Genomic DNA, 72,089 nt, shown 5'->3' with positions numbered 1-72,089 from the left:
GATTAGCTGGATATAACACTGTAGACAAATATTGACTTGCTATGCATATATGTTTGTGAGAGACCATATATTATACTTTAAATGTGCTGTATCATAATTAATTTTTGAATATTTCTATTGGATGGTAAAGATTAACCTCGAATTGTGTCAAATTATGCTCCTAGTTCCTAGCTAGCTTTAGCTACCTCATGGTAGCTAATGCTAGCTAAATGCAAGTGTGTGGGAAGCCATCCTTCATTAATTTAAAATAGTGTGTTAAAATACTTGTATGCAACAATTTCATTTGAGTCCTAAGTCCATGTTTGTGATGTCCAGACATTAATCTGTAACCATGATGCAGGCATGCCACCTTCCTTCAATTAGCACACTTTGCATATATTATTTAAACCTTTGGTCAAAATAGGGCTTGGGAAAATGTAGTCCCAGACATGACCATCTTTTTTCTACACAGGTGTATCTATTTGTCTGATTGGCTCTACTGCATAGAATCCTATGCAATCAGAGAATAGATACACCTGTGTAGAAACAAGATGGTCGTGTCTGGGACTACATTTTCCCTAGCCCTATTGCTATATTTCCACTGAGTGCATTTGGAAGGGTGATCTTAAAGTCCAAGTCTGTTTTCAAGGTCACTGTGATCTCACAAAATGTGTTTTTGGCCTGATGAACACTATCTCAAGAAAGGTTGAATGGAATTTGTTCATATTTGGCCAAAATGTCCAGTTGGACTTAATTAGATGTATTGGATTAGGTTTTAGTATTCAAAGGTCAAGGTCACCGTGACATCACAAAAGGCACTTTTGAATGCTAACGCTAGCTAGCTAATGCTAATGCTAGCTAATGCTAACACTAGCTAGGTAACTCTAATTCTAACAATAATGCTAGCTTTAGTGAGCTAGCATTAGCATTAGAGTTAGCATTAGGTAGCATTAGCGTTAGTTAGCAGTTAGTTAGGGATAGGGTTAGTTAGGTTAACTGCAACTTGCATTGTTGGGCAGTGGCATTTAGCCGCTATGCGGTTTTTCTAGTTCTAATGTGTGTTCTGTCTGTGTTGTAGATGCCACGATCCAGCAAACAGTCCCAGGCACAGAAAAGAAGGTGGGCTAACCTGAGGTCTTCAGACCACCAGGGGCCCACTGCCGAGGTTAGACTTCCTTGTGAAAAAAAAGCTGACTTTGACCATGACTCTAAGACCAACACGTTTTCAAAACAACTTTGTGAAACAGATTTGTCAACAGATTTGTCATCAAACTTGCCATCAAACTTGCCAACAAACTTGTCAACAAACTTGCCAAACTCTACCAAACTGTCAAACCTTCCAACAAACTTGTCAAACTTGTCAAACTTGTCAAACTCTCCAAACTTACCAATCTCTGCCAAACTACCAAACTCTCATGATTCTCCAACTAACTCACTGTCAAGTACCGTGGAAAAAGAACATCCTGTTGTTACTGATGATTCATTGTCTTTAACTCAATCTGTTGATTTTCCAGAGAGGTCTGTGTTATTGGGATCTTTTCACCAAGGTCATCCACAGTTTCAAGATGTACGTAACAAGCAGTGTGGTGCAATCAGTCTGACTGCAATTTTGAAGTGCAAGATGAACAGTGTGCTGACTTGGGAGACTCAAGATTTGGATGATGTTCTTGTGAAAGGGACTGATCTGTATAAGTCAATGAGAGCTGAAGGTAAGATAAGCGACCATGTTCAAGAAAGGGGTTACATTGCTGTCTCTGAATTACCAAGGCAACACATATTATGGAATTCTGTTTTCTCAATTAACTTTGCTGATTCTTTCGCTGGATTTGTTCTAGTTGATGATTATGATGATGCGGTACGTGATGTTGCCATGCCATTTGATGTAGCATTACAACGGACACTGCTGAGTAATGACGCATGCCTCTTAACCATTTGTGCTAATACATGTGCTATTGTGAAAGCAGGATCATGGTTTGCGGTCATTGATTCACATGCTAATAGAAATGTTAATCAGAAACTACAGAAGGCAAGTTGTGTTGCTTATTTTAGCTCTGCTACATCTCTTTATAGCTACGTTTTGGACTTGGCACAGTCATTTGGGGTAAGAACACCACAGTTTGAGATAACTGGAGTTGAAGTGACCATAACTGATGCCAGTGCTGAGGTGCGTACAACATCTGGTCCATCTTCCAGTTACATGGTAAGCACACCGACTACAACGATCAGCAACCCACTTTACAGCAATGTTGTCAAAGGTAAGCCTAAAGTGTACGGACAGCAGGCAGTTGGAAATACTTTCAGCGAGTCCACTACAATTGTAACAACTTCTGAAAACGGCAGAAAATCACATTGTACTCAGGCGGAAATGGAGAAAAACACTGAATCTAAAGCAAGCAGTAAAGTACTCTACAGTGACGTTTTAAAACGTAAGGCCAAGGTGTGTGATGCTGACTTTGGTATTGGTGCTGCGAAACACAATTCAGATTTTTCTGAAGTATATACGATTGGCAGGGATGTAAACACAAAACACGGTACACCAAGGAAAACACAAAGCCGACACTATATTGAACCTAAAGCGTCTAATGATTTTCCTAGAAACCACAAGCCCCTTAATCGTTCTGAGCTTAAACCAGAGAAGCTTCACCAGAGTCGTTCATTCCATTATAACAAACAAGTGAGAGACGACAGTGATAAGGCAACAGAGTTTTCAAAAAGAAAGAGAGACAAACAATTCATAACAGAACCTATAGAAATAACCCATAACGGAAGTAAGGGATCAGATTCGGACAGTGTCATTATTAATGATATAAGAATTCATGAGCGACCTTTTAAACCATTAACAGGTCAGGATCAGGTTGCTTTGTGCACATGTTTAGAACTGCCTAATGCAAACATTGATGTTATTGCACCTGCAAATGTTTATAGCATCGGGTCTCCCTGTAAGATGAAGAGCATAAAGCCAGATGGAAACTGTTTCTACCGTAGTTTGTCCTTTAGCATATGCCAAAACGAAGAGAAGCATCTTAAAATTAGACGGGCTATCGTGCGACACCTTCGAGACAACAGTTCCAAATTTGAAACATATTTGAGAGATGAGTACACATCTGTGCAGGACTACATGACCAAATCAAGAATATATTACAGTGGCTCATGGGCAACCGAAATAGACATTTTTGCTGCAGCTGACTTATTAAAAACAACCATCATGACTTTTAATGATAGATGGAATGCACATATGCCTACTACAGATTTGCTCACAGAGAATTGTATTTATTTAAACCACACTGGCAATCATTATGAAGTTGTTACATGTGTTAAACGGGGAGATGCAGGAAATGCTTGTGCAGGAACATGTCATGATAAGGGTGATAACTTGAGGTCATTACGGAAAAGGAAGCTTAATGATGAACCAGACAATGTAAAAGCCAAGAGAGAACGCCAACGGTACCAGAATAAGAACGATTACAGAGAAAAGAAACTTAAAGATCTTAAAGATAAATATCACAAAGACACAGATTTTCAAGAATGTAAGCGTGAATGTATTCGAAGTAAATACAAGACTGATCCAAAGTTCCAGAGGGACATGCGCGAACGTGTTAGAATTAAATACAAGACTGATCCAAAGTTCCAGAGGGACATGCGCGAACGTGTTAGAATTAAATACAAGACTGATCCAAAGTTCCAGAGGGACATGCGCGAACGTGTTAGAATTAAATACAAGACTGATCCAAAGTTCCAGAGGGACATGCGCGAACGTGTTAGAATTAAATACAAGACTGATCCAAAGTTCCAGAGGGACATGCGCGAACGTGTTAGAATTAAATACAAGACTGATCCAAAGTTCCAGAGGGACATGCGCGAACGTGTTAGAATTAAATACAAGACTGATCCAAAGTTCAAGAGGGACATGCATGACTACAGCATGAAGAAGTACCGTGAAAATAATAATGTTCGTCTAAATAAAATCCAAAGAAGTCGTGAGAATTATTTTAAGTCGCAAAAGAGACAGGAAGACATAGATTGTACTATTGCTAATTTTCGTCAAGAAGTCAGCCGTGGTCCAGAATATGTGTGCTCTGTCTGTCACCGTTTACTCTTCAGGAAACAGGTGGTTGAGTGTAAAAGACATTGCTATGAAATCAGAGGAGAGCGAATTGCTGCAGTTGCTAACAGATGTATAACATTGCAACATTTACATGTGTGTGATGATTTACATGTGTGTGAGACAAACATACTCCAGGAGCTTGCTCGATCGCCTCGTTGAGAGGGGTCAGGGAAGAATTTTTACAGCTCACTTATCTGGCCCTCGGGTGATTACTGTTTTTTTGCTTCCCTCTGGAATATGTAGGGGTGGGATGTCTGCCCACCTCCCTTGTTCTCTGTAAAGCGCATTGTGTTGCCTCTGGGTATGAAATGCGCTATATAAATAAAGCTTTGATTGATTGATTGATTGATGCTGAATGCAAACATGAATGCTATTTCTCTACTAGTCCATCAAACAAATTATGGATTTGTTATACATGCCATCGAAAAATACTTTGTGGAAAACTACCAGAAGAGAGTGTTACCAATAACATGCATTTGGAAGAAATCCCCGCCAAACTTAAATGTCTTAACTCTTTGGAACAACATCTTATTGCACGTCATATTCCCTTTATGAAATTGTTGTGTTTGCCTCGAGGACGTCAGAATGCTTGCCACGGACCATGTGTGTCTGTTCCAATTAATACTACAGATGTAACAAATATTCTTCCAAGAAATGAATGTGATGATAAAATGATAAGAGTAAAACTTAAACGGAAATTGACTTTTAAAGGTCACTACGAGTATAAGTTTGTCCATACTGATCGAGTCAGAAATGCACTGAAGTATTTGATGAAAAACAATAAGTGGTATGACGATGTCTCGTTTAATGAAGATTGGGTAAACTCTCTGGATGGAATTGATCATGATGAGGAAAATATAAAACATGAAACACAGTGTCAAGAAACGATTGAAAAGAGTGATGATGAAAACAGCCGTGAAGATGAAGCAGAGGAAGATTTAACATATATTAAAGATCAGAATGGGCTTTTGTCAGATACGTCATTACAACCAGTTGATCTGGGTTCTGAGATAATTGATCAGAATTTTCAAGACATAGTCAATGTGGCACCTGGTGAAGGCAACAGTCCAGTTAGGTTGCTGTCAGATATAACTAATGAAGCAAAATCTTTCCCTGTTTTGTATCCAACTGGCGGACCTACCTTCCATGATAAGAGAGAGGTAAAAATAACTCTGGCACGATACCTGAATACACGCCTACTCAATGCAGATGGTCGTTTTGCACGAAACACAGACTTTATTTTTTATGCACAATACATTTCAGAGGTGTATCAAGTTGTGTGTAGTGTTTCCATTGCATTACGCAAAGGTGGTGGCAATAGTTCTTTGAAAGAAATAACACCAGACATGTTGTTAAACTCCGAGTCTCTTCGTAAAATATTACACAATAATGAAGGATACAAGTTTTTACGAGGAATTCGTGGGACACCTCCATACTGGATGTCAGCACAGAAAGATTTGTTTGCCATGATACGACAACTGTCCATACCCACTTTCTTTGCATCTTTTAGCTCTGCTGACTTGAGATGGCCTGAAATGCTGAACACTATGGCAAGACTAGAAGGACAACAAATTGATGTGGATAACCTTGATTGGTCTGAAAAATGTGGACTTCTACGCCGTAATCCTGTCACAGCAGCAAGAATGTTTGATCACAGATGGCATTCTTTTTTGCGTAATGTAATCATGTCTAAAGCTCAGCCCATAGGGAAGGTCAAGGATTACTTTTATCGGATTGAATTTCAACAGCGTGGATCTCCTCATGTACACTGTCTTTTTTGGATTGAAAACGCTCCTAAGATTGATAAAGAAGAGGATGCCGAAGTAACACATTTCATAGACACATACATTACTTGTGAGACTCCACCTCAAACTGACGCAGAGCTTTATGAGACTGTGAACAGCGTGCAAAAGCACAGTACAAGACATTCCAAAACATGCCGTAAGAAAAACACAGTCTGTAGGTTTAATTTCCCACGACCACCATCGAGCCGTACTTTTATCACAAGAGGAGGCAACTCGGATGACTTGAATGGCAAAGACAAAACTAAAAATGCAAGTGCAATTATGAAGAAAGTCAAAAGTGCATTGAAGATCCCTGACATGAATTTTGATTCAACTGAGGCATTTTTTGAATCTCTTGGGATAGATCAAGGATTGTTTGAAAGAGCATATAATACATGTTCCAAAAAGAAAAGCGTTGTCCTTAAACGAAATCCAAAAGACATTTGGGTAAATCAGTATAACAGAGACTTACTGCATGCATGGCAAGGCAATATGGATATCCAATATGTGACAGATGCTTTTTCAGTAGTGGTTTATATACTGACATATATCACAAAAGCTGAACAAGAAATGGGATTGTTGTTGCAACGTGCACAGAATGAGGCCATGAATGGGAACCTTGATGCAAAAGGAGCATTTAAAAAGCTTGGAAGCATATACCTGCACAACAGAGAAGTTTCAGCTCAAGAAGCAGTGTATCGGTTAACACACATGCACTTGAAGGAATGCTCTCGTCAAGTACAGTTTATTCCCATTGGAGAAAACCCTGTAAGAATGAGTTTGCCTTTGCACCTACTCCAAGGTAAAGCTGAACATAAAAGGTCTCATGATGACAGCAGTTTGTGGATGACCAATGTGATTGAGAGATATAAGAACAGACCCAAGACGGAGCAATTCGAAATTCTATGCCTTGCCAGTTTTTGTTCTGAATACAGAGTACTCTCAAGGTCACAGGTGTCACCAAAGAAAGATTCTTCAGAATGTGTCAGAAAACTAGACAACGACTGTGGTTTTATCCAAAAAAGGACTCGAACTGAACCTGCTGTTGTAAGGTATCCCAGATTTTCTCCAACAAGAAACCCAGAGCAATACTTTCATTCCTTGCTACAACTGTTTTTGCCATATTATGATGACCATCAGCTCAAGCCAGCCCACTTTGATACATTTGAGCATTTCTATAAGAATGGTGCAGTGAAATGTGTCAATGATCTCCAAACAGTGAAGTCAATTGTTGATGTTAATAAATCTCTTTTTGAAAGAGAAAGTGACGAAATAGACAAAGCTAAAGAATTGCTTGAACAGGACATTGATTTAGAAGATGCCTGGGCTCAAATATGTCCTGAAACAAAGAGAACGTCTTCATTGTTTGGAACTGATGAAAGACAAAGTTATGCCTGATGAGGATGATCATGAGCAACTTATTCCAGACCTTACTGCAAATCCAGAAACCGCATGCACTCTTGAAACAAATCATGTGACAATGCCCAGACAGGATGCACTGCATTTACTGCGCTCATTAAACGAAGAGCAGTCGGCAATATTCTATAGTGTCCGTAAGTGGTGTTTGCAGAAGCAGCTTGGACAAAATCCAGAACCATTTCGCCTATTTGTTACTGGTGGTGCTGGTACAGGGAAAAGCCATTTGATCAAAGCTATACATTATGAAGCCTCCCGACTGTTGTGTCCGCTTGCTGAAAACCCTGATGATGTCACTGTACTCTTAACAGCGTCTACAGGTGTGGCTGCATTTAACATTGGTGCTGCAACAATTCACAACACATTCTCCATTGGTGCTAATATCAGATTGCCATATCAACCTCTAGGTGATGAGAAGGTTAATTCTTTACGGACTAAAATGAGCAGTTTGCAAATTGTCATCATTGATGAAGTGTCCATGGTTGACCACCGCCTTCTGGCCTACATTCATGGTAGACTACGTCAGATCAAGCAGACTGGTGATTATTCCCCCTTTGGAAAAGTTTGCATTGTTGCTGTGGGCGATTTCTATCAGTTACCAGCTGTAAAAGGTACTCCTCTTTTTGCCGATAACAAAGGAGTCAATCTGTGGGAAAGCAACTTTGAAGTTGTTGAACTAACTAAAGTTGTTAGACAACAAGATGCAACATTTGCTGAGATGCTGAACCGACTGAGAGTTCGTAAAAAGAAAGAACCCCTAAGCGCCAATGATCTTCTGATGTTGAAACAGTGTGAAACTGGTGAAGAACCTGACGACATCCACATATTTGCTACTAATGGAGAAGTTGATGACTATAACCTTAAGAGGCTGCAAAAGACCTGCCCAGACGCAATCAGTATACATGCTCAAGATTTTATCAGAAATCCCAAAACTGGAAGAATGGAACAGATGGTTGGTTTTCACAGCAAAGTGTTTAATTCATGTTTATCAAATTGTGTTTCTTTGGGTATTGGAGCAAGAGTGATGTTGAAGAAAAACATTGATGTGTCTGATGGCCTTGTCAATGGAGCATTTGGTAGAGTTATGCACATCAGTAAAGGTCAACAGGATGATTTCCCTACAGCTATTCATGTGGAGTTTGATAACTCAAATGTTGGCAAGATTCAGAGATCAAAAACACATCAGAGGTTTTCTGAACATTCAACTATAATCAAAGTGGAAGAGGATCAAGTCACAAATGCTGGTGGAGTACGCCGTCAATTTCCACTGAGACTTGCATGGGCATGCACGGTACACAAGGTTCAAGGTCTTACTGTTGAAAAAGCTGTTGTATCACTCAAGAAGATCTTTACTGCAGGGCAAGCATACGTTGCTTTGAGTCGTGTGAGAACTCTCACTGGATTGATAATTGAAGACTTCAAAGAGTCAACCATATATTGCAATAACAAAATAGACTTGGCCCTGAAAAACTTGCCTCAGTTTTCATTTGAAAAGTCTGTTTTCTCTAATGTTAACCATACCTGCACACTAGCACTTCACAATGTACAAAGTCTAAAAGCCCACATTCAAGACATTCATGGCCATAAAACCCTAATGCAAGCTGATTGTATTTGCTTAACAGAGACATGGCTCAACGAAGACACTGAAGAAGTACCACAACTTCCAGGATTTTGCTTCAACCACAACCCAAGAGCAAACTGTTATGACGACACTCAGCCACTTTTTTCAGAATTGAAACATCAAGAAAGAGGTGGAGTTGGTTTGTATTATTCAGACAACATTGACATGAACACCGTGATTCCAGAAAGATCCAATTTGGAATGGTTGTATTTTGCAATACCTCATGTAAATCTGACTGCTGCTGTTTTGTACAGGCCTAGTTCTTATAAAATTGACATGTTTCGGCAACAACTCTTAAAGGTAATCTGTGAACTTGAGAAGCATCCAGGGAAGAAAATCATAATGGGAGACTTTAATGAAGATGTCTTTGGATCATGTACAATTTTACAGGTAATGGAACACCATGGATATACTCAACATGTACAAACAGCTACAACTGAAAAAGGTACTCTCATAGACCATGTGTACATTAAAGGCACAGACGATGTTATTGTTGAAGTTGTTCAGACATACTACAGTTTTCATGAAGCGATACTTATTTCAATTGTGTAATATTTTTTATAATCACCATTGAATATTAAAGTATACCTATTATATTCTGAGTGCCCTATATAGCACAATGTAATCTTGTCAATGTTATTGTTGCGCAGACTTACAGCATTATAGTTTTCATAGCAAGGTACTTATATCACTTTGTTCATATTTCTCACAATTAGATATTCACCATTGAATAGTAAAGTATACCTACTGTGAATGTTCAAAGTTTGTTCTAACCTATTCCGTCCGCAAAGCAGGGGGGGGGGAGGAACATAAGACTGGACGGCTCCCCGTAGCAGGTTTAATTTAATTCATATTTCATTTAATAACACTACACAATTCACACAATTCTGTTTATTTATTCTTTTTCATTTTTGTTGAATTTGCTGGTTTATCTAGTTTTTTTTAGTTATACAAATGTTACTGTTGGCTGTGTGAAACGAACTACAACAAAACACATTGTGAGTATATAGTTTAACAGTGTTTATTTTTCTAAAATACACATGCTATATATGATATATTATACAAGTGATGTTATTCTTGTTAAACACATGTTGGTTTGCTTCACCTACTGTATGTTAAAGCATGTACACTTTTTGTAGAAGGACATGTCTCCTCTAATTACCTTACAGATTTGAAATGAACTATTACAAAGGTAGTCGACCCTGCTCCTGCTTCCCTGAATGTAGAGGAGACCTTACAATGCTGTGGAGTGTTTAACCATTCGTCCCCCTAGTCAGGTTCTTCATAGCTGGTAAGCTGCTGGTAAATAACTATAATAATCATAATATTTATAATGCACTTTTCAATGAGACAATCTCAAAATGCTAAAAAAAAGAAAGATTTCTTGTCTTCTCTGGTTCATCAGCCATCACCACCCATAGGGACTATCAACCAGTGGCCAGGTTTGCAGAGGCCTATCCACACCAACACTACAGGTCTCATAGAAAGGCTTCTTTTGCTACAAAGGCAATTATACTATCTTGGGGTTGTGGAGGGCAGTTAATTTCTCAAAGTGGGCATTTATGTAGAAGTCCTCAGGTAGACCTATTATGGGGGTAATTGATAAGTTAAAGTAGAACTAGAAGCCGTGGCTGTTTCCAGGTGAAAGTGAATTAGTTGATTAACAAATGCATTTATTTTAAATTATCCTGAGCTTACCTGTTGTGAAGAAGCATTAATTTTGTGTCATTATTTCTCTATACACGTCTGTAACAGGTTCTTGGCACAACCACTCACAGCTCACATGTTCCAGTCTACCTGTTGTTCACAGCTAGCTGTCTCCAGAAAACAGTGAGTCGTTCAACAAATAAATCTGTGTTTTTAATTATTCTGATAATCATAATATTTATAATGCACTTTTCAATGAGACAATCTCAAAATGCTAAAAAATGATTTCTTGTCTTATCTGGTTCATCAGCCATCACCACCCATAGGGACTTTCAACCAGTGGCCAGGTTTGACGAGGCCTATCCACACCAACACTACAGGTCTCATAGAAAGGCCTCTTTTGCAACAAAGGCAACTATACTATCTTGGGATTGTGGCAGGCAGTTAATTTCTCAAAGTGGGCATTTATGTAGAAGTCCTCAGGTAGACCTATTATGGGGATAATTGATTAGTTAAAGTAGAACTAGAAGCCGTGGCTGTTTCCAGGTGACAGTGAATTAGTTGATTAACAAATGCATTTATTTTAAATTATTCTGATTCTGTTGTGAAGAAGTATTAATTTTGTGTCATTATTTCTCTATACACGTCTGTAACAGGTTCTTGGCACAACCACTCACAGCTCACATGTTCCAGTCTACCTGTTCACAGCTAGCTGTCTCCAGAAAACAGTGAGTCGATCAACAAATAAATCTGTGTTTTTAATTATTCTGATCTGGCGTGAAGGTGCAGATGCATTGGTATTTTGTTTTATTACTTCCCTGTAACAGGTTCTTAGAGAGACCACTGTTGCAGGTAGCTCATCTTTTCCAGTCTGCCTGCTTGTCGCTTACAGCCAGCTGTCTCCAGGTGTTTACGACACAGCCAACAGTAACATTTGTATAACATTTGTTTTTATGATTTTTGTGCAATAAGCTGCTCTAAATAAATTGCCCCTAGTGGGACTAATAAAGTTGTTTGAATTGAATTGATCACCAAATGAGTCTGTTTTAAATTTTTCTGAGCTTACCGGTCATAAAGAAGCATTGATCTTGTGTGGCAGATACCAGTAGTGGGGCTTGTTGAATTTCATTCAGTTTCACCAGCAGTGGGACAGGCCAACCTCCTCCAGCCCCCGAGGACCAAGCTCCAAATGGGAGACGGGCCTTCTGCTCCGCCGCTCCCATGCTATCCCTGACCATCTGAGGGCGCCACAGATTCTGGATGCTTTTTAAAAAGGCCTAAAAACCCACCTTTTTATGAAAGCTTTTTGTTAGATTGTGTTAGATTGTGTCAGTTCTAGCCCTGTGTAGCCTGTCTTGTCAGTTTTTTTTTCACATTTGCTGCTGTAGCTTTTTTATGTTTTGTCCTGTAGCACTTTGTTTGTTCAATGTAAAGTGCATTTACAAATAAAATATTATTATTATTGCTATTGCTGATGCTCATCAACCATCACCAGCCGCAAACTCCATCAACCAGTTGCAGGGCTTGCCGAAGCCCACCCACAACACTACAGGCCTCATAGAATGGCCTCTTTTGCAAAGGGCCCTAAGCAGCAGAGGCAGCCATCTACTCATTTAAGGTTATGGAGGCCCATTTTTAAAAGTGTGCATTTCTGTAGAAGGCCTTGGGTAGAGCTATTATACTGTAGGCTATGTATAACTGATGTATGTGTGATATAGTTGCTGTTGTAACAGCCATGTTTAAGTAGTTATTTCTGTGTTTACAAAGGAATTTCGACTTTATAATAACTTTAATGGTATTTCTGTTTGAGATAGTGTGTATGATTGCAGAATGCATGCATTCCATTTACAGCTTTAATAGAACAAGGCTATTATATAAAAAGGCAAGTGTATAAAAATAGATTAGATTAAAACGACATGAATGGTATCTAATTCTCAAGCTGTCAACATGTGACTTGACAGGGGGTCCATAACCAGTGTGCCAAATGTGGTTTTGATACATTAGCTGAATCCCAATCTGAGTGCGCAAACCACCCTTCCGCCCCTTCACACTTGAGCCTGAGTCCTGAGCACTTAATGTCAGCTGGAAGGGCCAGAGGGTGCAAGGGCCCTGAAGTAAATGCTATTAAAGCATTTCTGATACAACTCCTGTTTAGCGGCATTGTCGCCAAATGCAATTGGCTGTCACAAGCGAACGCATTGGAAAATCCAAAACTTATATTGAACCTTTCTAGACTAGGATTGGTCCACATATTGTGTAGGCCTATCATGTTTCATGCAGATTGGAGGAAAATCTGGTTGAATGAGATTCGAACTCTGCACCTGCTGCTTGCAAGGCCGACTCCCTATCCACTGTGCTACGCCTGATCTTGCAAAGGTGAATCACCCTAGTCCACAAGGCATGTCAGCCGTTGCTTCCTCTCGATTGAGTGAGAGGGGGGGTGTCGTCATTTAAATTGGCACATGGCGAAAAGTATACATAGCAGAGCGTAATTATTTACTTCTATAGAATTCAGACAATCACACAAACATTTTGAGGTATAATATGTCCTTCTGTCTTCAAAAGTGTAGGAGAGGTGACGAGTTAGAAACACAACATTGATTCAGTCATTTTCTGCTTCAAGTTAGAGCGTGGCTCCATTGGTTTCAATGGAGGGGGGGAGTCATCATTCAAACTGTCACACGGCAAAAAATTATACATCGGAGAGCTTAGCTTTTTGGATTTTACAAATCCCAAGAGTCATGTGAATGTTTTTATATATAATATGTGTATAAGCTGTGCAAATTGGAAGAGGGATGGCAGTTTAGAAAATGTGTGACATTTTTCCTAAGTGCGTCTCTCCCCACTCTAAAATCTGTGAAATTGTGCAGAACACCAAAAGTGTAACTAGCATTCTGCAATCAAGAGAATGAAAAAATAATGAAACCATGGTATGTTTTGAAATCGGTTTGACGCAAGGAATCCAATGATCCCTGAATCATTAAAATGGAACAAACGGTTAAAAAGTTACAAGCATAAACGTGACTCCAACTTTGACACGTTGGTGGCGCTAGAGTGCTCAACTTGTCAACATGTGACTGGTTACAGAGGTCACGGGAGGGTCCCTAACCAGTCTGCTAAATGTGCTTTTGATACATTAAAGCATTTATGCGATATGTCCTAACTTCCTGTTTGGAGGCTTTGTCGCCAAATTCAATTGGCTGTCACAAGCAAACACATTTGAATATCAACAATTCAAATCAATCCTTTGTAGACATTCGTCTCCAGCTTATGTGTATTCATTTTTTTGCAGATTGGTGAAAATCTATAGGAGGAGTAGCATTTTAAGTGTTTTTCACTAAATCCAAAATGGCAGACAATCCAATATAGTATGCATGACGTAATAGGGTTCGTTTAACTCGGGTTGAGCCAAGGAATCATATGGCACCTTGATTTTGAAAATTGGACTTACGGGTCAAAAGTGGCGTGCATAAATGCATTGCCAACTTTGACATGTTGGTGGCGCTAGAGTGTAGGAGCTGAGGACATGGATCTTGGTGAGAGGGGTCATGGGACTGTCCCGAATCAGTGTGCCAAATTTCATAACTTTCTACCATACAGTGCTATGGGCTGCCATAGACTCCAATGGCAGAAGAGTAAAAGAAAGAAAGAAAGAAAAAAAAAAAGGATAATAAGAAAAGGTAGAAACATAATGGTGCAAGGCTAGACTGACGTGGCGACATGTTTGACAAGGGTCAAGGATAGTTCAGAGAATTTCAAAAGTCAGACATATGGTGGAACGGGATTCGATCTCTGTACCTGCTGCTTGCAAGGCCGACATGCTAACCACTGTGCTACGCGGGATGTTGCGAAGGTAAAACACCCTAGACCACAAGGCATGTAAGCCTTTGCTAACCCTATTAGCTGAATCCCAATCTGAGTCTGAGTCCTGAGCACTTAATTAATGTCAGCTGGAAGGGTCGCTTCCTCTCGGTTGAGTGAGAGGGGGGGTGTCGTCGTTTAAATTGGCACACAGCGAAAAGTATATATAGCATAGCTCAACTATTTACTTCTTCAGAATCCAGACAATCATGCGAACATTTCCATGTATTATATGTCGTTCGGTCTTCAGAAGTGTAGGAGAGGTGACGAGTTAGAAACATTAACACTGATTCTGTCATTTTCTAGAGTGTGGATCCATTGTTTTCAATGGAGGGGGGGAGTCGTCGTTCCAACTGTCACACAGTGAAAAATATACATCGGAGGGCTTAGCTTTTTTGATTTTATGAATCCCAAGAGTCGTGTGAACGTTTTGATATATAAAATGTGTATGAGCTGTGAGAATTGGAAGAGGGATGGCAGTTTAGAAAATTTGTGACTTTTTCCAAAATGCGCCTTTCACCACTCTGAAAGTGGTGAAATTGTGCAGAAGACAAAAAGTGTTCCTTGCATTCTGCAATCAAACAAATGAAGTAATAATGAAACCATGGGGTGTTTTGAACTCAGCATGAGCCAGGGAATCCATTGCTACCATCATTTTGAAGATTGGACATACAGTTAAAAAGTTACTGGCATAAACGCAACTCTAACTTTGACATGCTGGTGGCGCTAGAGTGCACGAGATGTCAACATGAGGCTTGGTGACAGATGTCATGGGTGTGTACCGGATGAGTGTGCTAAATGTGGTTCTGATAGATTAAAACATTACTGAGATATGACCCCAGTTCCTGTTTTGCAGCTTTTCTGCCAATTTTGATTGGCTGTCACGAGCGAACGCAATGGACAATCAGAAATCCCTGTAAATTTTTTGTGGACATCGGTCTATAGATTGTGCATACTGCGTTTTGTGCAGATTGATGAAAAAACCTAGGAGGAGATACATTTTAAGTGTTTTACACAAAGTACAAAATGGCGGGAAATCCAATACGGCAGACAATGACGTCATGAGGTGCGTTGAACTCGGCTTGAACCAAGGATTCCAAATGTCTCTTGTTTTTCAAAATCAGACTTACATGTCAAAAGTTGCATGCATAAAAGCATTGCCAACTTTGACACGTTGGTGGCGCTAGAGGGTTCGAGCTGTGGACATGAGTCTTGGTGAGGAGACTCAGGGGACTGTCCTGAATGAGTGTGCCAATTTTCATAACTTTCTACCATATGCTTCTATGGGCTGCCATAGACTCCAATGGCAGAAGAATAATAATAATAATAATAATAATATGAAAAGGTAGAAACTTAATGGTGGCCTACGCAGCTGCGCTGCTTGGCCCCCAATAAATATAGCTGCAAGCAGCGATGTGGGGGCCAAGCGGGACGCACGACCAGCGCATCAAAGACAACAAGCAAAACATGTCAAAAGCCAGACATGGTTGAACAGGATTCGATCTCTGTACCTGCTGCTTGAAAGGCCGACACGCTAACCACTGTGCTACGCAGGATGTTGCGAAAGTGAGCCACCCTAGTCCACAAGGCATGTGAGCCTTCCCTAACCCCGTGAGTCTGAGTCCTGAGCACTTAATTAATATCACCTGGCAGGGTTGCTTCCTCTCGGTAGAGTGAGAGGGGGGGGTGTCGTTGTTTAAATTGGTACACAGCGAAAAGTATACATAGCATAGCTCAACTATTTACTTCTTCAGAATCCAGACAATCACGCGAACATTTCCATGTATAAAATGTCCTTCGGTCTTCAGAAGTGTAGGAGAGGTGAAGAGTTAGAAACAGTTAGAGATTCTAGAGCGAAGAGAGATTTTCTAGAGCGTGGCTCCATTGATTTCAATGGAGGGGGGGGAGTCATTATTCGAACTGTCCCAGAGTGAAAAATATACATCGAAGAGCTTAGCTTTTTTGATTTTATGAATCCCAAGAGTCGTGTGAACGTTTTGATATATAAAATGTGTATGAGCTGTGAGAATTAGAAGAGGGATGGCAGTTTAGAAAATGTGTGACTTTTTCCAAAAACCTCTGAAACTGGTGAAATTGTGCAGAGGACAAAAAGTGTTCCTTTCATTCTGCAATCAAACAAATGAAGTAATAATGAAACCATGGGGTGTTTTGAACTCGGCATGAGCCAGGGAATCCATTGCTACCATCATTTTGAAGATTGGACATACAGTTCAAAAGTTACTGGCATAAACGCAACTCCAACTTTGACACGCTGGTGGCGCTAGAGTGCACGAGATGTCAACGTAAGGCTTGGTGACAGATGTCATGGGTGTGTCCCGGATGAGTGTGCCAAATGTGGTTTTGATAGATTAAAACATTACAGAGATATGACCCCAGTTCCTGTTTTGCAGCTTTTCGGCCAATTTTGATTGGCTGTCACGAGGGAACGCAATGGACAATCAAAAATCCCTGTAAGACTTTTGTGGACATCGGTCTATAGATTGTGCATACTGCGTGTGGTGCAGATTGGTGAAAAAACCTAGGAGGAGATACATTTTGAGTGTTTTACACTAAATCCAATATGGCGGGAAATCCAATATGGTGGAAAATGATGTCATAGGGTGCGTTGAACTTGGCTTGAGCGAAGGAATCCAACGCTGCCTCGTTTTTGAAAATCAGGCTTACAGGTCAAAAGTTGCATGCACAAATGCACCTCCAACTTTGACAGGTTGGTGGCGCTAGAGCGTTCAAGCTGTGGACATGGGTCTTGGTGAGAAGACTTTAAGGACTGTCATGAATGAGTGTGCCAATTTTCCCAACTTTTTACCATACGGTTCTATGGGCTGCCATAGACTCCAATGGCAGAAGAATAAATAATAATAAATAATAAGAAAAGGTACAAGAACAATGGGTGCCAGCGCTTAGCGCTTCGCTGCTTGGCCCCCAACTAGGGCTGCGAGCAGCAGTGAGCGGGCCCTCGCACCCCACACGTGTCGGGGTGTGGCGCCATTAAAGGGTGTGCTATTTCGGTGTGCAGTACTGAGACAAACTTCCTGTCACCAGTAGGTGGCGTTCTAGGCGTGACTCAATACCGACTCATAGATGTGTTCAGGACAGTACCTTGATGAAGCGTGAGAAATGTTGAGTAAATCGGATAATGTATGTAGGAGTTATGAGGACTTCCTGTTTCACCAATAGGTGGCGCTATAAGTATGACGCAATACTGACACAAAGATGTGTTCAGGACAGAACCGTCATGAAGCGTGAGATATATCGGACAAATTGGATAATGTATGGAGGAGTTATGAGGACTTTGTGTTTTATGGCGAAATGTCAAACTTTGGCGGGGCGCCACGGCAAGGGTGTTTTGTGAAAACTCAATTTTTTTGATAACTTTTGATCACAAAGGTCTTAAGATGAAGCTGACCCGATATGAAGTTGATCAGATGAAATCTGTAGGAGGAGTTCGTCGAAGTACGAGGCATGGAAATGGTCAAAACAAGGACAAAATGGCACATTAAGAGCAAAATGGCGGACTTCCTGTTGCATGTTGGGTATAGCTCCAAGAGACATTTTAGTGTGGCTCGATGAAATACATATGCCCACCGAATTTCGTTCGCCTACATCAAACTGAAAGGTGGGGCTCGCCATTTTAAACTTTCCAGGGGGCGCTCTTGAGCCGTTTTGCCACGCCCATTTCCGTCACCCATGAATTATCAAATTTTTTACCGGGACTGACGTATCTGCAAAGTTTCATCCGTTTTCATCGATGCTCAGGCCGCCTAAAAGGCATTTGTTTGGAGTAAAGGAGAAGAAGGAGAAGGAGAAGAATAACTAGTGCTGCGAGCAGCAGTGAGCGGGCCCTCGCACCCCACGCGGGTCGGGGTGTGGCGCCGTTAAAGGGTGTGCTATTTCGGTGTCCAGTACTGACAGAAACTTCCTGTCACCAGTAGGTGGCGCTCTAAGCGTGACTCAATACCGACGCATAGATGTGTTCAGGACAGTAACTTGATGAAGCGTGAGAAATGTTGTGTAAATCGGACAAAGTATGTAGGAGTTATGAGGACTTCCTGTAAGCAGTAGGTGGCGCTGTAGGTATGACGCAATACTGACCTACAGATGTGTTCAAGATGCGACCTTCATCAAGCATGAGCAATTTGGAGTAAATCGGATAATGTATGTAGGAGTTATGAGTACTTCCTGTTTCACCAGTAGGTGGCGCTGTAAGTGTAACTCAATACCGACGCATAGATGTGTTCAGAAGGTGACCTTCATGAATCGTCAGCAATTTGGTGCAAATCGGATAATGTATGGAGGAGTTATGAGGACTTCCTGTAAGCAGTAGATGGCGCTATAAGTATGACTCAATGCTGACGCCCAGATGTGTTCAGGATGCGACCTTCATCAACCCTGAGCAATTTGGAGTAAATGGGATAACGTATGTAGGAGTTATGAGGACTTCCTCTTTCACCAGTAGGTGGCGCTATAAGTATGACACAATACGGACACATAGATCTGTTCAGGACCGAACTGTCATGAAGCGTGAGATATATCGGACAAATTGGATAATGTATGGAGGAGTTATGAGGACTTCCTGTTACACCAATAGGTGGCGCTATAAGTATGACGCAATACTGACACATAGATGTGTTCAGGACAGAACCCTCATGAAGCGTGAGATATATCGGACAAATCGGATAATGTATGTAGTAGTTATGAGGACTTCCTGTTTCACCAATAGGTGGCGCTATAAGTATGATGCAATACTGACACATAGATGTGTTCAGGATAGAACTGTCATGAAGCGTGAGACATATCGGACAAATCGGATAATGTATGGAGGAGTTATGAGGACTTACTGTTTCACCAATAGGTGGCGCTATAAGTATGACGCAATACTGACACATAGATGTGTTCAGGACAGAACCCTCATGAAGCGTGAGATATATCGGACAAATCCGATAATGTATGGAGGAGTTATGGGGACTTCCTGTTTCACCAATAGGTGGCGCTATAAGTATGACGCAATACTGACACATAGATGTGTTCAGGACAGAACCCTCATGAAGCGTGAGATATATCGGACAAATCGGATAATGTATGTAGTAGTTATGAGGACTTCCTGTTTCACCAATAGGTGGCGCTATAAGTATGATGCAATACTGACACATAGATGTGTTCAGGACAGAACCGTCATGAAGCGTGAGATATATCGGACGAATTGGATAATGTATGTAGGAGTTATGAGGACTTCCTGTTTCACCAATAGGTGGCGCTATAAGTATGACGCAATACTGACACATAGATGTGTTCAGGACAGAACCGTCATGAAGCGTGAGATATATCGGACAAATCCGATAATGTATGGAGGAGTTATGGGGACTTCCTGTTTCACCAATAGGTGGCGCTATAAGTATGATGCAATACTGACACATAGATGTGTTCAGGACAGAACCGTCATGAAGCGTGAGATATATCGGACAAATTGGATAATGTATGGAGGAGTTATGAGGACCTCGTGTTTTATTGCGAAATGTCAAACTTTGGCGGGGCGCCACGGGAAGGGTGTTTGGTGAAAACTCAATTTTTTTGATAACTTTTGATCACAAAGGTCTTAAGATGAAGCTGACCGAATATGAAGTTGATCGGATGAAATCTGTAGGAGGAGTTCGTTGAAATACGAGGCATGGAAATGGTCAAAACAAGGACAAAATGGCACATTAAAAGCAAAATGGCGGCCTTCCTGTTGCATGTTGGGTACAGCTCCAAGAGACATTTTAGTGTGGCTCGATGAAATACATATGCCCACCGAATTTCGTTCGCCTACATCAAACCGAAAGGTGGGGCTCACCATTTTAAATTTTCCAGGGGGCGCTCTTGAGCCGTTTTGCCACGCCCATTTCCCTCACCCATGAATTATCAAATTTTTCACCGGGACTGACGTATCTGCAAAGTTTTATCCGTTTTCATCGATGTTTAGGCCGCCAAAAAGGCATTTGTTTTGGAAGAAGGAGAAGGTAGAATAATAACTAGGGCTGCGAGCAGCAGTGAGCGGGCCCTCGCACCCCACGCGTGTCGGGGTGTGGCGCCGTTAAAGGGTGTGCTATTTCGGTGTGCAGTACTGAGAGAAACTTCCTGTCACCAGTAGGTGGCGCTCTAGGCGTGACTCAATACCGAAGCATAGATGTGTTCAGGACGGTACCTTGATGAAGCGTGAGAAATGTTGAGTAAATCGGATAACGTATGTAGGAGTTATGAGGACTTCCTGTTTCACCAGAAGGTGGCGCTGTAAGTGTGACTCAATACCGACACATAGATGGGTTCAGAAGGCCACCTTCATGAAGCGTCAGCAATTTGGTGCAAATCGGATGATGTATGCAGGAGTTATGAGGACTTCCTGTTTCACCAATAGGTGGCGCTATAAGTATGACGCAATACTGACACATAGATGTGTTCAGGACAGAACCGTCATGAAGCGTGAGATATATCGGACAAATCGGATAATGTATGGAGGAGTTATGAGGACTTCCTGTTTCACCAATAGGTGGCGCTATAAGTATGACGCAATACTGACACATAGATGTGTTCAGGACAGAACCGTCATGAAGCGTGAGATATATCGGACAAATCGGATAATGTATGGAGGAGTTATGAGGACTTCCTGTTTTACCAATAGGTGGCACTATAAGTATGACGCAATACTGACACATAGATGTGTTCAGGACAGAACCTTCATGAAGTGTGAGATATATCGGACGAATTGGATAATGTATGGAGGAGTTATGAGGACTTCCTGTTTTACCAATAGGTGGCACTATAAGTATGACGCAATACTGACACATAGATGTGTTCAGGACAGAACCTTCATGAAGTGTGAGATATATCGGACGAATTGGATAATGTATGGAGGAGTTATGAGGACTTCCTGTTTCACCAATAGGTGGCGCTATAAGTATGATGCAATACTGACACATATATGTGTTCAGGACAGAACCGTCATGAAGCGTGAGATATATCGGACAAATCGGATAATGTATGGAGGAGTTATGAGGACTTCCTGTTTTACCAATAGGTGGCGCTATAAGTATGACGCAATACTGACACATAGATGTGTTCAGGACAGAACCGTCATGAAGCGTGAGATATATCGGACAAATTGGATAATGTATGGAGGAGTTATGAGGACTTCCTGTTTCACCAATAGGTGGCGCTATAAGTATGACGCAATACTGACACATAGATGTGTTCAGGACAGAACCGTCATGAAGCGTGAGATATATCGGACAAATTGGATAATGTATGGAGGAGTTATGAGGACTTCGTGTTTTTGGGCGAAATGTCAAACTTTGGCGGGGCGCCACGGCAAGGGTGTGTGGTGAAAACTCAATTTTTTTGATAACTTTTGATCACAAGCGTCTTAAGATGAAGCTGACCGAATATGAAGTTGATCGGATGAAATCTGTAGGAGGAGTTCGTTGAAGTACGAGGCATGGAAATGGTAAAAACAAGGACAAAATGGCACATTAAAAGCAAAATGGCGGACTTCCTGTTGCATGTTGGGTATAGATCCAAGAGACATTTTAGTGTGTCTCGATGAACTACATATGCCCACCGAATTTCGTTCGCCTACATCAAACTGAATGGTGGGGCTCACCATTTGAAATTTCCCAGGGGGCGCTCTTGAGCCGTTTTGCCATGCCTATTTCCGTCACCCATGAATTATCAAATTTTTCACCGAGTCTGACGTATCTGCAAAGTTTCATCCGTTTTCATCGATGTTTAGGCCGCCAAAAAGGCATTTGTTTGTGTAGAAGAAGGTAGAAGGAGAAGGTAGAATAATAACTAGTGCTGCGAGCAGCAGTGAGCGGGCCCTCGCACCCCACGCGGGTCGAGGTGTGGCGCCGTTAAAGGGTGTGCTATTTCGGTGTCCAGTACTGACAGAAACTTCCTGTCACCAGGAGGTGGTGCTCTAAGCGTGACTCGATACCGACGCATAGATGTGTTCAGGACAGTACCTTGATGAAGCGTGAGAAATGTTGTGTAAATCGGACAAAGTATGTAGGAGTTATGAGGACTTCCTGTAAGCAGTAGGTGGCGCTGTAGGTATGACGCAATACTGACCTACAGATGTGTTCAAGATGCGACCTTCATCAAGCATGAGCAATTTGGAGTAAATCGGATAATGTATGTAGGAGTTATGAGTACTTCCTGTTCCACCAGTAGGTGGCGCTGTAAGTGTAACTCAATACCGACGCATACACGTGTTCAGAAGGTGACCTTCATGAAGCGTCAGCAATTTGGTGCAAATCGGATGATGTATGCAGGAGTTATGAGGACTTCCTGTTTCACCAATAGGTGGCGCTATGAGTATGATGCAATACTGACACATAGATGTGTTCAGAACAGAACCGTCATGAAGCGTGAGATATATCGGACAAATCGGATAATGTATGGAGGAGTTATGAGGACTTCCTGTTTTACCAATAGGTGGCGCTATAAGTATGACGCAATACTGACACATAGATGTGTTCAGGACAGAACCTTCATGAAGCGTGAGATATATCGGACGAATTGGATAATGTATGGAGGAGTTATGAGGACTTCCTGTTTTACCAATAGGTGGCGCTATAAGTATGACGCAATACTGACACATAGATGTGTTCAGGACAGAACCTTCATGAAGCGTGAGATATATCGGACGAATTGGATAATGTATGGAGGAGTTATGAGGACTTCCTTTTTCACCAATAGGTGGCGCTATAAGTATGACGCAATACTGACACATAGATGTGTTCAGGACAGAACCGTCATGAAGCGTGAGATATATGGGATGAATTGGATAATGTATGTAGTAGTTCTGAGGACTTCCTGTTTCACCAATAGGTGGCGCTATAAGTATGATGCAATACTGACACATAGATGTGTTCAGGACAGAACCGTCATGAAGCGTGAGATATATCGGATGAATTGGATAATGTATGTAGGAGTTATGAGGACTTCCTGTTTCACCAATAGGTGGCGCTATAAGTATGACGCAATACTGACACATAGATGTGTTCAGGACAGAACCGTCATGAAGCGTGAGATATATCGGACAAATCGGATAATGTATGGAGGAGTTATGGGGACTTCCTGTTTCACCAATAGGTGGCGCTATAAGTATGACGCAATACTGACACATAGATGTGTTCAGGACAGAACCGTCATGAAGCGTGAGAAATATCGGACAAATCGGATAATGTATGGAGGAGTTATGAGTACTTCCTGTATTACCAACAGGTGGCGCTATAAGTATGATGCAATACTGACACAAAGATGTGTTCAGGACAGAACCGTCATGAAGCGTGAGATATATCGGACAAATTGGATAATGTATGTAGTAGTTATGAGGACTTCCTGTTTCACCAATAGGTGGCGCTATAAGTATGACGCAATACTGACACATAGATGTGTTCAGGACAGAACCGTCATGAAGCGTGAGATAAATCGGACAAATTGGATAATGTATGGAGGAGTTATGAGGACTTCCTGTTTCACCAATAGGTGGCGCTATAAGTATGACGCAATACTGACACATAGATGTGTTCAGGACAGAACCGTCATGAAGCGTGAGATATATCGGACAAATCCGATAATGTATGGAGGAGTTATGGGGACTTCCTGTTTCACCAATAGGTGGCGCTATAAGTATGATGCAATACTGACACATAGATGTGTTCAGGACAGAACCGTCATGAAGCGTGAGATATATCGGACAAATTGGATAATGTATGGAGGAGTTATGAGGACTTCCTGTTTCACCAATAGGTGGCGCTATAAGTATGACGCAATACTGACACATAGATGTGTTCAGGACAGAACCGTCATGAAGCGTGAGATATATCGGACAAATCGGATAATGTGTGGAGGAGTTATGAGGACTTCCTGTTTCACCAATAGGTGGCGCTATAAGTATGACGCAATACTGACACATAGATGTATTCAGGACAGAACCGTCATGAAGCGTGAGATATATCGGACAAATCGGATAATGTATGGAGAAGTTATGAGGACATCGTGTTTTATGGCGAAATGTCAAACTTTGGCGGGGCGCCACGGCAAGGGTGTTTGGTGAAAACTCAATTTTCTTGATAACTTTTGATCACAAAGGGCTTAAGATGAAGCTGACCGAGTATGAAGTTGATCGGATGAAATCTGTAGGAGGAGTTCGTTGAAATACGAGGCATGGAAATGGTCAAAACAAGGACAAAATGGCACATTAAAAGCAAAATGGCGGCCTTCCTGTTGCATGTTGGGTACAGCTCTAAGAGACATTTTAGTGTGGCTCGATGAAATACATATGCCCTCCGAATTTCGTTCGCCTACATCAAACTGAAAGGTGGGGCTCGCCATTTGAAACTTTCCAGGGGGCGCTCTTGAGCCGTTTTGCCACGCCCATTTCCGTCACCCATGAATTATCAAATTTTTCACCGGGACTGACGTATCTGCAAAGTTTCATCCGTTTTCATCGATGTTTAGGCCGCCAAAAAGGCATTTGTTTGGGGAGAAGAACAAGAATAATAATAACTAGGGCTGCGAGCAGCATTGAGCGGGCCCTCGCACCCCACGCGTGTCGGGGTGCGGCGCCGTTAAAGGCTGTGCTATTTCGGTGTCCAGTACTGAGAGAAACTTCCTGTCACCAGTAGGTGGCGCTCTAAGCGTGAGTCAATACCGATGCATAGATGTGTTCAGGACAGTACCTTAATGAAGCATGAGAAATGTTGAGTAAATCCGATAATGTATGTAGGAGTTATGATGACTTCCTGCTTGACCTGTAGGCGGCGTTTTAAGTATGACTCAATACTGACCTACAGATGTGTTCAGGACGTGACCTTCATCAACCCAGAGCAATTTGGCGTAAATCGGATAACGTATGTAGGAGTTATGAGTACTTCCTGTTTCACCAGTAGGTGGCGCTGTAAGTGTGACTCAATACCGACGCATAGATGTGTTCAGAAGGTGACCTTCATGAAGCGTCAGCAATTTGGTGCAAATCGGATGATGTATGCAGGAGTTATGAGGACTTACTGTTTCACCAATAGGTGGCGCTATAAGTATGACGCAATACTGACACATAGATGTGTTCAGGACAGAACCGTCATGAAGCGTGAGATATATCGGACAAATTGGATAATGTATGTAGGAGTTATGAGGACTTCCTGTTTCACCAATAGGTGGCGCTATAAGTATGACGCAATACTGACACATAGATGTGTTCAGGACAGAACCGTCATGAAGCGTGAGATATATCAGACGCATTGGATAATGTATGTAGGAGTTATGAAGACTTCCTGTTTCACCAATAGGTGGCGCTATAAGTATGACGCAATACTGAAACATAGATGTGTTCAGGACAGAACCTTCATGAAGCGTGAGATATATCGGACGAATTGGATAATGTATGGAGGAGTTATAAGGACTTCCTGTTTCACCAATAGGTGGCGCTATAAGTATGACGCAATACTGACACATAGATGTGTTCAGGACAGAACCGTCATGAAGCGTGAGATATATCGGACAAATTGGATAATGTATGGAGGAGTTATGAGGACTTCCTGTTTCACCAATAGGTGGCGCTATAAGTATGACGCAATACTGACACATAGATGTGTTCAGGACAGAACCGTCATGAAGCGTGAGATATATCGGACAAATTGGATAATGTATGGAGGAGTTATGAGGACTTCGTGTTTTATGGCGAAATGTCAAACTTTGGCGGGGCGCCACGGCAAGGGTGTTTGGTGAAAACTCAATTTTTTTGATAACTTTTGATCACAAAGGTCTTAAGATGAAGCTGACCCGATATGAAGTTGATCGGATGAAATCTGTAGGAGGAGTTCGTCGAAGTACGAGGCATGGAAATGGTCAAAACAAGGACAAAATGGCACATTAAAAGCAAAATGGCGGACTTCCTGTTGCATGTTGGGTATAGCTCCAAGAGACATTTAAGTGTGGCTCGATGAAATACATATGCCCACCGAATTTCGTTCGCCTACATCAAACTGAAAGGTGGGGCTCGCCATTTTAGATTTTCCAGGGGGCGCTCTTGAGCCGTTTTGCCACGCCCGTTTCCGTCACCCATGAATTATCAAATTTTTCACCGGGACTGACGTATCTGCAAAGTTTCATCCGTTTTCATCGATGTTCAGGCCGCCTAAAAGGCATTTGTTTGGAGTAAAGAAGGAGAAGGAGAATAATAATAATAACTAGGGCTGCGAGCAGCAGTGAGCGGGCCCTCGCACCCCACGCGTGTCGGGATTTGGCGCCGTTAAAGGGTGTGCTATTTCGGTGTGCAGCACTGAGAGAAACTTCCTGTCACCAGTAGGTGGCGCTCTAAGCGTGACTCAATACCGAAGCATAGATGTGTTCAGGACGGTACCTTGATGAAGCGTGAGAAATGTTGAGTAAATCGGATAACGTATGTAGGAGTTATGAGTACTTCCTGTTTGACCAGTAGGTGGCGCTGTAGGTATGACGCAATACTGACTTACAGAAGTGTTCAAGATGTGACCTTCAATACCGATGCATAGATGTGTTCAGAAGGTGACCTTCATGAAGCGTCAGCAATTTGGTGTAAATCGGATGATGTATGCAGGAGTTATGAGGACTTCCTGTTTCACCAATAGGTGGCGCTATAAGTGTGATGCAATACTGACACAAAGATGTGTTCAGGACAGAACCGTCATGAAGCGTGAGATATATCGGACAAATTGGATAATGTATGTAGGAGTTATGAGGACTTCCTGTTTCACCAATAGGTGGCGCTATAAGTATGACGCAATACTGACACATAGATGTGTTCAGGACAGAACCGTCATGAAGCGTGAGATATATCAGACAAATTGGATAATGTATGTAGTAGTTATGAGGACTTCCTGTTTCACCAATAGGTGGCGCTATAAGTATGACGCAATACTGACACATAGATGTGTTCAGGACAGAACCGTCATGAAGCGTGAGATATATCGGACAAATTGGATAATGTATGGAGGAGTTATGAGGACTTCCTGTTTCACCAATAGGTGGCGCTATAAGTATGACGCAATACTGACACATAGATGTGTTCAGGACAGAACCGTCATGAAGCGTGAGATATATCGGACAAATTGGATAATGTATGGAGGAGTTATGAGGACTTCCTGTTTCACCAATAGGTGGCGCTATAAGTATGACGCAATACTGACACATAGATGTGTTCAGGACAGAACCGTCATGAAGCGTGAGACATATCGGACAAATCGGATAATGTATGGAGGAGTTATGAGGACGTACTGTTTCACCAATAGGTGGCGCTATAAGTATGACGCAATACTGACAGATAGATGTGTTCAGGACAGAACCGTCATGAAGCGTGACATATATCGGACAAATTGAATAATGTATGGAGGAGTTATGAGGACTTCGTGTTTTATGGCGAAATGTCAAACTTTGGCGGGGCGCCACGGCAAGGGTGTTTGGTGAAAACTCAATTTTTTTGATAACTTTTGATCACAAAGGTCTTAAGATGAAGCTGACCCGATATGAAGTTGATCGGATGAAATCTGTAGGAGGAGTTCGTCGAAGTACGAGGCATGGAAATGGTCAAAACAAGGACAAAATGGCACATTAAGAGCAAAATGGCGGACTTCCTGTTGCATGTTGGGTATAGCTCCAAGAGACATTTAAGTGTGGCTCGATGAAATACATATGCCCTCCGAATTTCGTTCGCCTACATCAAACTGAAAGGTGGGGCTCGCCATTTGAAACTTTCCAGGGGGCGCTCTTGAGCCGTTTTGCCACGCCCATTTCCGTCACCCATGAATTATCAAATTTTTCACCGGGACTGACGTATCTGCAAAGTTTCATCCGTTTTCATCGATGTTCAGGCCGCCTAAAAGGCATTTGTTTGGAGTAAAGAAGAAGAAGAAGAAGAAGAACAAGAAGGTAGAATAATAATCCTTCGAAATACAATAGGGCCTCGCACCGCCAGTGCTCGGGCCCTAATAATCCTTCGAAATACAATAGGGCCTCGCACCGCCAGTGCTCGGGCCCTAATAATAATCCTTCGAAATTCAATAGGGCCTCGCACCGCCAGTGCTCGGGCCCTAACTAGGGCTGCGAGCAGCAGTGAGCGGGCCCTCGCACCCCACGCGTGTCGGGGTGCGGCGCCGTTAAAGGGTGTGCTATTTCGGTGTCCTGTGCTGAGAGAAACTTCCTGTCACCAGTAGGTGGCGCTCTAAGCGTGACTCAATACCGAAGCATAGATGTGTTCAGGACGGTACCTTGATGAAGCGTGAGACATGTTGAGTAAATCGGATAATGTATGGAGGAGTTATGAGGACTTCCTGTTTCACCAGTAGGTGGCGCTGTAGGTATGACGCAATACTGACTTACAGAAGTGTTCAAGATGCGACCTTCATCAAGCATGAGCAATTTGGAGTAAATCGGATAACGTATGTAGGAGTTATGAGTACTTCCTGTTTCACCAGTAGGTGGCGCTGTAAGTGTTACTCAATACCGACGCATAGATGCGTTCAGAAGGTGACCTTCATGAAGCGTCAGCAATTTGGTGCAAATCGGATGATGTATGCAGTAGTTATGAGGACTTCCTGTTTCACCAACAGGTGGCGCTATAAGTATGACGCAATACTGACACATAGATGTGTTCAGGACAGAACTGTCATGAAGCGTGAGACATATCGGACAAATCGGATAATGTATGGAGGAGTTGTGAGGACGTACTGTTTCACCAATAGGTGGCGCTATAAGTATGACGCAATACTGACACATAGATGTGTTCAGGACAGAACCGTCATGAAGCTTGAGACATATCGGACAAATCGGATAATGTATGGAGGAGTTATGAGGACTTCCTGTTTCACCAATAGGTGGCGCTATAAGTATGACGCAATACTGACACAGATGTGTTCAGGACACAACCGTCATGAAGCGTGAGATATATCGGACAAATCCGATAATGTATGGAGGAGTTATGAGGACTTCCTGTTTCACCAATAGGTGGCGCTATAAGTATGACGCAATACTGACCCATAGATGTGTTCAGGACAGCACCGTCATGAAGCGTGAGATATATCGGACAAATCGGATAATGTATGGAGGAGTTGTGAGGACGTACTGTTTCACCAATAGGTGGCGCTATAAGTATGACGCAATACTGACACATAGATGTGTTCAGGACAGAACCGTCATGAAGCGTGAGATATATCGGACAAATCCGATAATGTATGGAGGAGTTATGAGGACTTCCTGTTTCACCAATAGGTGGCGCTATAAGTATGACGCAATACTGACCCATAGATGTGTTCAGGACACAACCGTCATGAAGCGTGAGATATATCGGACAAATCCGATAATGTATGGAGGAGTTATGAGGACTTCCTGTTTCACCAAAAGGTGGCGCTATAAGTATGACGCAATACTGACCCATAGATGTGTTCAGGACAGAACCGTCATGAAGCGTGAGATATATCGGACAAATCCGATAATGTATGGAGGAGTTATGAGGACATCGTGTTTTATGGCGAAATGTCAAACTTTGGCGGGGCGCCGCGGCAAGGGTGTTTGGTGAAAACTCAATTTTTTTGATAACTTTTGATCACAAAGGTCTTAAGATGAAGCTGACCCGATATGAAGTTGATCGGATGAAATCTGTAGGAGGAGTTCGTCGAAGTACGAGGCATGGAAATGGTCAAAACAAGGACAAAATGGCACATTAAGAGCAAAATGGCGGACTTCCTATTGCATGTTGGGTATAGCTCCAAGAGACATTTTAGTGTGTCTCGATGAAATACATGTGCCCTCCGAATTTCTTTCCCCTACATCAAACTGAAAGGTGGGGCTCGCCATTTTAAATTTTCCAGGGGGCGCTCTTGAGCCGTTTTGCCACGCCCATTTCCGTCACCCATGAATTATCAAATTTTTCACCGGGACTGACGTATCTGCAAAGTTTCATCCGTTTTCATCGATGTTCAGGCCGCCTAAAAGGCATTTGTTTGGAGTAAAGGAGAAGAAGGAGAAGGAGAATAATAATCCTTCGAGTTTCAATAGGGCCTCGCACCGCCAGTGCTCGGGCCCTAACTAGTGCTGCGAGCAGCAGTGAGCGGGCCCTCGCACCCCACGCGGGTCGGGGTGCGGCGCCGTTAAAGGGTGTGCTATATCGGTGTCCAGTACTGACAGAAACTTCTTGTCACCAGAAGGTGGCGCTCTAAGCGTGACTCAATACCGATGCATAGTTGTGTTCAGGACAGTACCTTGATGAAGCCTGAGAAATGTTGAGTAAATCGGACAATGCATGTAGGAGTTATGATGACTTCCTGCTTGACCTGTAGGCGGCTCTATAAGTAGGACTCAATACTGATCTACAGATGTGTTCAGGACGCGACCTTCATCAAGCGTGAGCGATTTGGAGTAAATCGGATAATGTATGTAGGAGTTATGAGGACTTCCTGTTTCACCAATAGGTGGCGCTATAAGTATGACGCAATACTGACACATAGATGTGTTCAGGACAGAACCGTCATGAAGCGTGAGATATATCGGACAAATTGGATAATGTATGGAGGAGGTATGAGGACTTCCTGTTTCACCAATAGGTGGCACTATAAGTATGACGCAATACTGACACATAGATGTGTCCAGGACAGAACCGTCATGAAGCGTGAGATATATCGGACAAATTGGATAATGTATGGAGGAGTTATGAGGACTTCCTGTTTCACAGATAGGTGGCGCTATAAGTATGACGCAATACTGACACATAGATGTGTTCAGGACGCAAACATGATGAAGCGTGAGATATATCGGACAAATCGGATAATGTATGGAGGAGTTATGAGGACTTCGTGTTTTATGGCGAAATGTCAAACTTTGGCGGGGCGCCACGGCAAGGGTGTTTGGTGAAAACTCAATTTTTTTGATAACTTTTGATCACAAAGGTCTTAAGATGAAGCTGACCCGATATGAAGTTGATCAGATGAAATCTGTAGGAGGAGTTCGTCGAAGTACGAGGCATGGAAATGGTCAAAACAAGGACAAAATGGCACATTAAGAGCAAAATGGCGGACTTCCTGTTGCATGTTGGGTATAGCTCCAAGAGACATTTTAGTGTGGCTCGATGAAATACATATGCCCACCGACTTTCGTTCGCCTACATCAAACTGAAAGGTGGGGCTCGCCATTTTAAACTTTCCAGGGGGCGCTCTTGAGCCGTTTTGCCACGCCCATTTCCGTCACCAATGAAATATCCGATTTTCACCGGGACTGATGTATCTGCAAAGTTTCATCCGTTTTCATCGATGTTTAGGCCGCCAAAAAGGCATTTGTTTGGGGAGAAGAAGAAGGAGAAGGAGAAGGAGAATAATAATAATCCTTCGAAATACAATAGGGCCTCGCACCGCCAGTGCTCGGGCCCTAACTAGTGCTGCGAGCAGCAGTGAGCGGGCCCTCGCACCCCACGCGTGTCGGGGTGCTGCGCCGTTAAAGCCTGTGCTATTTCGGTGTGCAGTACTGAGAGAAACTTCCTGTCACCAGTAGGTGGCGCTCTAGGTGTGACTCAATACCGAAGCATAGATGTGTTCAGGACGGTACCTTGATGAAGCGTGAGAAATGTTGAGTAAATCGGATAACGTATGTAGGAGTTATGAGGACTTCCTGTTTCACCAGTAGGTGGCGCTGTAAGTGTGACTCAATACCGACACATAGATGGGTTCAGAAGGCCACCTTCATGAAGCGTCAGCAATTTGGTGCAAATCGGATGACGTATGCAGGAGTTATGAGGACTTCCTGTTTCACCAATAGGTGGCGCTATAAGTATGACGCAATACTGACACATAGATGTGTTCAGGACAGAACCGTCATGAAGCGTGAGATATATCGGACAAATTGGATAATGTATGGAGGAGTTATGAGGACTTCCTGTTTCACCAATAGGTGGCGCTATAAGTATGACGCAATACTGACACATAGATGTGTTCAGGACAGAACCATCATGAAGCGTGAGATATATCGGACAAATTGGATAATGTATGGAGGAGTTATGAGGACTTCCTGTTTCACCAATAGGTGGCGCTATAAGTATGACGCAATACTGACACATAGATGTGTTCAGGACAGAACCCTCATGAAGCGTGAGATATGTCGGACAAATCGGATAATGTATGGAGGAGTTATGAGGACTTCCTTTTTCACCAATAGGTGGCGCTATAAGTATGACGCAATACTGACACATAGATGTGTTCATGACAGAACTGTCATGAAGCGTGAGACATATCGGACAAATCGGATAATGTATGGAGGAGTTATGAGGACTTCCTGTTTCACCAATAGGTGGCGCTATAAGTATGACGCAATACTGACACATAGATGTGTTCAGGACAGAACCGTCATGAAGCGTGAGATATATTGGACAAATTGGATAATGTATGGAGGAGTTATGAGGACTTCGTGTTTTATGGCGAAATGTCAAACTTTGGCGGGGCGCCACGGCAAGGGTGTTTGGTGAAAACTCAATTTTTTTGATAACTTTTGATCACAAAGGTCTTAAGATGAAGCTGACCCGATACGAAGTTGATCGGATGAAATCTGTAGGAGGAGTTCGTCGAAGTACGAGGCATGGAAATGGTCAAAACAAGGACAAAATGGCACATTAAGAGCAAAATGGCGGACTTCCTGTTGCATGTTGGGTATAGCTCCAAGAGACATTTAAGTGTGGCTCGATGAAATACATATGCCCACCGAATTTCGTTAGCCTACATCAAACTGAAAGGTGGGGCTCGCCATTTTAAACTTTCCAGGGGGCGCTCTTGAGCCGTTTTGCCACGCCCATTTCCGTCACCAATGAAATATCCGTTTTTCACCGGGTCTGATGTATCTGCAAAGTTTCATCCGTTTTCATCGATGTTTAGGCCGCCAAAAAGGCATTTGTTTGGGGAGAAGAAGAAGGAGAATAATAATAATCCTTCGAAATACAATAGGGCCTCGCACCGCCAGTGCTCGGGCCCTAACTAGGCGTGACTCAATACCGCAGCATAGATGTGTTCAGGACGGTACCTTGATAAAGCGTGAGACATGTTGAGTAAATCGGATAATGTATGTAGGAGTTATGATGACTTTCTGCTTGACCTGTAGGCGGCGCTATAAGTATGACTTAATACTGACCTACAGATGTGTTTAGGACACGACCTTCATCAAGCATGAGCAATTTGGTGTAAATCGGATAACATATGTAGGAGTTATGAGTACTTCCTGTTTCACCAGTAGGTGGCGCTGTAAGTGTGACTCAATACCGACACATAGATGGGTTCAGAAGGCCACCTTCATGAAGCGTCAGCAATTTGGTGCAAATCGGATGATGTATGCAGGAGTTATGAGGACTTCCTGTTTCACCAATAGGTGGCGCTATACGTATCACGCAATACTGACACATAGATGTGTTCAGGACAGAACCGTCATGAAGCGTGAGCTATATCGGACAAATTGGATAATGTATGGAGGAGTTATGAGGACTTCCTGTTTCACCAATAGGTGGCGCTATAAGAATGACGCAATACTGACACATAGATGTGTTCAGGACAGAACCGTCATGAAGCGTGAGATATATCGGACAAATTGGATAATGTATGGAGGAGTTATGAGGACTTCGTGTTTTATGGCGAAATGTCAAACTTTGGCGGGGCGCCACGGCAAGGTTGTGTGGTGAAAACTAAATTTTTTTGATAACTTTTGATCACAAAGGTCTTAAAATGAAGCTGACAGAATATGAAGTTGATCGGATGAAATCTGTAGGAGGAGTTCGTCGAAGTACGAGGCATGGAAATGGTCAAAACAAGGACAAAATGGCACATTAAAAGCAAAATGGCGGACTTCCTGTTGCATGTTGGGTATAGCTCTAAGAGACATTTTAGTGTGTCTCGATGAAATACATATGCCCTCCGAATTTCGTTCGCCTACATCAAACTGAAAGCTGGGGCTCGCCATTTTAAACTTTCCAGGGGGCGCTCTTGAGCCGTTTTGCCACGCCCATTTCCGTCACCCATGAATTATCAAATTTTTCACCGGGACTGACGTATCTGCAAAGTTTCATCCGTTTTCATCGATGTTTAGGCCGCCAAAAAGGCATTTGTTTCGGAAGAAGAAGGAGAATAATAATCCTTCGAAATACAATAGGGCCTCGCACCGCCAGTGCTCGGGCCCTAATAATAATAATAATAATAATCCTTCGAGTTTCAATAGGGCCTCGCACCGCCAGTGCTCGGGCCCTAATAACTAGTGCTGCGAGCAGCAGTGAGCGGGCCCTCGCACCCCACGCGTGTCGGGGTGTGGCGCCGTTAAAGGGTGTGCTATTTCGGTGTGCAGTACTGAGAGAAACTTCCTGTCACCAGTAGGTGGCGCTCTAGGCGTGACTCAATACCGAAGCATAGATGTGTTCAGGACGGTACCTTGATGAAGCGTGAGACATGTTGAATAAATCGGATAACGTATGTAGGAGTTATGAGGACTTCCTGTAAGCAGTAGGTGGCGCTGTAGGTATGACGTAATACTGACCTACAGATGTGTTCAAGATGCGACCTTCATCAAGCATGAGCAATTTGGAGTAAATCGGATAATGTATGTAGGAGTTATGAGTACTTCCTGTTTCACCAGTAGGTGGCGCTGTAAGTGTAACTCAATACCGACGCATAGATGTGTTCAGAAGGTGACCTTCATGAAGCGTCAGCAATTTGGTGCAAATCGGATGATGTATGCAGGAGTTATGAGGACTTCCTGTTTCACCAATAGGTGGCGCTATAAGTATGACGCAATACTGACACATAGATGTGTTCAGGACAGAACCGTCATGAAGCGTGTGATATATCGGACAAATTGGATAATGTATGGAGGAGTTATGAGGACTTCCTGTTTCACCAATAGGTGGCGCTATAAGTATGATGCAATACTGACACATAGATGTGTTCAGGACAGAACCGTCATGAAGCGTGAGATATATCGGACAAATCGGATAATGTATGGAGGAGTTATGAGGACTTCCTGTTTTACCAATAGGTGGCGCTATAAGTATGACGCAATACTGACACATATATGTGTTCAGGACAGAACCGTCATGAAGCGTGTGATATATCGGACAAATTGGATAATGTATGGAGGAGTTATGAGGACTTCCTGTTTCACCAATAGGTGGCGCTGTAAGTATGATGCAATACTGACACATAGATGTGTTCAGGACAGAACTGTCATGAAGCGTGAGATATATCGGACAAATTGGATAATGTATGGAGGAGTTATGAGGACTTCCTGTTTCACCAATAGGTGGCGCTATAAGTATGATGCAATACTGACACATAGATGTGTTCAGGACAGAACCGTCATGAAGCGTGAGATATTTCGGACGAATTGGATAATGTATGTAGGAGTTATGAGGACTTCCTGTTTCACCAATAGGTGGCGCTATAAGTATGACGCAATACTGACACATAGATGTGTTCAGGACAGAACCCTCATGAAGCGTGAGATATATCGGACAAATCCGATAATGTATGGAGGAGTTATGGGGACTTCCTGTTTCACCAATAGGTGGCGCTATAAGTATGACGCAATACTGACACATAGATGTGTTCAGGACAGAACCCTCATGAAGCGTGAGATATATCGGACAAATCCGATAATGTATGGAGGAGTTATGGGGACTTCCTGTTTCACCAATAGGTGGCGCTATAAGTATGACGCAATACTGACACATAGATGTGTTCAGGACAGAACCGTCATGAAGCGTGAGATATATCGGACGAATTGGATAATGTATGTAGGAGTTATGAGGACTTCCTGTTTCACCAATAGGTGGCGCAATAAGTATGACGCAATACTGACACATAGATGTGTTCAGGACAGAACTGTCATGAAGCGTGAGATATATCGGACAAATCCGATAATGTATGGAGGAGTTATGAGGACATCGTGTTTTATGGCGAAATGTCAAACTTTGGCGGGGCGCCACGGCAAGGGTGTTTGGTGAAAACTCAATTTTTTTGATAACTTTTGATCACAAAGGTCTTAAGATGAAAAGCGTGAGATATATCGGACGAATTGGATAATGTATGTAGGAGTTATGAGGACTTCCTGTTTCACCAATAGGTGGCGCAATAAGTATGACGCAATACTGACACATAGATGTGTTCAGGACAGAACTGTCATGAAGCGTGAGATATATCGGACAAATCCGATAATGTATGGAGGAGTTATGAGGACATCGTGTTTTATGGCGAAATGTCAAACTTTGGCGGGGCGCCACGGCAAGGGTGTTTGGTGAAAACTCAATTTTTTTGATAACTTTTGATCACAAAGGTCTTAAGATGAAAAGCGTGAGATATATCGGACGAATTGGATAATGTATGTAGGAGTTATGAGGACTTCCTGTTTCACCAATAGGTGGCGCAATAAGTATGACGCAATACTGACACATAGATGTGTTCAGGACAGAACTGTCATGAAGCGTGAGATATATCGGACAAATCCGATAATGTATGGAGGAGTTATGAGGACATCGTGTTTTATGGCGAAATGTCAAACTTTGGCGGGGCGCCACGGCAAGGGTGTTTGGTGAAAACTCAATTTTTTTGATAACTTTTGATCACAAAGGTCTTAAGATGAAGCTGACCCGATATGAAGTTGATCGGATGAAATCTGTAGGAGGAGTTCGTCGAAGTACGAGGCATGGAAATGGTCAAAACAAGGACAAAATGGCACATTAAAAGCAAAATGGCGGCCTTCCTGTTGCATGTTGGGTATAGCTCCAAGAGACATTTTAGTGCGTCTCGATGAACTACATATGCCCTCCGAATTTCGTTTGCCTACATCAAACTGAAAGGTGGGGCTCGCCATTTTAGATTTTCCAGGGGGCGCTCTTGAGCCGTTTTGCCACGCCCATTTCCGTCACCCATGAATGATCAAATTTTTCACCGGGACTGACGTATCTGCAAAGTTTCATCCGTTTTCATCGATGTTCAGGCCGCCTAAAAGGCATTTGTTTGGAGTAAAGGAGAAGGAGAAGGAGAAGGAGAAGGAGAAGAATAATAATAATCCTTCGAGTTTCAATAGGGCCTCGCACCGCCAGTGCTCGGGCCCTAATAATCCTTCGAGTTTCAATAGGGCCTCGCACCGCCAGTGCTCGGGCCCTAATAACTAGTGCTGCGAGCAGCAGTGAGCGGGCCCTCGCACCCCACGCGGGTCGGGGTGTGGCGCCGTTAAAGGGTGTGCTATTTCGGTGTCCAGTACTGACAGAAACTTCCTGTCACCAGTAGGTGGCGCTCTAAGTGTGACTCAATACCAAAGCATAGATGTGTTCAGGACAGTACCTTGATGAAGCGTGAGAAATGTTGTGTAAATCGGACAAAGTATGTAGGAGTTATGAGGACTTCCTGTAAGCAGTAGGTGGCGCTGTAGGTATGACGCAATACTGACCTACAGATGTGTTCAAGATGCGACCTTCATCAAGCATGAGCAATTTGGAGTAAATCGGATAATGTATGTAGGAGTTATGAGTACTTCCTGTTTCACCAGTAGGTGGCGCTGTAAGTGTAACTCAATACCGACGCATAGATGTGTTCAGAAGGTGACCTTCATGAAGCGTCAGCAATTTGGTGCAAATCGGATGATGTATGCAGGAGTTATGAGGACTTCCTGTTTCACCAATAGGTGGCGCTATAAGTATGACGCAATACTGACACATAGATGTGTTCAGGACAGAACCGTCATGAAGCGTGAGATAAATCGGACAAATCGGATAATGTATGGAGGAGTTATGAGGACTTCCTGTTTCACCAATAGGTGGCGCTATAAGTATGACGCAATACTGACACATAGATGTGTTCAGGACAGAACCGTCATGAAGCGTGAGATATATCGGACAAATCGGATAATGTATGGAGGAGTTATGAGGACTTCCTGTTTTACCAATAGGTGGCGCTATAAGTATGACGCAATACTGACACATAAATGTGTTCAGGACAGAACCTTCATGAAGCGTGAGATATATCGGACGAATTGGATAATGTATGTAGGAGTTATGAGGACTTCCTGTTTCACCAATAGGTGGCGCTATAAGTATGACGCAATACTGACACATAGATGTGTTCAGGACAGAACCCTCATGAAGCGTGAGATATATCGGACAAATCCGATAATGTATGGAGGAGTTATGGGGACTTCCTGTTTCACCAATAGGTGGCGCTATAAGTATGATGCAATACTGACACATAGATGTGTTCAGGACAGAACCGTCATGAAGCGTGAGATATATCGGACGAATTGGATAATGTATGTAGGAGTTATGAGGACTTCCTGTTTCACCAATAGGTGGCGCAATAAGTATGACGCAATACTGACACATAGATGTGTTCAGGACAGAACTGTCATGAAGCGTGAGATATATCGGACAAATCCGATAATGTATGGAGGAGTTATGAGGACATCGTGTTTTATGGCGAAATGTCAAACTTTGGCGGGGCGCCACGGCAAGGGTGTTTGGTGAAAACTCAATTTTTTTGATAACCTTTGATCACAAAGGTCTTAAGATGAAGCTGACCCGATATGAAGTTGATCGGATGAAATCTGTAGGAGGAGTTCGTCGAAGTACGAGGCATGGAAATGGTCAAAACAAGGACAAAATGGCACATTAAGAGCAAAATGGCGGACTTCCTGTTGCATGTTGGGTATAGCTCCAAGAGACATTTAAGTGTGGCTCGATGAAATACATATGCCCTCCGAATTTCGTTCGCCTACATCAAACTGAAAGGTGGGGCTCGCCATTTTAAATTTTCCAGGGGGCGCTCTTGAGCAGTTTTGCCACGCCTATTTCCGGCACCCATGAATTATCAAATTTTTCACCGGGACTGACGTATCTGCAAAGTTTCATCCGTTTTCATCGATGTTTAGGCCGCCAAAAAGGCATTTGTTTCGGAAGAAGAATAATAACTAGTGCTGCGAGCAGCAGTGAGCGGGCCCTCGCACCCCACGCGGGTCGGGGTGTGGCGCCGTTAAAGGGTGTGCTATTTCGGTGTCCAGTACTGACAGAAACTTCCTGTCACCAGTAGGTGGCGCTCTAAGCGTGACTCAATACCAAAGCATAGATGTGTTCAGGACAGTACCTTGATGAAGCGTGAGAAATGTTGTGTAAATCGGACAAAGTATGTAGGAGTTATGAGGACTTCCTGTAAGCAGTAGGTGGCGCTGTAGGTATGACGCAATACTGACCTACAGATGTGTTCAAGATGCGACCTTCATCAAGCATGAGCAATTTGGAGTAAATCGGATAATGTATGTAGGAGTTATGAGTACTTCCTGTTTCACCAGTAGGTGGCGCTGTAAGTGTAACTCAATACCGACGCATAGATGTGTTCAGAAGGTGACCTTCATGAAGCGTCAGCAATTTGGTGCAAATCGGATGATGTATGCAGGAGTTATGAGGACTTCCTGTTTCACCAATAGGTGGCGCTATAAGTATGACGCAATACTGACACATAGATGTGTTCAGGACAGAACCGTCATGAAGCGTGAGATAAATCGGACAAATCGGATAATGTATGGAGGAGTTATGAGGACTTCCTGTTTCACCAATAGGTGGCGCTATAAGTATGACGCAATACTGACACATAGATGTGTTCAGGACAGAACCGTCATGAAGCGTGAGATATATCGGACAAATTGGATAATGTATGGAGGAGTTATGAGTACTTCCTGTTTCACCAATAGGTGGCGCTATAAGTATGATGCAATACTGACACATAGATGTGTTCAGGACAGAACCGTCATGAAGCGTGAGATATATCGGACAAATTGGATAATGTATGGAGGAGTTATGAGGACTTCCTGTTTCACCAATAGGTGGCGCTATAAGTATGACGCAATACTGACACATAGATGTGTTCAGGACAGAACCGTCATGAAGCGTGAGATATATCAGACAAATTGGATAATGTATGGAGGAGTTATGAGGACTTCCTGTTTCACCAATAGGTGGCGCTATAAGTATGACGCAATACTGACACATAGATGTGTTCAGGACAGAACCGTCATGAAGCGTGAGAAATATCGGACAAATTGGATAATGTATGGAGGAGTTATGAGGACTTCGTGTTTTATGGCGAAATGTCAAACTTTGGCGGGGCGCCACGGCAAGGGTGTGTGGTGAAAACTCAATTTTTTTGATAACTTTTGATCACAAAGGTCTTAAGATGAAGCCGACCCGATATGAAGTTGATCGGATGAAATCTGTAGGAGGAGTTCGTTGAAGTACGAGGCATGGAAATGGTCAAAACAAGGACAAAATGGCACATTAAAAGCAAGATGGCGGACTTCCTGTTGCATGTTGGGTATAGCTCCAAGAGACATTTTAGTGTGTCTCGATGAACTACATATGCCCACCGAATTTCGTTCGACTACATCAAACTGAAAGGTGGGGCTCGCCATTTTAAATTTTCCAGGGGGCGCACTTGAGCCGTTTTGCCACGCCCATTTCCGTCACCCATGAATTATCAAATTTTTTACCGGGACTGACGTATGTGCAAAGTTTCATCCGTTTTCATCGATGTTAAGGCCGCCAAAAAGGCATTTGTTTGGGGAGAAGAAGGAGAAGGAGAAGAAGGAGAAGAATAATAATAACTAGGGCTGCGAGCAGCAGTGAGCGGGCCCTCGCACCCCACGCGTGTCGGGGTGCTGCGCCGTTAAAGACTGTGCTATTTCGGTGTGCAGAACTGAAAGAAACTTCCTGTCACCAGTAGGTGGCGCTCTAGGCGTGACTCAATACCGAAGCATAGATGTGTTCAGGACGGTACCTTGATGAAAGGTGAGAAATGTTGAGTAAATCGGATAACATATGTAGGAGTTATGAGTACTTCCTGTTTCACCAGTAGGTGGCGCTGTAAGAGTGAGTCAATACCGATGCATAGATGTGTTCAGAAGGTGACCTTCATGAAGCGTCAGCAATTAGGTGCAAATCGGATGATGTATGCAGGAGTTATGAGGACTTCCTGTTTCACCAATAGGTGGCGCTATAAGTATGATGCAATACTGACACATAGATGTGTTCAGGACAGAACCGTCATGAAGCGTGAGATATATCGGACAAATTGGATAATGTATGTAGGAGTTATGAGGACTTCCTGTTTTACCAATAGGTGGCGCTATAAGTATGACGCAATACTGACACATAGATGTGTTCAGGACAGAACCGTCATGAAGCGTGAGATATATCGGACAAATTGGATAATGTATGGAGGAGTTATGAGGACTTCCTGTTTCACCAATAGGTGGCGCTATAAGTATGACGCAATACTGACACATAGATGTGTTCAGGACAGAACCGTCATGAAGCGTGAGATATATCGGACAAATTGGATAATGTATGGAGGAGTTATGAGGACTTCCTGTTTCACCAATAGGTGGCGCTATAAGTATGACGCAATACTGACACATAGATGTGTTCAGGACAGAACCGTCATGAAGCGTGAGATATATCGGACAAATTGAATAATGTATGGAGGAGTTATGAGGACTTCGTGTTTTATGGCGAAATGTCAAACTTTGGCAGGGCGCCACGGCAAGGGTGTTTGGTGAAAACTCAATTTTTTTGATAACTTTTGATCACAAAGGTCTTAAGATGAAGCTGACCCGATATGAAGTTGATCGGATGAAATCTGTAGGAGGAGTTCGTCGAAGTACGAGGCATGGAAATGGTCAAAACAAGGACAAAATGGCACATTAAGAGCAAAATGGCGGACTTCCTGTTGCATGGTGGGTATAGCTCCAAGAGACATTTAAGTGTGGCTCGATGAAATACATATGCCCACCGAATTTCGTTAGCCTACATCAAACTGAAAGGTGGGGCTCGCCATTTTAAACTTTCCAGGGGGCGCTCTTGAGCCGTTTTGCCACGCCCATTTCCGTCACCCATGAATTATCAAATTTTTCACCGGGACTGACGTATCTGCAAAGTTTCATCCGTTTTCATCGATGTTCAGGCCGCCTAAAAGGCATTTGTTTGGAGTAAAGGAGAAGAAGGAGAAGGAGAATAATAATCCTTCGAGTTTCAATAGGGCCTCGCACCGCCAGTGCTCGGGCCCTAACTAGTGCTGCGAGCAGCAGTGAGCGGGCCATCGCACCCCACGCGGGTCGGGGTGTGGCGCCGTTCAAGGCTGTGCTATTTCGGTGTGCAGTACTGAGAGAAACTTCCTGTCACCAGTAGGTGGCGCTCTAGGCGTGACTCAATACCGAAGCATAGATGTGTTCAGGACGGTACCTTGATGAAGCGTGAGAAATGTTGAGTAAATCGGATAACGTATGTAGGAGTTATGAGGACTTCCTGTTTCACCAGTAGGTGGCGCTGTAAGTGTGACTCAATACCGACACATAGATGGGTTCAGAAGGCCACCTTTATGAAGCATCAGCAATTTGGTGCCAATCGGATGATGTATGCAGGACTTATGAGGACTTCCTGTTTCACCAATAGGTGGCGCTATACGTATGACGCAATACTGACACATAGATGTGTTCAGGACAGAACCGTCATGAAGCGTGAGCTATATCGGACAAATTGGATAATGTATGGAGGAGTTATGAGGACTTCCTGTTTCACCAATAGGTGGCGCTATAAGTATGACGCAATACTGACACATAGATGTGTTCAGGACAGAAACTTCATGAAGCGTAAGATATATCGGACAAATCGGATAATGTATGGAGGAGTTATGAGGACGTACTGGTTCACCAATAGGTGGCGCTATAAGTATGACGCAATACTGACACATAGATGTGTTCAGGACAGAACTGTCGTGAAGCGTGAGACATATCAGAAAAATCGGATAATGTATGGAGGAGTTATGAGGACGTACTGTTTCACCAATAGGTGGCGCTATAAGTATGACGCAATACTGACACATAGATGTGTTCAGGACAGAACTGTCATGAAGCGTGAGACATATCGGACAAATCGGATAATGTATGGAGGAGTTATGAGGACGTACTGTTTCACCAATAGGTGGCGCTATAAGTATGACGCAATACTGACACATAGATGTGTTCAGGACAGAACTGTCATGAAGCGTGAGACATATCGGACAAATCGGATAATGTATGGAGGAGTTATGAGGACGTACTGTTTCACCAATAGGTGGCGCTATAAGTATGACGCAATACTGACACATAGATGTGTTCAGGACAGAACCGTCATGAAGCGTGAGCTATATCGGACAAATTGGATAATGTATGGAGGAGTTATGAGGACTTCCTTTTTCACCAATAGGTGGCGCTATAAGTATGACGCAATACTGACACATAGATGTGTTCATGACAGAACTGTCATGAAGCGTGAGACATATCGGACAAATCGGATAATGTATGGAGGAGTTATGAGGACTTCCTGTTTCACCAATAGGTGGCGCTATAAGTATGACGCAATACTGACACATAGATGTGTTCAGGACAGAACCGTCATGAAGCGTGAGATATATTGGACAAATTGGATAATGTATGGAGGAGTTATGAGGACTTCGTGTTTTATGGCGAAATGTCAAACTTTGGCGGGGCGCCACGGCAAGGGTGTTTGGTGAAAACTCAATTTTTTTGATAACTTTTGATCACAAAGGTCTTAAGATGAAGCTGACCCGATATGAAGTTGATCGGATGAAATCTGTAGGAGGAGTTCGTCGAAGTACGAGGCATGGAAATGGTCAAAACAAGGACAAAATGGCACATTAAGAGCAAAATGGCGGACTTCCTGTTGCATGTTGGGTATAGCTCCAAGAGACATTTAAGTGTGGCTCGATGAAATACATATGCCCACCGAATTTCGTTAGCCTACATCAAACTGAAAGGTGGGGCTCGCCATTTTAAACTTTCCAGGGGGCGCTCTTGAGCCGTTTTGCCACGCCCATTTCCGTCACCCATGAATTATCAAATTTTTCACCGGGACTGACGTATCTGCAAAGTTTCATCCGTTTTCATCGATGTTCAGGCCGCCTAAAAGGCATTTGTTTGGAGTAAAGGAGAAGAAGGAGAAGGAGAATAATAATCCTTCGAGTTTCAATAGGGCCTCGCACCGCCAGTGCTCGGGCCCTAACTAGTGCTGCGAGCAGCAGTGAGCGGGCCCTCGCACCCCACGCGTGTCGGGGTGCCACGCCGTTAAAGGGTGTGCTATTTCGGTGTGCAGTACTGCGAGAAACTTCCTGTCACCAGTAGGTGGCGCTCTAAGCGTGACTCAATACCGACGCATAGATGTGTTCAGGACAGTACCTTGATGAAGCGTGAGAAATGTTGTGTAAATCGGACAAAGTATGTAGGAGTTATGAGGACTTCCTGTAAGCAGTAGGTGACGCTGTAGGTATGACGCAATACTGACCTACAGATGTGTTCAGAAGGTGACCTTCATGAAGCGTCAGCAATTTGGTGCAAATCGGATGATGTATGCAGGAGTTATGAGGACTTCCTGTTTCACCAATAGGTGGCGCTATAAGTATGACGCAATACTGACACATAGATGTGTTCAGGCCAGAACCGTCATGAAGCGTGAGATATATCGGACAAATTGGATAATGTATGTAGGAGTTATGAGGACTTCCTGTTTCACCAATAGGTGGTGCAATAAGTATGATGCAATACTGACACAAAGATGTGTTCAGGACAGAACCGTCATGAAGCGTGAGATATATCAGACAAATTGGATAATGTATGTAGGAGTTATGAGGACTTCCTGTTTCACCAATAGGTGGCGCTATAAGTATGACGCAATACTGACACATAGATGTGTTCAGGACAGAACCGTCATGAAGCGTGAGATATATCGGACAAATTGGATAATGTATGGAGGAGTTATGAGGACTTCCTGTTTCACCAATAGGTGGCGCTATAAGTATGACGCAATACTGACACATAGATGTGTTCAGGACAGAACCGTCATGAAGCGTGAGATATATCGGACAAATTGGATAATGTATGGAGGAGTTATGAGTACTTCCTGTTTCACCAATAGGTGGCGCTATAAGTATGACGCAATACTGACACATAGATGTGTTCAGGACAGAACCGTCATGAAGCGTGAGATATATCGGACAAATTGGATAATGTATGGAGGAGTTATGAGGACTTCCTGTTTCACCAATAGGTGGCGCTATAAGTATGACGCAATACTGACACATAGATGTGTTCAGGACAGAACCGTCATGAAGCGTGAGATATATCGGACAAATTGGATAATGTATGGAGGAGTTATGAGTACTTCCTGTTTCACCAATAGGTGGCGCTATAAGTATGACGCAATACTGACACATAGATGTGTTCAGGACAGAACCGTCATGAAGCGTGAGATATATCGGACAAATTGGATAATGTATGGAGGAGTTATGAGGACTTCCTGTTTCACCAATAGGTGGCGCTATAAGTATGACGCAATACTGACACATAGATGTGTTCAGGACAGAACCGTCATGAAGCGTGAGATATATCGGACAAATTGGATAATGTATGGAGGAGTTATGAGGACTTCGTGTTTTATGGCGAAATGTCAAACTTTGGCAGGGCGCCACGGCAAGGGTGTTTGGTGAAAACTCAATTTTTTTGATAACTTTTGATCACAAAGGTCTTAAGATGAAGCTGACCCGATATGAAGTTGATCGGATGAAATCTGTAGGAGGAGTTCGTCGAAGTACGAGGCATGGAAATGGTCAAAACAAGGACAAAATGGCACATTAAGAGCAAAATGGCGGACTTCCTGTTGCATGTTGGGTATAGCTCCAAGAGACATTTAAGTGTGGCTCGATGAAATACATATGCCCACCGAATTTCGTTAGCCTACATCAAACTGAAAGGTGGGGCTCGCCATTTTAAACTTTCCAGGGGGCGCTCTTGAGCCGTTTTGCCACGCCCATTTCCGTCACCCATGAATTATCAAATTTTTCACCGGGACTGACGTATCTGCAAAGTTTCATCCGTTTTCATCGATGTTCAGGCCGCCTAAAAGGCATTTGTTTGGAGTAAAGGAGAAGAAGAAGGAGAAGAAGAATAATAATAATCCTTCGAGTTTCAATAGGGCCTCGCACCGCCAGTGCTCGGGCCCTAATAATCCTTCGAGTTTCAATAGGGCCTCGCACCGCCAGTGCTCGGGCCCTAATAATCCTTCGAAATACAATAGGGCCTCGCACCGCCAGTGCTCGGGCCCTAATAATAAACTAGGGCTGCGAGCAGCAGTGAGCGGGCCCTCGCACCCCATGCGTGTCGGGGTGTGGCGCCGTTAAAGGGTGTGCTATTTCGGTGTGCAGTACTGAGAGAAACTTTCTGTCACCAGTAGGTGGCGCTCTAAGCGTGACTCAATACCGATGCATAGATGTGTTCAGGGCCGTACCTTGATGAAGCGTGAGAAGTTTTGAGTAAATCGGATAATGTATGTAGGAGTTATGAGGACTTCCTGTTTCACCAGTAGGTGGCGCTGTAAGTGTGACTCAATACCGACACATAGATGGGTTCAGAAGGCCACCTTCATGAAGCGTCAGCAATTTGGTGCAAATCGGATGATGTATGCAGGAGTTATGAGGACTTCCTGTTTCACCAATAGGTGGCGCTATAAGTATGACGCAATACTGACACATAGATGTGTTCAGGACAGAACCGTCATGAAGCGTGAGATATATCGGACAAATTGGATAATGTATGGAGGAGTTATGAGTACTTCCTGTTTCACCAGTAGGTGGCGCTGTAAGTGTGACTCAATATCGACGCATAGATGTGTTCAGAAGGTGACCTTCACGAAGCGTCAGTAATTTGGTGCAAATCGGATGATGTATGCAGGAGTTATGAGGACTTCCTGTTTCACCAATAGGTGGCGCTATAAGTATGACGCAATACTGACACATAGATGTGTTCAGGACAGAACCGTCATGAAGCGTGAGATATATCGGACAAATTGGATAATGTATGGAGGAGTTATGAGGACTTCCTGTTTCACCAGTAGGTGGCGCTGTAAGTGTGACTCAATACCGACACATAGATGGGTTCAGAAGGCCACCTTCATGAAGCATCAGCAATTTGGTGCAAATCGGATGATGTATGCAGGAGTTATGAGGACTTCCTGTTTCACCAATAGGTGGCGCTATACGTATGACGCAATACTGACACATAGATGTGTTCAGGACAGAACCGTCATGAAGCGTGAGCTATATCGGACAAATGGGATAATGTATGGAGGAGTTATGAGGACATCGTGTTTTATGGCGAAATGTCAAACTTTGGCGGGGCGCCACGGCAAGGGTGTTTGGTGAAAACTCAATTTTTTTGATAACTTTTGATCACAAAGGTCTTAAGATGAAGCTGACCCGATATGAAGTTGATCGGATGAAATCTGTAGGAGGAGTTCGTCGAAGTACGAGGCATGGAAATGGTCAAAACAAGGACAAAATGGCACATTAAGAGCAAAATGGCGGACTTCCTGTTGCATGTTGGGTATAGCTCCAAGAGACATTTAAGTGTGGCTCGATGAAATACATATGCCCTCCGAATTTCGTTCGCCTACATCAAACTGAAAGGTGGGGCTCGCCATTTTAAATTTTCCAGGGGGCGCTCTTGAGCCGTTTTGCCACGCCTATTTCCGGCACCCATGAATTATCAAATTTTTCACCGGGACTGACGTATCTGCAAAGTTTCATCCGTTTTCATCGATGTTTAGGCCGCCAAAAAGGCATTTGTTTGGGGAGAAGAACAAGAATAATAATAATCCTTCGAAATACAATAGGGCCTCGCACCGCCAGTGCTCGGGCCCTAATAACTAGTGCTGCGAGCAGCAGTGAGCGGGCCCTCGCACCCCACGCGTGTCGGGGTGCTGCGCCGTTAAAGGCTGTGCTATTTCGGTGTGCAGTACTGAGAGAAACTTCCTGTCACCAGTAGGTGGCGCTCTAGGCGTGACTCAATACCGAAGCATAGATGTGTTCAGGACGGTACCTTGATGAAGCGTGAGAAATGTTGAGTAAATCGGATAACGTATGTAGGAGTTATGAGGACTTCCTGTTTCACCAGTAGGTGGCGCTGTAAGTGTGACTCAATACCGACACATAGATGTGTTCAGGACAGAACTGTCATGAAGCGTGAGACATATCGGACAAATCGGATAATGTATGGAGGAGTTATGAGGACGTACTGTTTCACCAATAGGTGGCGCTATAAGTATGACGCAATACTGACACATAGATGTGTTCAGGACAGAACCGTCATGAAGCGTGAGATATATCGGACAAATCGGATAATGTATGGAGGAGTTATGGGGACTTCCTGTTTCACCAATAGGTGGCGCTATAAGTATGACGCAATACTGACACATAGATGTGTTCAGGACAGAACCGTCATGAAGCGTGAGATATATCGGACAAATCGGATAATGTATGGAGGAGTTATGAGGACTTCCTGTTTCACCAATAGGTGGCGCTATAAGTATGACGCAATACTGACACATAGATGTGTTCAGGACAGAACCGTCATGAAGCGTGAGATATATCGGACAAATCGGATAATGTATGGAGGAGTTATGGGGACTTCCTGTTTCACCAATAGGTGGCGCTATAAGTATGACGCAATACTGACACATAGATGTGTTCAGGACAGAACCGTCATGAAGCGTGAGATATATCGGACAAATTGGATTATGTATGGAGGAGTTATGAGGACTTCCTGTTTCACCAATAGGTGGCGCTATAAGTATGACGCAATACTGACACATAGATGTGTTCAGGACAGAACCGTCATGAAGCGTGAGATATATCGGACAAATTTGATAATGTATGGAGGAGTTATGAGGACTTCCTGTTTCACCAATAGGTGGCGCTATAAGTATGACGCAATACTGACACATAGATGTGTTCAGGACAGAACCGTCATGAAGCGTGAGATATATCGGACAAATTGGATAATGTATGGAGGAGTTATGAGGACTTCCTGTTTCACCAATAGGTGGCGCTATAAGTATGACGCAATACTGACACATAGATGTGTTCAGGACAGAACCGTCATGAAGCGTGAGATATATCGGACAAATTGGATAATGTATGGAGGAGTTATGAGGACTTCGTGTTTTATGGCGAAATGTCAAACTTTGGCAGGGCGCCACGGCAAGGGTGTTTGGTGAAAACTCAATTTTTTTGATAACTTTTGATCACAAAGGTCTTAAGATGAAGCTGACCCGATATGAAGTTGATCGGATGAAATCTGTAGGAGGAGTTCGTCGAAGTACGAGGCATGGAAATGGTCAAAACAAGGACAAAATGGCACATTAAGAGCAAAATGGCGGACTTCCTGTTGCATGTTGGGTATAGCTCCAAGAGACATTTAAGTGTGGCTCGATGAAATACATATGCCCACCGAATTTCGTTAGCCTACATCAAACTGAAAGGTGGGGCTCGCCATTTTAAACTTTCCAGGGGGCGCTCTTGAGCCGTTTTGCCACGCCCATTTCCGTCACCCATGAATTATCAAATTTTTCACCGGGACTGACGTATCTGCAAAGTTTCATCCGTTTTCATCGATGTTCAGGCCGCCTAAAAGGCATTTGTTTGGAGTAAAGGAGAAGAAGGAGAAGAAGGAGAAGGAGAATAATAATCCTTCGAGTTTCAATAGGGCCTCGCACCGCCAGTGCTCGGGCCCTAACTAGGGCTGCGAGCAGCATTGAGCGGGCCATCGCACCCCACGCGTGTCGGGGTGCGGCGCCATTAAAGGCTGTGCTATTTCGGTGTCCTGTACTGAGAGAACATTCCATTCACCAGTAGGTGGCGCTCTAACCGTGACTCAATACCGATGCATAAATGTGTTCAGGACGGTACCTTGATGAAGTGTGAGAAATGTTGTGTAAATCGGACAATGTATGTAGGAGTTATGATGACTTCCTGCCTGACCTGTAGGCGGCGATATAAGTATGACTCAATACTGACACATAGATGTGTTCAGGACAGAACCGTCATGAAGCGTGAGATAAATCGGACAAATCGGATAATGTATGGAGGAGTTATGAGGACTTCCTGTTTCACCAATAGGTGGCGCTATAAGTATGACGCAATACTGACACATAGATGTGTTCAGGACAGAACCTTCATGAAGCGTGAGGTATATCGGACGAATTGGATAATGTATGGAGGAGTTATGAGGACTTCCTGTTTCACCAATAGGTGGCGCTATAAGTATGACGCAATACTGACACATAGATGTGTTCAGGACAGAACCGTCATGAAGCGTGAGACTTATCGGACAAATCGGATAATGTATGGAGGAGTTATGAGGACGTACTGTTTCACCAATAGGTGGCGCTATAAGTATGACGCAATACTGACACATAGATGTGTTCAGGACAGAACCGTCATGAAGCGTGAGACATATCGGACAAATCGGATAATGTATGGAGGAGTTATGAGGACGTCCTGTTTCACCAATAGGTGGCGCTATAAGTATGACGCAATACTGACACATAGATGTGTTCAGGACAGAACCGTCATGAAGCGTGAGACATATCGGACAAATCGGATAATGTATGGAGGAGTTATGAGGACTTCCTGTTTCACCAATAGGTGGCGCTATAAGTATGACGCAATACTGACACATAGATGTGTTCAGGACAGAACCGTCATGAAGCGTGAGATATATCGGACAAATTGGATAATGTATGGAGGAGTTATGAGGACTTCCTGTTTCACCAATAGGTGGCGCTATAAGTATGACGCAATACTGACACATAGATGTGTTCAGGACAGAACCGTCATTAAGCGTGAGATATATCGGACAAATTGGATAATGTATGGAGGAGTTATGAGGACTTCCTGTTTCACCAATAGGTGGCGCTATAAGTATGACGCAATACTGACACATAGATGTGTTCAGGACAGAACCGTCATGAAGCGTGAGATATATGGGACAAATCGGATAATGTATGGAGGAGTTATGAAGACTTCGTGTTTTATGGCGAAATGTCAAACTTTGGCGGGGCGCCACGGCAAGGGTGTTTGGTGAAAACTCAATTTTTTTGATAACTTTTGATCACAAAGGTCTTAAGATGAAGCTGACCCGATATGAAGTTGATGGGATGAAATCTGTAGGAGGAGTTCGTCGAAGTACGAGGCATGGAAATGGTCAAAACAAGGACAAAATGGCACATTAAAAGCAATATGGCGGACTTCCTGTTGCATGTTGGGTATAGCTCCAAGAGACATTTAAGTGTGGCTCGATGAAATACATATGCCCACCGAATTTCGTTCGCCTACATCAAACTGAAAGGTGGGGCTCGCCATTTTAAACTTTCCAGGGGGCGCTCTTGAGCCGTTTTGCCACGCCCATTTCCGTCACCAATGAATTATCAAATTTTTCACCGGGACTGACGTATCTGCAAAGATTCATCCGTTTTCATCGATGTTTAGGCCGTCAAAAAGGCATTTGTTTGGGGATAAGAAGAAGGTAAAAGAAGAACTAGGGCTGCGAGCAGCAGTGAGCGGGCCCTCGCACCCCATGCGGGTCGGGGTGTGGCGCCGTTAAAGTGTGTGCTATTTCGGTGTCCAGTACTGAGAGAAACTTCCTGTCACCAGTAGGTGGCGCTCTAAGCGTGACTCAATACAAACGCATAGATGTGTTCAGGACAGTACCTTGATGAAGCGTGAGAAATGTTGTGTAAATCGGACAATGTATGTAGGAGTTATGATGACTTCCTGTAAGCAGTAGGTGGCGCTATTTGTATGACCCAATGCTCACGCAGAGATGTGTTCAGGATGCGACCTTCATCAAGCGTGAGCAATTTGGAGTAAATCGGATAACGTATGTAGGAGTTATGAGTACTTCCTGTTTCACCAGTAGGTGGCGCTGTAAGAGTGACTCAATCCGGACGCATAGATGGGTTCAGAAGGCCACCTTCTTGAAGCGTCTGCAATTTGGTGCAAATCGGATGATGTATGCAGGAGTTATGAGGACTTCCTGTTTCACCAATAGGTGGCGCTATACGTATGACGCAATACTGACACATAGATGTGTTCAGGACAGAACCGTCATGAAGCGTGAGCTATATCGGACAAATTGGATAATGTATGGAGGAGTTATGAGGACTTCCTGTTTCACCAATAGGTGGCGCTATAAGTATGACGCAATACTGACCCATAGATGTGTTCAGGACAGAACCGTCATGAAGCGTGAGATATATCGGACAAATCGGATAATGTATGGAGGAGTTATGAGGACATCGTGTTTTATGGCGAAATGTCAAACTTTGGCGGGGCGCCACGGCAAGGGTGTTTGGTGAAAACTCAATTTTTTTGATAACTTTTGATCACAAAGGCCTTAAGATGAAGCTGACCCGATATGAAGTTGATCGGATGAAATCTGTAGGAGGAGTTCGTCGAAGTACGAGGCATGGAAATGGTCAAAACAAGGACAAAATGGCACATTAAAAGCAAAATGGCGGACTTCCTGTTGCATGTTGGGTATAGCTCCAAGAGACATTTAAGTGTGGCTCGATGAAATACATATGCCCACCGAATTTCGTTCGCCTACATCAAACTGAAAGGTGGGGCTCGCCATTTTAAACTTTCCAGGGGGCGCTCTTGAGCCGTTTTGCCACACCCATTTCCGTCACCCATGAATTATCAAATTTTTCACCGGGACTGACGTATCTGCAAAGTTTCATCCGTTTTCAATGATGTTTAGGCCGCCAAAAAGGCATTTGTTTGGGGAGAAGAAGAACAAGAAGAAGAAAAAGGAGAATAATAATAATCCTTCGAGTTTCAATAGGGCCTCGCACCGCCAGTGCTCGGGCCCTAACTAGTGCTGCGAGCAGCAGTGAGCGGGCCCTCGCACCCCACGCGGGTCGGGGTGTGGCGCCGTTAAAGGGTGTGCTATTTCGGTGTCCAGTACTGACAGAAACTTCCTGTCACCAGTAGGTGGCGCTCTAAGCGTGACTCAATACCGACGCATAGATGTGTTCAGGACAGTACTTAGATGAAGCGTGAGAAATGTTGTGTAAATCGGACAAAGTATGTAGGAGTTATGAGGACTTCCTGTAAGCAGTAGGTGGCGCTGTAGGTATGACGCAATACTGACCAACAGATGTGTTCAAGATGCGACCTTCATCAAGCATGAGCAATTTGGAGTAAATCGGATAATGTATGTAGGAGTTATGAGTACTTCCTGTTTCACCAGTAGGTGGCGCTGTAAGTGTAACTCAATACCGATGCATAGATGTGTTCAGAAGGTGACCTTCATGAAGCGTCAGCAATTTGGTGCAAATCGGATGATGTATGCAGGAGTTATGAGGACTTCCTGTTTCACCAATAGGTGGCGCTATAAGTATGACGCAATACTGACACATAGATGTGTTCAGGACAGAACCGTCATGAAGCGTGAGATAAATTGGACAAATCGGATAATGTATGGAGGAGTTATGAGGACTTCCTGTTTCACCAATAGGTGGCGCTATAAGTATGACGCAATACTGACACATAGATGTGTTCAGGACAGAACCGTCATGAAGCGTGAGATATATCGGACAAATCGGATAATGTATGGAGGAGTTATGAGGACTTCCTGTTTGACCAATAGGTGGCGCTATAAGTATGACGCAATACTGACACATAGATGTCTTCAGGACAGAACCGTCATGAAGCGTGAGACATATCGGACAAATCGGATAATGTATGGAGGAGTTATGAGGACGTACTGTTTCACCAATAGGTGGCGCTATAAGTATGACGCAATACTGACACATAGATGTGTTCATGACAGAACCGTCATGAAGCGTGAGATATATGGGACAAATCGGATAATGTATGGAGGAGTTATGAAGACTTCGTGTTTTATGGCGAAATGTCAAACTTTGGCGGGGCGCCACGGCAAGGGTGTTTGGTAAAAACTCAATTTTTTTGATAACTTTTGATCACAAAAGTCTTAAGATGAAGCTGACCGGATATGAAGTTGATCGGATGAAATCTCTAGGAGGAGTTCGTTGAAGTACGAGGCATGGAAATGGTCAAAACAAGGACAAAATGGCACATAAAAAGCAAAATGGCGGACTTCCTGTTGCATGTTGGGTATAGTTTCAAGAGACATTTTAGTGTGGCTCGATGAAATACATATGCCCACCGAATTTCGTTCGCCTACATCCAACTGAAAGGTGGGGCTCGCCATTTTAAACTTTCCAGGGGGCGCTCTTGAGCCGTTTTGCCACGCCCATTTCCGTCACCAATGAAATATCCGATTTTCACCAGGACTGATGTATCTGCAAAGTTTCATCCGTTTTCATCGATGTTTAGGCCGCCAAAAAGGCATTTGTTTGGGGAGAAGAAGAAGGTAGGAGAATAATAATAACTAGTGCTGCGAGCAGCAGTGAGCGGGCCCTCGCACCCCACGCGTGTCGGGGTGCTGCGCCGTTAAAGGCTGTGCTATTTCGGTGTGCAGTACTGAGATAAACTTCCTGTCACCAGTAGGTGGCGCTCTAGGCGTGACTAGATACCGAAGCATAGATGTGTTCAGGACGGTACCTTGATGAAGCGTGAGAAATGTTGAGTAAATCGGATAACGTATGTAGGAGTTATGAGGACTTCCTGTTTCACCAGTAGGTGGCGCTGTAAGTGTGACTCAATACCGACACATAGATGGGTTCAGAAGGCCACCTTCATGAAGCGTCAGCCATTTGGTGCAAATCGGATGATGTATGCAGGAGTTATGAGGACTTCCTGTTTCACCAATAGGTGGCGCTATAAGTATGACGCAATACTGACACATAGATGTGTTCAGGACAGAACCGTCATGAAGCGTGAGATATATCGGACAAATCGGATAATGTATGGAGGAGTTATGAGGACTTCCTGTTTTACCAATAGGTGGCGCTATAAGTATGACGCAATACTGACACATAGATGTGTTCAGGACAGAACCGTCATGAAGCGTGAGATATATCGGACAAATTGGATAATGTATGGAGGAGTTATGAGGACTTCCTGTTTCACCAATAGGTGGCGCTATAAGTATGACGCAATACTGACACATAGATGTGTTCAGGACAGAACCGTCATGAAGCGTGAGATATATCGGACAAATTGGATAATGTATGGAGGAGTTATGAGGACTTCCTGTTTCACCAATAGGTGGCGCTATAAGTATGACGCAATACTGACACATAGATGTGTTCAGGACAGAACCGTCATGAAGCGTGAGATATATCGGACAAATTGGATAATGTATGGAGGAGTTATGAGGACTTCCTGTTTCACCAATAGGTGGCGCTATAAGTATGACGCAATACTGACACATAGATGTGTTCAGGACAGAACCGTCATGAAGCGTGAGATATATCGGACAAATTGGATAATGTATGGAGGAGTTATGAGGACTTCCTGTTTCACCAATAGGTGGCGCTATAAGTATGACGCAATACTGACACATAGATGTGTTCAGGACAGAACCGTCATGAAGCGTGAGATATATCGGACAAATTGGATAATGTATGTAGTAGTTATGAGGACTTCCTGTTTCACCAATAGGTGGCGCTATAAGTATGACGCAATACTGACACATAGATGTGTTCAGGACAGAACCGTCATGAAGCGTGAGATATATCGGACAAATTGGATAATGTATGGAGGAGTTATGAGTACTTCCTGTTTCACCAATAGGTGGCGCTATAAGTATGACGCAATACTGACACATAGATGTGTTCAGGACAGAACCGTCATGAAGCATGAGATATATCGGACAAATTGGATAATGTATGGAGGAGTTATGAGGACTTCGTGTTTTATGGCGAAATGTCAAACTTTGGCAGGGCGCCACGGCAAGGGTGTTTGGTGAAAACTCAATTTTTTTGATAACTTTTGATCACAAAGGTCTTAAGATGAAGCTGACCCGATATGAAGTTGATCGGATGAAATCTGTAGGAGGAGTTCGTCGAAGTACGAGGCATGGAAATGGTCAAAACAAGGACAAAATGGCACATTAAGAGCAAAATGGCGGACTTCCTGTTGCATGTTGGGTATAGCTCCAAGAGACATTTAAGTGTGGCTCGATGAAATACATATGCCCACCGAATTTCGTTAGCCTACATCAAACTGAAAGGTGGGGCTCGCCATTTTAAACTTTCCAGGGGGCGCTCTTGAGCCGTTTTGCCACGCCCATTTCCGTCACCCATGAATTATCAAATTTTTCACCGGGACTGACGTATCTGCAAAGTTTCATCCGTTTTCATCGATGTTCAGGCCGCCTAAAAGGCATTTGTTTGGAGTAAAGGAGAAGAAGAAGGAGAAGAAGGAGAAGAATAATAATCCTTCGAGTTTCAATAGGGCCTCGCACCGCCAGTGCTCGGGCCCTAATAATAATCCTTCGAAATACAATAGGGCCTCGCACCGCCAGTGCTCGGGCCCTAATAACTAGTGCTGCGAGCAGCAGTGAGCGGGCCCTCGCACCCCACGCGGGTCGGGGTGTGGCGCCGTTAAAGGGTGTGCTATTTCGGTGTCCAGTACTGACAGAAACTTCCTTTCACCAGTTAGGTGGCGCTCTAAGCGTGACTCAATACCGATGCATAGATGTGTTCAGGACAGTACCTTGATGAAGCGTGAGAAATGTTGTGTAAATCGGACAAAGTATGTAGGAGTTATGAGGACTTCCTGTAAGCAGTAGGTGGCGCTGTAGGTATGACGCAATACTGACCTACAGATGTGTTCAAGATGCGACCTTCATCAAGCATGAGCAATTTGGAGTAAATCGGATAACGTATGTAGGAGTTATGAGTACTTCCTGTTTCACCAGTAGGTGGCGCTGTAAGTGTAACTCAATACCGACGCATAGATGTGTTCAGAAGGTGACCTTCATGAAGCGTCAGCAATTTGGTGCAAATCGGATGATGTATGCAGGAGTTATGAGGACTTCCTGTTTCACCAATAGGTGGCGCTATAAGTAAGATGCAATACTGACACATAGATGTGTTCAGGACAGAACCGTCATGAAGCGTGAGATATATCGGACAAATTGGATAATGTATGGAGGAGTTATGAGGACTTCCTGTTTCACCAATAGGTGGCGCTATAAGTATGACGCAATACTGACACATAGATGTGTTCAGGACAGAACCTTCATGAAGCGTGAGATATATCGGACGAATTGGATAATGTATGTAGGAGTTATGAGGACTTCCTGTTTCACCAATAGGTGGCGCTATAAGTATGATGCAATACTGACACAAAGATGTGTTCAGGACAGAACCGTCATGAAGCGTGAGATATATCGGACAAATTGGATAATGTATGGAGGAGTTATGAGGACTTCCTGTTTCACCAATAGGTGGCGCTATAAGTATGATGCAATACTGACACAAAGATGTGTTCAGGACAGAACCGTCATGAAGCGTGAGATATATCGGACAAATTGGATAATGTATGGAGGAGTTATGAGGACTTCCTGTTTCACCAATAGGTGGCGCTATAAGTATGACGCAATACTGACACATAGATGTGTTCAGGACAGAAGCGTCATGAAGCGTGAGATATATCGGACAAATTGGATAATGTATGGAGGAGTTATGAGGACTTCGTGTTTTATGGCGAAATGTCAAACTTTGGCGGGGCGCCACGGCAAGGGTGTTTGGTGAAAACTCAATTTTTTTGATAACTTTTGATCACAAAGGTCTTAAGATGAAGCTGACCCGATATGAAGTTGATCGGATGAAATCTGTAGGAGGAGTTCGTCGAAGTACGAGGCATGGAAATGGTAAAAACAAGGACAAAATGGCACACAAAGAGCAAAATGGCGGACTTCCTGTTGCATGTTGGGTATAGCTCCAAGAGACATTTAAGTGTGGCTCGATGAAATACATATGCCCACCGAATTTCGTTCGACTACATCAAACTGAAAGGTGGGGCTCGCCATTTTAAACTTTCCAGGGGGCGCTCTTGAGCCGTTTTGCCACGCCCATTTCCGTCACCCATGAATTATCAAATTTTTCACCGGGACTGACGTATGTGCAAAGTTTCATCCGTTTTCATCGATGTTAAGGCCGCCAAAAAGGCATTTGTTTGGGGAGAAGAAGGAGAAGGAGAAGGAGAAGGAGAAGGAGAAGGAGAAGAATAATAATAACTAGTGCTGCGAGCAGCAGTGAGCGGGCCCTCGCACCCCACGCGGGTCGGGGTGTGGCGCCGTTAAAGGGTGTGCTATTTCGGTGTCCAGTACTGACAGAAACTTCCTGTCACCAGTAGGTGGCGCTCTAAGCGTGACTCAATACCGACGCATAGATGTGTTCAGGACAGTACCTTGATGAAGTGTGAGAAATGTTGTGTAAATCGGACAAAGTATGTAGGAGTTATGAGGACTTCCTGTAAGCAGTAGGTGGCGCTGTAAGTATGACGCAATACTGACCTACAGATGTGTTCAAGATGCGACCTTCATCAAGCATGAGCAATTTGGAGTAAATCGGATAATGTATGTAGGAGTTATGAGTACTTCCTGTTTCACCAGTAGGTGGCGCTGTAAGTGTTACTCAATACCGACGCATAGATGTGTTCAGAAGGTGACCTTCATGAAGCGTCAGCAATTTGGTGCAAATCGGATGATGTATGCAGGAGTTATGAGGACTTCCTGTTTCACCAATAGGTGGCGCTATAAGTATGACGCAATACTGACACATAGATGTGTTCAGGACAGAACCGTCATGAAGCGTGAGATAAATCGGACAAATCGGATAATGTATGGAGGAGTTATGAGGACTTCCTGTTTCACCAATAGGTGGCGCTATAAGTATGATGCAATACTGACACATAGATGTGTTTAGGACAGAACCGTCATGAAGCGTGAGATATATCGGACAAATTGGATAATGTATGGAGGAGTTATGAGGACTTCCTGTTTCACCAATAGGTGGCGCTATAAGTATGACGCAATACTGACACATAGATGTGTTCAGGACAGAACTGTCATGAAGCGTGAGAAATATCGGAGAAATCGGATAATGTATGTAGGAGATATGAGGACTTCCTGTTTCACCAATAGGTGGCACTATAAGTATGACGCAATACTGACACATAGATGTGTTCAGGACAGAACCGTCATGAAGCGTGAGAAATATCGGACAAATCGGATAATGTATGTAGGAGATATGAGGACTTCCTGTTTCACCAATAGGTGGCGCTATAAGTATGACGCAATACTGACACATAGATGTGTTCAGGACAGAACCGTCATGAAGCGTGAGAAATATCGGACAAATCGGATAATGTATGGAGGAGTTATGAGGACTTCCTGTTTCACCAATAGGTGGCGCTATAAGTATGACGCAATACTGACACATAGATGTGTTCAGGACAGAACCGTCATGAAGCGTGAGATATATCGGACAAATCGGATAATGTATGGAGGAGATATGAGGACTTCCTGTTTCACCAATAGGTGGCGCTATAAGTATGACGCAATACTGACACATAGATGTGTTCAGGACAGAACCGTCATGAAGCGTGAGAAATATCGGACAAATCGGATAATGTATGGAGGAGTTATGAGGACTTCCTGTTTCACCAATAGGTGGCGCAATAAGTATGACGCAATACTGACCCATAGATGTGTTCAGGACAGAACCGTCATGAAGCGTGAGATATATCGGACAAATCGGATAATGTATGGAGGAGTTATGAGGACTTCCTGTTTCACCAATAGGTGGCGCTATAAGTATGACGCAATACTGACACATAGATGTGTTCAGGACAGAACCGTCATGAAGCGTGAGATATATCGGACAAATCGGATAATGTATGGAGGAGTTATGAGGACTTCCTGTTTCACCAATAGGTGGCGCTATAAGTATGACGCAATACTGACACATAGATGTGTTCGGGACAGAACCGTCATGAAGCGTGAGATATATCGGACAAATTGGATAATGTATGGAGGAGTTATAAGGACTTCCTGTTTCACCAATAGGTGGCGCTATAAGTATGACGCAATACTGACACATAGATGTGTTCAGGACAGAACCGTCATGAAGCGTGAGATATATCGGACAAATTGGATAATGTATGGAGGAGTTATGAGGACTTCCTGTTTCACCAATAGGTGGCGCTATAAGTATGACGCAATACTGACACATAGATGTGTTCGGGACAGAACCGTCATGAAGCGTGAGATATATCGGACAAATTGGATAATGTATGGAGGAGTTATGAGGACTTCCTGTTTCACCAATAGGTGGCGCTATAAGTATGATGCAATACTGACACATAGATGTGTTCAGGACAGAACCGTCATGAAGCGTGAGATATATCGGACAAATTGGATAATGTATGTAGGAGTTATGAGGACTTCCTGTTTCACCAATAGGTGGCGCTATAAGTATGATGCAATACTGACACAGATGTGTTCAGGACAGAACCGTCATGAAGCGTGAGATATATCGGACGAATTGGATAATGTATGTAGGAGTTATGAGGACTTCCTGTTTCACCAATAGGTGGCGCTATAAGTATGACGCAATACTGACACATAGATGTGTTCAGGACAGAACCTTCATGAAGCGTGAGATATATCGGACGAATTGGATAATGTATGGAGGAGTTATGAGGACTTCCTGTTTCACCAATAGGTGGCGCTATAAGTATGACGCAATACTGACACATAGATGTGTTCAGGACAGAACCGTCATGAAGCGTGAGATATATCGGACAAATTGGATAATGTATGGAGGAGTTATGAGGACTTCCTGTTTCACCAATAGGTGGTGCTATAAGTATGACGCAATACTGACACATAGATGTGTTCAGGACAGAACCGTCATGAAGCGTGAGATATATCGGACAAATTGGATAATGTATGGAGGAGTTATGAGGACTTCCTGTTTCACCAATAGGTGGCGCTATAAGTATGACGCAATACTGACACATAGATGTGTTCAGGACAGAACCGTCATGAATCGTGAGATATATCGGACAAATTGGATAATGTATGGAGGAGTTATGAGGACTTCCTGTTTCACCAATAGGTGGCGCTATAAGTATGATGCAATACTGACACATAGATGTGTTCAGGACAGAACCGTCATGAAGCGTGAGATATATGGGACAAATTGGATAATGTATGGAGGAGTTATGAGGACTTCCTGTTTCACCAATAGGTGGCGCTATAAGTATGACGCAATACTGACACATAGATGTGTTCAGGACAGAATCGTCATGAAGCGTGAGATATATCGGACAAATTGGATAATGTATGGAGGAGTTATGAGGACTTCCTGTTTCACCAATAGGTGGCGCTATACGTATGACGCAATACTGACACATAGATGTGTTCAGGACAGAACCGTCATGAAGCGTGAGATATATTGGACAAATTGGATAATGTATGGAGGAGTTATGAGGACTTCGTGTTTTATGGCGAAATGTCAAACTTTGGCGGGGCGCCACGGCAAGGGTGTTTGGTGAAAACTCAATTTTTTTGATAACTTTTGATCACAAAGGTCTTAAGATGAAGCTGACCCGATATGAAGTTGATCGGATGAAATCTGTAGGAGGAGTTCGTCGAAGTACGAGGCATGGAAATGGTCAAAACAAGGACAAAATGGCACATTAAGAGCAAAATGGCGGACTTCCTGTTGCATGTTGGGTATAGCTCCAAGAGACATTTAAGTGTGGCTCGATGAAATACATATGCCCACCGAATTTCGTTAGCCTACATCAAACTGAAAGGTGGGGCTCGCCATTTTAAACTTTCCAGGGGGCGCTCTTGAGCCGTTTTGCCACGCCCATTTCCGTCACCCATAAATTATCAAATTTTTCACCGGGACTGACGTATCTGCAAAGTTTCATCCGTTTTCATCGATGTTCAGGCCGCCTAAAAGGCATTTGTTTGGAGTAAAGGAGAAGGAGAAGAAGGAGAATAATCCTTCGAGTTTCAATAGGGCCTCGCACCGCCAGTGCTCGGGCCCTAACTAGTGCTGCGAGCAGCAGTGAGCGGGCCCTCGCACCCCACGCGGGTCGGGGTGTGGCGCCGTTAAAGGGTGTGCTATTTCGGTGTCCAGTACTGACAGAAACTTCCTTTCACCAGTTAGGTGGCGCTCTAAGCGTGACTCAATACCGATGCATAGATGTGTTCAGGACAGTACCTTGATGAAGCGTGAGAAATGTTGTGTAAATCGGACAAAGTATGTAGGAGTTATGAGGACTTCCTGTAAGCAGTAGGTGGCGCTGTAGGTATGACGCAATACTGACCTACAGATGTGTTCAAGATGCGACCTTCATCAAGCATGAGCAATTTGGAGTAAATCGGATAACGTATGTAGGAGTTATGAGTACTTCCTGTTTCACCAGTAGGTGGCACTGTAAGTGTAACTCAATACCGACGCATAGATGTGTTCAGAAGGTGACCTTCATGAAGCGTCAGCAATTTGGTACAAATCGGATGATGTATGCAGGAGTTATGAGGACTTCCTGTTTCACCAATAGGTGGCGCTATAAGTAAGATGCAATACTGACACATAGATGTGTTCAGGACAGAACCGTCATGAAGCGTGAGATATATCGGACAAATTGGATAATGTATGGAGGAGTTATGAGGACTTCCTGTTTCACCAATAGGTGGCGCTATAAGTATGACGCAATACTGACACATAGATGTGTTCAGGACAGAACCTTCATGAAGCGTGAGATATATCGGACGAATTGGATAATGTATGTAGGAGTTATGAGGACTTCCTGTTTCACCAATAGGTGGCGCTATAAGTATGATGCAATACTGACACAAAGATGTGTTCAGGACAGAACCGTCATGAAGCGTGAGATATATCGGACAAATTGGATAATGTATGGAGGAGTTATGAGGACTTCCTGTTTCACCAATAGGTGGCGCTATAAGTATGATGCAATACTGACACAAAGATGTGTTCAGGACAGAACCGTCATGAAGCGTGAGATATATCGGACAAATTGGATAATGTATGGAGGAGTTATGAGGACTTCCTGTTTCACCAATAGGTGGCGCTATAAGTATGACGCAATACTGACACATAGATGTGTTCAGGACAGAAGCGTCATGAAGCGTGAGATATATCGGACAAATTGGATAATGTATGGAGGAGTTATGAGGACTTCGTGTTTTATGGCGAAATGTCAAACTTTGGCGGGGCGCCACGGCAAGGGTGTTTGGTGAAAACTCAATTTTTTTGATAACTTTTGATCACAAAGGTCTTAAGATGAAGCTGACCCGATATGAAGTTGATCGGATGAAATCTGTAGGAGGAGTTCGTCGAAGTACGAGGCATGGAAATGGTAAAAACAAGGACAAAATGGCACACAAAGAGCAAAATGGCGGACTTCCTGTTGCATGTTGGGTATAGCTCCAAGAGACATTTAAGTGTGGCTCGATGAAATACATATGCCCACCGAATTTCGTTCGACTACATCAAACTGAAAGGTGGGGCTCGCCATTTTAAACTTTCCAGGGGGCGCTCTTGAGCCGTTTTGCCACGCCCATTTCCGTCACCCATGAATTATCAAATTTTTCACCGGGACTGACGTATGTGCAAAGTTTCATCCGTTTTCATCGATGTTAAGGCCGCCAAAAAGGCATTTGTTTGGGGAGAAGAAGGAGAAGGAGAAGGAGAAGGAGAAGGAGAAGGAGAAGAATAATAATAACTAGTGCTGCGAGCAGCAGTGAGCGGGCCCTCGCACCCCACGCGGGTCGGGGTGTGGCGCCGTTAAAGGGTGTGCTATTTCGGTGTCCAGTACTGACAGAAACTTCCTGTCACCAGTAGGTGGCGCTCTAAGCGTGACTCAATACCGACGCATAGATGTGTTCAGGACAGTACCTTGATGAAGTGTGAGAAATGTTGTGTAAATCGGACAAAGTATGTAGGAGTTATGAGGACTTCCTGTAAGCAGTAGGTGGCGCTGTAAGTATGACGCAATACTGACCTACAGATGTGTTCAAGATGCGACCTTCATCAAGCATGAGCAATTTGGAGTAAATCGGATAATGTATGTAGGAGTTATGAGTACTTCCTGTTTCACCAGTAGGTGGCGCTGTAAGTGTTACTCAATACCGACGCATAGATGTGTTCAGAAGGTGACCTTCATGAAGCGTCAGCAATTTGGTGCAAATCGGATGATGTATGCAGGAGTTATGAGGACTTCCTGTTTCACCAATAGGTGGCGCTATAAGTATGACGCAATACTGACACATAGATGTGTTCAGGACAGAACCGTCATGAAGCGTGAGATAAATCGGACAAATCGGATAATGTATGGAGGAGTTATGAGGACTTCCTGTTTCACCAATAGGTGGCGCTATAAGTATGATGCAATACTGACACATAGATGTGTTCAGGACAGAACCGTCATGAAGCGTGAGATATATCGGACAAATCCGATAATGTATGGAGGAGTTATGGGGACTTCCTGTTTCACCAATAGGTGGCGCTATACGTATGACGCAATACTGACACATAGATGTGTTCAGGACAGAACCGTCATGAAGCGTGAGATATATCGGACAAATTGGATAATGTATGGAGGAGTTATGAGGACTTCCTGTTTCACCAATAGGTGGCGCTATAAGTATGACGCAATACTGACACATAGATGTGTTCAGGACAGAACTGTCATGAAGCGTGAGAAATATCGGAGAAATCGGATAATGTATGTAGGAGATATGAGGACTTCCTGTTTCACCAATAGGTGGCACTATAAGTATGACGCAATACTGACACATAGATGTGTTCAGGACAGAACCGTCATGAAGCGTGAGAAATATCGGACAAATCGGATAATGTATGTAGGAGATATGAGGACTTCCTGTTTCACCAATAGGTGGCGCTATAAGTATGACGCAATACTGACACATAGATGTGTTCAGGACAGAACCGTCATGAAGCGTGAGAAATATCGGACAAATCGGATAATGTATGGAGGAGTTATGAGGACTTCCTGTTTCACCAATAGGTGGCGCTATAAGTATGACGCAATACTGACACATAGATGTGTTCAGGACAGAACCGTCATGAAGCGTGAGATATATCGGACAAATCGGATAATGTATGGAGGAGATATGAGGACTTCCTGTTTCACCAATAGGTGGCGCTATAAGTATGACGCAATACTGACACATAGATGTGTTCAGGACAGAACCGTCATGAAGCGTGAGAAATATCGGACAAATCGGATAATGTATGGAGGAGTTATGAGGACTTCCTGTTTCACCAATAGGTGGCGCAATAAGTATGACGCAATACTGACCCATAGATGTGTTCAGGACAGAACCGTCATGAAGCGTGAGATATATCGGACAAATCGGATAATGTATGGAGGAGTTATGAGGACTTCCTGTTTCACCAATAGGTGGCGCTATAAGTATGACGCAATACTGACACATAGATGTGTTCAGGACAGAACCGTCATGAAGCGTGAGATATATCGGACAAATCGGATAATGTATGGAGGAGTTATGAGGACTTCCTGTTTCACCAATAGGTGGCGCTATAAGTATGACGCAATACTGACACATAGATGTGTTCGGGACAGAACCGTCATGAAGCGTGAGATATATCGGACAAATTGGATAATGTATGGAGGAGTTATAAGGACTTCCTGTTTCACCAATAGGTGGCGCTATAAGTATGACGCAATACTGACACATAGATGTGTTCAGGACAGAACCGTCATGAAGCGTGAGATATATCGGACAAATTGGATAATGTATGGAGGAGTTATGAGGACTTCCTGTTTCACCAATAGGTGGCGCTATAAGTATGACGCAATACTGACACATAGATGTGTTCGGGACAGAACCGTCATGAAGCGTGAGATATATCGGACAAATTGGATAATGTATGGAGGAGTTATGAGGACTTCCTGTTTCACCAATAGGTGGCGCTATAAGTATGATGCAATACTGACACATAGATGTGTTCAGGACAGAACCGTCATGAAGCGTGAGATATATCGGACAAATTGGATAATGTATGTAGGAGTTATGAGGACTTCCTGTTTCACCAATAGGTGGCGCTATAAGTATGATGCAATACTGACACAGATGTGTTCAGGACAGAACCGTCATGAAGCGTGAGATATATCGGACGAATTGGATAATGTATGTAGGAGTTATGAGGACTTCCTGTTTCACCAATAGGTGGCGCTATAAGTATGACGCAATACTGACACATAGATGTGTTCAGGACAGAACCTTCATGAAGCGTGAGATATATCGGACGAATTGGATAATGTATGGAGGAGTTATGAGGACTTCCTGTTTCACCAATAGGTGGCGCTATAAGTATGACGCAATACTGACACATAGATGTGTTCAGGACAGAACCGTCATGAAGCGTGAGATATATCGGACAAATTGGATAATGTATGGAGGAGTTATGAGGACTTCCTGTTTCACCAATAGGTGGTGCTATAAGTATGACGCAATACTGACACATAGATGTGTTCAGGACAGAACCGTCATGAAGCGTGAGATATATCGGACAAATTGGATAATGTATGGAGGAGTTATGAGGACTTCCTGTTTCACCAATAGGTGGCGCTATAAGTATGACGCAATACTGACACATAGATGTGTTCAGGACAGAACCGTCATGAATCGTGAGATATATCGGACAAATTGGATAATGTATGGAGGAGTTATGAGGACTTCCTGTTTCACCAATAGGTGGCGCTATAAGTATGATGCAATACTGACACATAGATGTGTTCAGGACAGAACCGTCATGAAGCGTGAGATATATGGGACAAATTGGATAATGTATGGAGGAGTTATGAGGACTTCCTGTTTCACCAATAGGTGGCGCTATAAGTATGACGCAATACTGACACATAGATGTGTTCAGGACAGAATCGTCATGAAGCGTGAGATATATCGGACAAATTGGATAATGTATGGAGGAGTTATGAGGACTTCCTGTTTCACCAATAGGTGGCGCTATACGTATGACGCAATACTGACACATAGATGTGTTCAGGACAGAACCGTCATGAAGCGTGAGATATATTGGACAAATTGGATAATGTATGGAGGAGTTATGAGGACTTCGTGTTTTATGGCGAAATGTCAAACTTTGGCGGGGCGCCACGGCAAGGGTGTTTGGTGAAAACTCAATTTTTTTGATAACTTTTGATCACAAAGGTCTTAAGATGAAGCTGACCCGATATGAAGTTGATCGGATGAAATCTGTAGGAGGAGTTCGTCGAAGTACGAGGCATGGAAATGGTCAAAACAAGGACAAAATGGCACATTAAGAGCAAAATGGCGGACTTCCTGTTGCATGTTGGGTATAGCTCCAAGAGACATTTAAGTGTGGCTCGATGAAATACATATGCCCACCGAATTTCGTTAGCCTACATCAAACTGAAAGGTGGGGCTCGCCATTTTAAACTTTCCAGGGGGCGCTCTTGAGCCGTTTTGCCACGCCCATTTCCGTCACCCATAAATTATCAAATTTTTCACCGGGACTGACGTATCTGCAAAGTTTCATCCGTTTTCATCGATGTTCAGGCCGCCTAAAAGGCATTTGTTTGGAGTAAAGAAGGAGAAGAAGGAGAACTAGGGCTGCGAGCAGCAGTGAGCGGGCCCTCGCACCCCACGCGTGTCGGGGTGCGGCGCTGTTAAAGGGTGTGCTATTTCGGTGTCCTGTGCTGAGAGAAACTTCCTGTCACCAGTAGGTGGCGCTCTAAGCGTGACAATACCGAAGCATAGATGTGTTCAGGACGGTACCTTGATGAAGCGTGAGACATCTTGAGTAAATCGGATAATGTATGGAGGAGTTATGAGGACTTCCTGTTTCACCAGTAGGTGGCGCTGTAGGTATGACGCAATACTGACTTACAGAAGTGTTCAAGATGCGACCTTCATCAAGCATGAGCAATTTGGAGTAAATCGGATAACGTATGTAGGAGTTATGAGTACTTCCTGTTTCACCAGTAGGTGGCGCTGTAAGTGTGACTCAATACCGACGCATAGATGCGTTCAGAAGGTGACCTTCATGAAGCGTCAGCAATTTGGTGCAAATCGGATGATGTATGCAGTAGTTCTGAGGACTTCCTGTTTCACCAATAGGTGGCGCTATAAGTATGACGCAATACTGACACATAGATGTGTTCAGGACAGAACCGTCATGAAGCGTGAGATATATCGGACAAATTGGGTAATGTATGTAGGAGTTATGAGGACTTCCTGTTTCACCAATAGGTGGCGCTATAAGTATCACGCAATACTGACACATAGATGTGTTCAGGACAGAACCGTCATGAAGCGTGAGATATATCGGACAAATCGGATAATGTATGGAGGAGTTATGAGGACTTCCTGTTTCACCAATAGGTGGCGCTATAAGTATGATGCAATACTGACACATAGATGTGTTCAGGACAGAACCGTCATGAAGCGTGAGATATATCGGACAAATCCGATAATGTATGGAGGAGTTATGGGGACTTCCTTTTTCACCAATAGGTGGCGCTATAAGTATGATGCAATACTGACACATAGATGTGTTCAGGACAGAACCGTCATGAAGCGTGAGATATATCGGACAAATTGGATAATGTATGTAGTAGTTATGAGGACTTCCTGTTTCACCAATAGGTGGCGCTATAAGTATGATGCAATACTGACACATAGATGTGTTCAGGACAGAACCTTCATGAAGCGTGAGATATATCGGACGAATTGGATAATGTATGGAGGAGTTATGAGGACTTCCTGTTTCACCAATAGGTGGCGCTATAAGTATGATGCAATACTGACACATAGATGTGTTCAGGACAGAACCGTCATGAAGCGTGAGATATATCGGACAAATTGGATAATGTATGTAGTAGTTATGAGGACTTCCTGTTTCACCAATAGGTGGCGCTATAAGTATGATGCAATACTGACACATAGATGTGTTCAGGACAGAACCTTCATGAAGCGTGAGATATATCGGACGAATTGGATAATGTATGGAGGAGTTATGAGGACTTCCTGTTTCACCAATAGGTGGCGCTATAAGTATGATGCAATACTGACACATAGATGTGTTCAGGACAGAACCTTCATGAAGCGTGAGATATATCGGACAAATTGGATAATGTATGTAGGAGTTATGAGGACTTCCTGTTTTACCAATAGGTGGCGCAATAAGTATGACGCAATACTGACATATAGATGTGTTCAGGACAGAACCGTCATGAAGCGTGAGATATATCGGACAAATTGGATAATGTATGTAGTAGTTATGAGGACTTCCTGTTTCACCAATAGGTGGCGCTATAAGTATGATGCAATACTGACACATAGATGTGTTCAGGACAGAACCGTCATGAAGCGTGAGATATATCGGACGAATTGGATAATGTATGGAGGAGTTATGAGGACTTCCTGTTTCACCAATAGGTGGCGCTATAAGTATGATGCAATACTGACACATAGATGTGTTCAGGACAGAACCGTCATGAAGCGTGAGATATATCGGACAAATTGGATAATGTATGTAGGAGTTATGAGGACTTCCTGTTTTACCAATAGGTGGCGCAATAAGTATGACGCAATACTGACACATAGATGTGTTCAGGACAGAACCGTCATGAAGCGTGAGATATATCGGACAAATTGGATAATGTATGGAGGAGTTATGAGGACTTCCTCTTTCACCAATAGGCGGCGCTATAAGTATGACGCAATACTGACACATAGATGTGTTCAGGACAGAACCGTCATGAAGCGTGAGATATATCGGACAAATTAGATAATGTATGGAGGAGTTATGAGGACTTCGTGTTTTATGGCGAAATGTCAAACTTTGGCGGGGCGCCACGGCAAGGGTGTTTGGTGAAAACTCAATTTTTTTGATAACTTTTGATCACAAAGGTCTTAAGATGAAGCTGACCCGATATGAAGTTGATCAGATGAAATCTGTAGGAGGAGTTCGTCGAAGTACGAGGCATGGAAATGGTCAAAACAAGGACAAAATGGCACATTAAGAACAAAATGGCGGACTTCCTGTTGCATGTTGGGTATAGCTCCAAGAGACATTTAAGTGTGGCTCGATGAAATACATAAGCCCACCGAATTTCGTTCGCCTACATCAAACTGAAAGGTGGGGCTCGCCATTTTAAACTTTCCAGGGGGCGCTCTTGAGCCGTTTTGCCACGCCCATTTCCGTCACCAATGAAATATCCGATTTTCACCGGGACTGATGTATCTGCAAAGTTTCATCCGTTTTCATCGATGTTTAGGCCGCCAAAAAGGCATTTGTTTGGGGAGAAGAAGAAGGAGAAGGAGAAGGAGAATAATAATAATAATCTTTCGAATTTCAATAGGGCCTCGCACCGCCAGTGCTCGGGCCCTAATAATAATAATCCTTCGAAATTCAATAGGGCCTCGCACCGCCAGTGCTCGGGCCCTAACTAGTGCTGCGAGCAGCAGTGAGCGGGCCCTCGCACCCCACGCGGGTCGGGGTGTGGCGCCGTTAAAGGGTGTTCTATTTCGGTGTCCAGTACTGACAGAAACTCCCTGTCACCAGTAGGTGGCGCTCTAAGCGTGACTCAATACCGACGCATAGATGTGTTCAGGACCGTACCTTGATGAAGCGTGAGAAATGTTGTGTAAATCGGACAAAGTATGTAGGAGTTATGAGGACTTCCTGCAAGCAGTAGGTGGCGCTGTAGGTATGAAGCAATACTGACCTACAGATGTGTTCAAGATGCGACCTTCATCAAGCATGAGCAATTTTGAGTAAATCGGATAACGTATGTAGGAGTTATGAGGACTTCCTGTTTCACCAGTAGGTGGCGCTGTAAGTGTGACTCAATACTGACACATAGATGGGTTCAGAAGGCCACCTTCATGAAGCGTCAGCAATTTGGTGCAAATCGGATGATGTATGCAGGAGTTATGAGGACTTCCTGTTTCACCAATAGGTGGCGCTATACGTATGACGCAATACTGACACAGATGTGTTCAGGACAGAACCGTCATGAAGCGTGATCTATATCGGACAAATTGGATAATGTACGGAGGAGTTATGAGGACTTCCTGTTTCACCAATAGGTGGCGCTATAAGTATGACGCAATACTGAAACATAGATGTGTTCAGGACAGAACCGTCATGAAGCGTGAGATATATCGGACAAATTGGATAATGTATGGAGGAGTTATGAGGACTTCCTGTTTCACCAATAGGTGGCGCTATAATTATGACGCAATACTGACACATAGATGTGTTCAGGACAGAACCGTCATGAAGCGTGAGATATATAGGACAAATTGGATAATGTATGGAGGAGTTATGAGGACTTCCTGTTTCACCAATAGGTGGCGCTATAAGTATGACGCAATACTGACACATAGATGTGTTCAGGACAGAACCGTCATGAAGCGTGAGCTATATCGGACAAATTGGATAATGTATGGAGGAGTTATGAGGACTTCCTGTTTCACCAATAGGTGGCGCTATAAGTATGACGCAATACTGACACATAGATGTGTTCAGGACAGAACCGTCATGAAGCGTGAGATATATCGGACAAATTGGATAATGTATGTAGGAGTTATGAGGACTTCCTGTTTCACCAATAGGTGGCGCTATAAGTATGACGCAATACTGACACATAGATGTGTTCAGGACAGAACCGTCATGAAGCGTGAG

Source organism: Borostomias antarcticus, assembly GCF_949987555.1.
Source record: "Borostomias antarcticus genome assembly, chromosome: 26".
Lineage (NCBI taxonomy): Eukaryota > Metazoa > Chordata > Actinopteri > Stomiiformes > Stomiidae > Borostomias > Borostomias antarcticus.
Note: the sequence above shows the minus strand (reverse complement) of the source record.